Here is a 72,089-nt window from a genome sequence, read left to right on the forward strand (position 1 = left end):
CATCTCTCATTGGGAAAAACCTTTATTTTGATGTAATCAAATCCCTCCTTTTCTGGACTTCATGACTGATGCTTTTGGAGCCTTATTTAAGTTCTCACCCAAACGTAGTTGACAATTATATTCTCCGAAATTGTTCTATACTGACTTTATAATTTTGTCTTCCATATGTAGCTTTCTAAACCATCTGGAATTCATCTTTTTATATTTGATAAAGCAGGAATAAGGTTTTATTTTTTATTTTTCTATAAATACCAAACAGATTTTCCTAACATCATGTATTGGATCATGTGAGAATGACCATGTTCTAGTCAAAGGCCATTTATTGATTTCTGGGTCCCTGTTTATCTTTCTCTATGTGGTTACACATCATCCAACTTTAGGAAACCTAAAGTTATAGCATTTAGCTTTTAACAAGGTTTTTTTCAAACTCTTATGACTAGTGAACACTTGTCATCATATTTGAGAGACTGATATCCATCTACGGTTTTCTCCAATTATATAAAAAGCTAACTTATCATATATTAATAAATTCCAGTGACTTGCCTATTCCTGAGCCAATAATACATTTCATTGTAAACATTATAAATGGAGAGGAATTCCCTCTCTATTCCTATGTTTGTAATTTTTTTCCCTAGAAACTTTTCTGTCTTAATTTTTCTTTTTCAATTATTTTAATCGGTAAAAGTAAACTCATTTTGAGTTGTATTGGAGTTATAGATTGAGGTAGCAAAAAATGATAACCAGTATTGAGTTTTCCCATAGAAGAAAACAGTTTCCATTTATGCGAGGCCTCTATTGTGTGCTTCAGCAAAGATTACAGTGTATTCAAATAGACTCTGCACATTTTGTGTGTAAAATTGACATTGCTACTTGAAACTTGGCTATGAATTAATTACAAATCTTAGTATTTAACCAACTTCTTATCATTTGGACAATGGGATTTTATTCATATACAAGTTTGTCATAGGCAAAATTGCAACTCCAAATATGTATCTTATCTCTTATCTTATCTGCAGGGGATATGTTCCAAGACATCCAGTGGATGCCCAGGACTGCAAACAGTACTGAACCCTATATGTACTTTGTTTTGTCCTATAAGCACAAATCTATTATAAACTTTAATTTATAAGAGCACAGTAAGAAATTAATAGCAATAACTAATAATAGAACACTTATAACAATATAGGGTAATAAAAAGCTTTGTGGATATGATCTCTCTCTTTCAGAACATCTTATTCTGATGTTCTGAAACACAGAACATCACCCTTCATGTGATGGTGTGAGAGGCTAAAATGCCTACATGATGAGGCACAGTGACGTGAATGACACATACATTGTGATGTAGCGCTAAGCTACTATTGACTTTCTGATGATTCATCAGTAGGAGGACAGTTTGTTGCCAGACTGCAGTTAACTTGGGGTAACTGAAACCCTGGAAGCTAAACTGTGGAAAGAAACCATAAAAAAGGGGAGTCTATGGTACCTGATAAACAAGTATCTGTCTGTGTTTTTGAAGTCTGGAGTGACCTCAAATCTTGCGCCATTTCCCTCAGACCCCACTCGGAGCCCTTTCTACGAAAATCATCCACGTCTTAAAGAAGTACAGTATTGAAGGAGAACCTGAAAGCTATCAGCCATGCTTTTCTGAGTTGGAGTACAAGTCATCAATGACCCCACGTCTTTCTAGAGTAATTTTTAAAAACCACCATGATTGCTCTAAATTTGAGGCAGCGGTAAGCAAATATTTTCTATAAAGGGACAGATAGTAAATATTTCAGGCTTTACAGGCCATATGGTTGCTGTCACAACTACTCAACCATGCCATTGTAACATGAAAGCAGCCTTAGACAATACATAAACAAATTGGAGTGGCTATGTTCCAATAAAAGTACATTTACAAAACCAGGCAGCGGGCCAGATTTGGCCCATGTGAAGTAGTTTGCTACCCTCCTCCATTCCAGAGTTTGCACCGAAACCTCCAAGTTACTTTAAAAAGTGATGTTTCTACAGATGGTACATAAGCATATGAAAAGAGGGTCCACATATGTCATCAGGGAGATGCAAATTAAAATAACAATGAGATACCACCACACAGCTATTAGAATGGCCCACATCCAGAATACTGACAACACCTCATGTGGGGCAACAGGCACTCTCAATCACTGCTGCTGGGAATGCAAGATGATACAGTCATTTTGGAAGACAGGCAGCTTCTTAGAAAACTAAACATACCCTTAATGCAAGATCCAGCAGTCATGCTCTTGGATTTTTACCCAAAGGAGGTGAAAACTTGAAAACTATGTTCCCCCCAAAATCTGCTTGTAGATGTTATAGCAACTCTATTCATAATTACCAATACTTGGAAGCGACCAAGATGTCCATCAGCAAATGAATGGATAAATAAACTTTGGCATATCCAGACAATGGCATAATATTATTCAGTGCTAAAAAGAAATGGACTATCAAGCCATGAACCCTAAATGTATAATACTAAGTGAAAGACTCAATCTGAAAAGGCTACATATTTTATGATTCCAGCTATATGGAATCCTGGAAAGGGCATAACTTTGGAGACAGTAATAAGACCTGTGTTTGCCAAGGTCTGGGGAGGTGAGGCAGCAGGTTGGGGGTGGGAATAGATGGAGCACAGAAGGTTTTTAATGCAGTGAAAATACTCCATATGATATCATAACGATGGATGCATGCCATTATACATCTGTCCAAACCTGCAGAATGTACACCAAGAGTGAACCTTAAGTAAACTATGGGCTTTGGGTGATTATGATGGGTCAATGTAGGTTCGTCAATTGTAACAACTGTGCCACTCCAGGCCACGATTTTGTTCCTGGGAAAGTTGTCCCTGGGGGCCAGAGGGTATTTGGGAAATCTCTGCATATTCCCCTCAGTTTTGCTGTGAACTTAAAAGTACACTAAAAAATAAAGCTTTAATAAAAAGTTTTCTATGCTCTACAGCCTATAAAGTCTGATTTAATTGAAGTAAGCCAGGCAACTGGTTCTTTGCTTGCTTTTCTTTTTTCAGCAGTCCTAAATCAATAATTGAGAAGCCAGATTTGAAAACCACATCCTTGAGGCATTTTTCTCAAAGTGTAACCAGTTTTAGATGTTGCAAATATCACCTCATCCCGTGTTAAAACTATACAGATTGCAGGATCCCACTCCAGACCTACTGAATCAGAATTTCCAGGGAAGGGCAGTGGATTTGCAAAGTTTAGTGAGAATATCAGGGAATTCTTATCATTAGAAAAATTTAGGAAACACTGCCCTGTGGCACATTTCTGCATTCTGTATTTCTCTGCTCTGAAGCACACTGAATGCTTTGGACAAATAGCCTTCTATCTGGAGATCAGCCATCCTTGGAGGTTAGCCAAAACTTTTCTGGGTGTAGGGAATTATGAATAGATAATTTTAAAGGCGTAAAATCCCAATAAGTAATATTCTATTGGTACATTTCTCTGAAACTGATTTGACTGAGGAAGCTGAGTTCACAGCACAATTCCTCTGTCTTTACAAAGGAATTACTTCTTTGCAATTCTCACCCAACCCTAGTCCTTCTATGGAGTATTGCCTCAGGATATGAAAATCTCCAGGGCACCAACCCAGGGAAAGCTAGTTTTAAACTTGAATCAAGAAAGCATAAACATTAAAGTTTCCTGTATTTTCCTGTTCTCTACATATTTCAGTTATGAGCCATTTATTAGAAAGTTGGTATTTTGCCCCAACATGAGATATTCTGAATTCAGGTATGTGGTACAGTGTGATGGTAAGAGTAACAATAATTTTTATTTAATGATTCTCTTCTCCATCAGACTATTGTTAAGGAACACATCTCCTTTGAAGGAGAATCTCATGAGAGAAAATAAGGAAAGATTTAGTAAGACATATTGAATGCTCAAAATGATGTTTTTCCACATATACAAATATAAGCAACTCTTTCCAGGTTCTTCCCAATACTCATCCCTAAGGGCAAGCCTGAAAGAAAGAAAACTACCTTCCAGTAGCCAAAGTAGTACTGGTTAGTGATCTTAATACTGTCATATAGAAGTGGAAGGTTCATATGCAGTATTTGTAAGACACACTAGATAAAATTCAAGGATAAATTTTTATGTAATTTCTTTCAGATTTGGTGTAGGCTTTTGATAATGAAATTAAACCTATTTTGTCATACTATGAAATATTTATTCTTTTGATATTCAATTCTCATTTTATCTTGAAAAATGTTTAATATTTTCTACCACGCATTAACAAAAAATAAAATGTTAGCTGCCAGATACTAAATAATGAGGCTAATTTCTGTCCTATTTTATTTTATGAGAAAGTACAATTCCTATAAAACTTTGCTTTGTAATAATTATAAAATGTATAAAATAATTATAAAAATGAATAATGTACTTATGCTGCTTTGACCAGTTATATACTAACCATCATTATAACAAAAATAAATCTCTATTTTAATCCTTAAATTCTTATGCCTGGGAGCATAAAACACATTAAAATTTCAATCCATGTACATACAGTATTTTCATTTTCTCACTTAGGCGAGGATATTATGCAAGAATAACTTTCAACAGTTAAAGTTATAAAGTGAACACATGTCAAATAATTATTTAACTCAATAATGAAGGAAATAATGAAGAAAACAGCATGTGGGGAAGCTAGTTCAAAGGAGAATTCAAACAGTTTAAGAAAGGCATGCTGAAATACATTTGCTAAGTTTGAAACAAAGGTGTTTAATATCTTCCTGGAAAAACAAATTATTAGAATTATTTTCTCTATCTGAGAGAAACTTCATACCATCTCTATAAGTTGATATGTAACTTCATAGAGCCTAGATCTTAATAAACAATAAATAGTAAACCAAGCAAAGGTGCAATCCCCTAAAGAATCAAATAATCTCAAGTGAACAATTTGGACAATGCTCCAGTATGAAAAAGGAAAACATGATCTCTTTACCTACCTTCAGTTTGAACTTCTTTAGGGTCTCAAGTGTCTTATTTCTGAGTTTTTGTTAATTTTCCATTAACAGTGATCAACAAAATATGTGCAGACATAAGATGGATTATGACAATTTTCAAGAAATAAAGGGAAAATATAGAATCTCTACATAAACATCATTTCATATTTTTTTCAATAGATGATGATGATGATGAGTAAAAACTCATGATATTTAAATTCCATTGGTTACAATTTAAAAAATAATGTCATGGTTTATTTTGAATTGTAATTTTTACAGTATATCAGAAATTACATCCTTCACAATGATTTCAAATTAGGCTGAAACTTTAAATGCCACTTAAATATGTGTGTAAGAGGGTACATAGGTTTTCAAAATTCTTATAAGGATGTTGTTAGCAAATACATTTGATGGTCAAATCTTAGAAAATATTTTCCTTTCCTTCAATTTCTCCATGAATGTGATTCCATCTATATTCATTTTCTTGGAGTACCTCAAATTATGTAGGAGACACAGTTGCTTGTTCTTTAGCACTTTAACAAATAGCTGCTGGGGGGAGAGTAGTGAGTAAAAAAGGCCTAGGCACCTATCCTCACAGTGCTTGCAGTCTAGGAAGGGAAATGGAGATTAACTTAATGATTTCTCACATAAAAATAAAATTGTAACCGAGGCTTATACTATGAATTGTGGGCATATGGAGTCTTGAAAGTGAGAGATAAGGGGGGCACCTCGGTGGCTCAGTTGGTTGGAGCACTTGACTTGGTTTTAAGGGAAATGCATCTTGAAAGAGTGAGCTGAGATCTGAAGGAAGAGTTAACTAGGTGAAGACAAGGAATTGGATTTTTAGAGATTTATTTTTGTTGTCATTTCAAAAGCCTCTTCAATGAGAGGGAAGGTATATGTGTTTGATTTGACTCCCTTTGACATTTTGTTAAGAATTTTATTGTGGTTTTTTTTCCCCTGGCAATTTTACTTCTAAAACCTCGTAGCCGCAGTTGGGACCAAAGTGTAATAACAGGGACAGGATTCATCCTCTTACTTGGAACAACCAAAAACAGACAACAGTTGCCAGACTGTTGACTGAACATCAGGGAATAAAGAGCAGTGGTTCTTGAGAGATGGGAAATAAGCAAGATGAGGCCTAGAATTGCCAGAGCTCATTCCTTAGAGTTTCCTGGCCATCGAGTTTCTAGGCATGGCCTTGTAGGATTCCTGGGATGGAGATGAGAGTCCAGGAATATCAGGATGGCTCTTATTCTGAAAAAAGAGTACTGGAGAGAGCTGTAGAGAGGCAACTTCAGAGATCTGCAGAGGGTGCCCCTCAAGAATTTGGCTGATTACTCATCAAGTGTAGACTTTTGATAATAAAGTTAAAACTATTTGTTTTTATTGGCCAGGCTCTTAAAGCAGGGGCAGTAGAGCTGGTCCTATGGAAATACAGAGTGCAAGGGACAATTTTGTAGCAGTGAAGGGTACAATACATTGTTTCTCTTTTTCATCTTTGTCATCATCCCTATTACAACCTTCTTTACCATTGTTGTCTTCCTCTAGTGGATTTTTATAAAAATACATAATGGGATATTACTATTCATAGTCTTCTACATCCATTTTATACTGTTACTTAAAAATGCATCTGTGATATATTTTTCTGGGTCTATATATTTTGATCAACTTTACTCTGTATTTTTTTTTTTAAATTTATTTATGACAGTCATACAGAGAGAGAGAGACAGAGACACAGGCAGAGGGAGAAGCAGGCTCCATGCACCGGGAGCCCGACGTGGGATTCGATCCCGGGTCTCCAGGATCGCGCCCTGGGCCAAAGGCAGGCGCCAAACCGCTGCGCCACCCAGGGATCCCTACTCTGTATTTTTTTTTAACAGTCTTATTGAATAAGTTCAAATTGATTAGGTGCAAGAATTCCCATGGTGCCTTGCTACTTGCTTTGCGGACTCTCTTCTCTGCTTCTTGGATAATACTTACAACTTTTTCCACTTACTTTCAGATGGTAAAAGCAGTAGTCTTCTGGTACCTTTTAGATACTATAAGCATTTCACTTGAATAATAAATTAGTCAGTGTGATGAACCTTCCAACAGGATGAACCTCCAAAGGGCATCTTGATTCAAATTGATTCAGTTTTCAGGTAAGAAATCTGCGAAGAGAATCAGCTCTGTGTGTGTGTGTGTGTGTGTGTGTGTGTGTGGTAGAGAGAGAGAGTCCACAAAGCAAGTAGGAAGGCACCATGGGAATTCTTGCATCCAATCAATTTGAACCTCCTCAATAAGACTGTTAAAAAAAATACAGAGTAAAGTTATTCTGTGGGTAAAAGTGCAATTTGTCCCCAATATGACTATTTTTCTCTCTGGATAATTCCACAGCCTCTTTAGAATTCTCAGGTATGAGTCAAACAGCAGAACTCTATGTTCCCCAAACTTCAGGGATCGCTTTTCAAAATTGTCAGGTGCTTTCCTTAAGTGAAGGCCCTCTCACTAGACTAGCAATGAGAAGTATCTTCATCCTTCCAAGAGGTACGTATAATGGCAAAATAAGAGAAAGTATGACTCTTACTGCAAACATTTCCAGAAAAAATTCTCTCCTTACCTAACGTCAAGTTAAACTCCTTTAGAGTTTTCGGTGTGAGCTATGGGTCACAAGAACTTTTTTCATATAACTTCTTTATATAAACTGCATAAATGGATTAATGCTTCACTTTGGCAACTATTGTTTTATTGTTTAATGTTAGGACCTCAGCTGAAATTTAGACAAAAAGAATTTCACTTAAAATAATCTTACATTAGTGCATACTATGCTTAATGTGTAATTGTAGTTACTCAATGGGCACATCAGCTACTTACAGCATTTGTTACTCTAAACAACGCTGCAGTAAATATCAAAGTATATTTGTCTCTTCATAATTTTTGAATATGCTACTAGGAAAAATCCCGAGAAGATAATGTATGAATCAAGGGTTGTGCTTATCTCTATGCATATCTGAAATTGCAGTGGAACAGACTAAAACTACTCCACTTTTCTTCTATCCCCATATTTCATCAAGGACTTAAACCTTTGCTCATGAGATTACCACAGAATGACATGTCATTGCTATTTTAATTTATATTTTTGTTAGAGCATGGATTACTTTACTGTGCCTGTTGTAACAAATTGACACTAGCTAGGTACCTTAAAACAACAACAAAAAATTCTCTTACAGTTCTAGAGGCCAAAAGTTCAAAAATTAAATTAGTATCGTAGGTGTCAGCAGGGCCACATTTCCTCCGGAGGCTCTAAGAAAGACTCTGTTTCCTGTCTCTTCCAGCTTCTGGTGACAGCTGGCATTCCTAGGTTTATGGCCACAATATTCCAATCTTTGAGGCTAAGATTTCAGATGTCTCTCTGTTCAGTCTTTATATTGTCTTTTGCTCTGTATGTATGTGTGTGTGTCAAACCTCCCTCTGCCTTCCTCTTACAAGGACATGTGATTGATTGCATTTAGGGCCAATCTGGATAATCCACCTTATTCTTGCCATCCCAAGATTCTTAATTTAGTCACATCTGTAAAGAAGGACTTTGCTATATAAAGTGACATTTACAGGTTCCAGGATGTGAATATCTTTATTGAGGGGTTATCTTTTTCAGCTTGCCACAAAGTACATGATACGTTTGCTGATTTGGGGTATTCAATTTTCTGTGAACGGCTAATTTCTATTTTCTCCTATGATCAAATTCAGTCATTAGCAACTTTCTATTTTCATTGTAAAAATGAAGGCATAACCCATAAAAGGGGCTATATTTGGCTTTTTCACTACCAGTACAGAACATTTTTTAATCATCAGATGTATCAGTCTTCTCCGTTGTCACCACTTAGATTTCTTGTCATTATAAAAATAACAGGTCTTTACCACCTACAATTAGTAAAATCTTTACCAAATCTACTGCTAATACGTTTATAATTTTTTTCTTGGAGTATTTGATTCTCTAAAATTTATTTTAAGAAGAAAAGTAATGTAAAATGAAGCCGCATTTTTTCCTAGTTTCTAGACTTCTAGTTTCTAGACACTAACTGTGTAGAACATAGTTTATCCCATATTTAGCATATAAGAAACCCCTTACACATAGCTCTACACTTTCTTTCTACTGAAATGTTTCTTTCCTGCTGTGCCCATGCAGTCATGTTTCTATCAAACTGAACTTACATATATTGGTATCTGGTAGAACTTGTCCTCTAAAGTTATTATTTTTCTTAAAAGTCCATGTTACTCCTGACTAGTAATATTTCCAGATAAACTTCACAGTCATTTTGTATTTTCGAAAAGAGAAGAGAAAAGAAGAAAAGAAAAGTAAAGAAAAAAGAAAAAATCCTCATAGTATTTTTCCTTAGATTGCATTAAATTAATGAATTTATGTTTGGAAAATCGAAGGCCTTGGGATGCCTGGATGGCTCAGTGGTTGAGCGTCTGTCTTTGGCTTAGGTTGTGATCCCGGGGTCCTGGGATCCAGTCCCACATCAGGCTCCCTGCATGGAGCCTGCTTCTTCCTCTGCCTATGTCTCTGACTCTCTCTCTGTGTCTCTCATGAATAAATAAATAAAGTCTTAAAAAAAAAAAAAGAAAAGAAAATCGAATGCCTCAGAATAATGATTTCCTGTCCCAAATCAAGGCATGTTATTATTAAAGGATTTTTGTTAAAAATATTATTAGAGGATTTTATAGCTTAAGGAACTTTAATGCTTCCTTCATATAGATTTGTATCATATTTATTACTAGTCATTTAATTTTAAGTAGCTACTATGCTTATTACTGGATAAAGAAGTTATTGGTTGTCATATACTAATTTATGTCATTAATTCCCTTACTGATTTTCTTTTGTTTTTCACATTCTTCTGGATTTTCACAGCGTATTATAATAATATTTGAAAAACAAAAGATGTCCTCCTTCTTCCCAATATTTATAGCTCTCATTCCTTACTCTTTCTTATTTAATTGCATAGGCTAGGAGCAACAGTTCAATGTAAAATAATGGGTGCTAATTGACATCTTAATCTTGCTCTGAACTATCCTCTAGATTAACATAGACAATCCTCTAGATTCACCACTAAATATGATACTGATTTTCATATATACATATAGAACATATTTTCATTAAAACAGACACACACACATCACACTCACCACATATTAGCTCTTTGAATACATGCTATATACAGTTAGGAGAGTATTACTTTTTACCAGATAAAGGTGTTGAATTTTATAATTCTTTTATTTGCCTTCTGTGAGATGAATATTTTTTCCTTTTTATGATTTTAATATGGAAAACTGTCCTTACTCTATGGATAAAATGATGATCATGATGCATTCACTGATGGGCTTTAATTGGTGATATTCTATGTAGGAATTTGCTTTAATATGAATTAAATTTTTTTGGAGGAGAGTTCTTGTCTGCTTTCTTTCTAGTGAAATTCTAATCCAATTTTTGAAGTGTTTGGAAGCTTCTTTTCTCTGTCTGCATCCTGAAACAGTTAAAATAGCGTTGGAGTTAATTTTTTCCCTTGAAGATGAAACAATTCACCTGTTATAGTGTCAGAATATTTCAAATAACAGAAAACCCAATGTAGATTAGCTTAAATTACAAGGAAATATTATCTCTTGTTATCCAATAATCAAAACGCAAAGCGTCAGGTGCCACTTGATCTAGGGATTAAATATTATAGATGCATTTTTCTCAGTACATTATCTGCCTTGCTTCTTTGATACTTGTTTCTTCCACAGAAAGCTTCTTTACTTGTTTCTCAAAGTATGGCTGCCACCAGCTCCAAAAGCAACACATTTCTCATTTGCATCCAGCAGCAAAGAGAATCTCTTCCAGTAGTTCCCACGGAAGAAGAGAGTATAATTCCTAGAAACTTACGCATTTCATTTGCTTTGCCTTTGTTGTATATCTATCCATGTATCAGTGACAAATGTCAAGGAATACACTAATACATTCCTGGGGCTGCCGATGGGGTAGGGTCAATCTCACTCAAACTGCTTGGCTAAGAATTGGGAATTGAATTTCCTATTGGAAATTTAGAATAATTCTTAAGGAAGGAGAGGGAAAATGGAAAAGACAAAGAATAAATATCTATTAATGTATCATAGTAAAGTATATCTATTATGCACACAGCTGTAATACGAATTTACTATGAATATATAGCCCATGGAACACCAAATTCATGTACATCAAACTGGGAGGATGAGCTCCTGAGCAAAATGTAAGAAAAATAGATCTTAGATTTCAGATAATGGTAAAAGAAGCTTTTAATCTTATTAGTTGATATTTTTATAGGAATACTATATTCATGTATTAAGTATCATTTTATAAATTTCAAACAGGGAGAAAAAAAGAAAAAAGTGCCAATTTTCTTACATCTAAGTTTAATACTCTGAAAAGAACAACATATAGAAGTTACTGTAATCATTCCTTATTGTTCACTTTCAGGTATTAGTATAGAGTGATTTTTCTGTATACCCTGATATAATATTTTATATGAGAAATAATGAAATCACATTAGTTGTTAGGTATAAAAGAAAAAATTCTTACAATATCATATTAACTAAGTAGAAAGTATTTATTGACATCCCTGTGGTACTTTATAATTTTATAATTTTATCTACATTGTTATTTATAACATAAACATCATTTTATAGATAAGTACCCAGAGACTTAGAGACCTTATCAGAATGAACTGAAGCCAGATAGGTAGGAAGTACTTCAATAAAGACATAAACTGGGATGACTGGGTTGCTCAGTGGTTGAGCGTCTGCCTTTGACTCAGGGCATGATCCTGGAGTCCCGGGATGGAGTCCCACATGGGACTTCTTTCAGGGAGCCTGCTTCTCGCTCTGCCTATGTCTTGGCCTCTCTTTCACGAATAAATAAATAAAATCTTAAAAAATAAATTAAAAAAATAAAGACACAAACCCAGCCATTCTAAATGCATATCCCATACAATACACTTTCAATCTATGTCTGGAATGCTAGTGAAGAAAAATAAAGGCATCATGCATAATACTATTATTAAAAACATATTTATCGAAAGGAATTTATAACTATGTGAGCTAATTGATGTTACCTAAACTTGCAGTGATCATTTCACAATAGTACACATATATCAAACCATTATGTTGTACATCTTGAACTAATTCAATGTTATATGTCAATTAAATCTTAATAAATCTGGAAAAAATGACTAGAGGGTATTATGGTAAGTGAAATAAGTCAGAAAAAGACAAATGCCATATGATCTCATTCATATGTGGAATTTAAGGAACAAAACAGATGAACATAGGAGGAGGGAAGGAAAAATAAAATAAGATAAAAACAGAGAAGGAAGTGAACCATAAGAGACTCTCAACTCTAGGAAACAAACTGAAGGTTGCTGGAGGGGAGGTGGGTGAGGGGATGGGGTAATTGCGTGATGGACTTTAAGAAGGGCATTTGAGGGGCTCCTGGGTGGGTCAGTCGGTTAAGTGCCTGCCTTTTTTGGCTCAAGTCATGATCCCAGAGTCCTGGGATCAAGCCTCCTGTCAGTATCCCTGGTTAGTGGGGAGCCTGCTTCTCTTTCTCTCCCTCTGTCCCTTCCCCTGCTTGTGCTCTCTCTGTCAAATAAAAAAAATATTTTTTTTAATAAAAAGAAGGACACTTGATGTAATGAGCACTGTAATATATGCAATTGATCAATCACTAAATTCTATTCCTGAAACTAATAACACACTATACGTTGACTAAATTGAATTTAAATAAAAAATTTTAATGTATTCATCTATCAGACATTGATGTATTTTTTAAACTCTAACAGTGCAATTTTCCCCATATGTAATTTATTCTTCATTGAAAATGATCTTCATATTTGAGTTCAATAGAAATCCTACAAAATTTTATTTCATTTAAAGAGAAGTACTCAAATCTGAGAAAAATATAAATAGCTTTCCACAGAATATCAACCATTCTTTGGTATTTTGCAATCTTTGGAAATATATAAAAAATACTGTATCCTCTCCACTGCCAAATGTGATAGACTAAAGCACTCTTTAGGTTTTTTAGGGTATCTTTGAAAATGTGTACAGCAGAAACATTCCAATATTATTGGGTAGCTTATCAGGCTCTTCAGCCCATTCATATGTCCTTCTTCTCTACAGGGTTGCCTTAGTAACTCTCCAACCAAAGTAGTTTTCTGCAGTTTTCTCCAAATACTACCCACGTAATTGCTCAATTTAGTCATTGCAGTGGGGGCAGGAAATAATGTGTCTCAAATTTGGTTTGCTTCTGATTCCAACAGTTTGGAAACCAAAAACCTAGTAAAAACAGCTAAAAGTGTCAGCTATATTAAAATAGCAATCATATGCAATACTATAGAGGGATTATGGATATAAAACAATTTCCTTTATTATTCCAGGGGAGGATAGAATGATGAATTTTAGTCTTTGCCAAATGAAATGTGCATGTTACCATTTAAAGGTAACTAACTACCAGATTAGAATCAAAAGAATATCTATCAAAGCAATAAAGGTGAAAGGGGAAACAAATAAAAAATCCAATAGAAAGGTAGAAAAGGACCAGGAGTTTATGCGAGTCTAAGCTAGAAGACTCAGTCTACACACTCAGATGTGCAAGGTATTTAAATTCAAGTTATATGTAATTGGACATAATTTCTCTTTCAAGCCTCCATTCTTCAATGAACTGAAGCATAATCTCAGTAAATTAAGTAGGCCTCTATTCCCAACAGTTTTCTCACAATAGCAACAAAATTGCAACATGAAGGAATGCAGGAGGAGATTTGGTGATATGGATCTCCATTTTTCATATCAAAATATCACATGGCACATATAAAGTACTTGAGCAGGGTGCTTGGCATGTAGTGAAAGTTACTTGGCATGTAGTGAAAGTTATTTTATCTCTCTTGACTTCTTTTTTTTTTAAAGACTTTATTTATTAATGAGAGAGAGACACACACAGGTCTCCAGGATCAGGCCCTGGGCTGAAGGTGGCACTAAACCATTGAGCCACCCGGGCCACCCTATCTCTCTTGACTTCTGAGACAAGAGTAAAAATTTCACTAGCTACCTCTTTAGCAACTACTATAGTGAATGTGATGACAGTGGTTTGCAGAATACTGTGTTTTTATGGAGAAGAATTCAAGCAGTGTTTGCTTCAACAAAGCTTCCATGTTTGGAAGCATGCGTAAAGCAGAAAGAGGGACACTATGTACATAGACTGTTCATAGACTTGATATGACAATATCATATTTCTATTTTGTTATTAATAAATAAATATACGGTAGGTGCATATAATGGTTCTAATGTTTAAAGTACGTTCATGATACATTTCAAGACACATTACATGTGGGAGAAAGAACTGTCTATGGAGTCAGACAAACATATCTGAATGCGCTCTGACTAGTACTAGTTATGTACTTCTGTGTGCCTCTGTTTCTTCTGTAAAGTAGTCAAAATACATACTGAGTTGGCCCATGTTCTCCAAGAAGAGGCCATCATTGAGAAAGAAGTTAGCATGCAGGGATTTCGTTAGGGAAAATGGTGATGAGAGGCAATGGAGAGCAAACTGGAGGAGAGTGGAAAAGACACCCAATTATGACACACTCTGACCTCAAATGAAGGAAAGAGGGACTAGTGAAAGCATCCTGGGGCCCCACGTTGTCTAAAGGTTGTTCAGAAGAGCCTTCAGAAAGTCCTCAAGGGAGCTCTCCAGTCAGAGGAGTCTTCTCATCTCCCAAGAACAAGCCTGCTTCAGTGCGCTTGCCATGCAAATCACTGGCTGGGAGCAGCCCCCAGGAAGCATGGCCTGGGAGGAAAGTGGGGCAATGACCACAGAGCAGTGGCTGGGACCTTTACTTGTATTTCATTATATTCCCTCTGTATAAGGTGCATTCTCACGTCCACCACATCTACCTTGCAGATTCATGGTGAAATTTGAAATGATACAGGTAAATTGCATAAGAAAGTGTGCTTGACATATAATACATGCTCAATAAAAGAAGAGCTATTGGGGATCCCTGGGTGGCTCAGCGGTTTAGCGCCTGCCTTTGTCCCAGGGCGCGATCCTGGAGACCCGGGATCGAATCCCACGTCGGGCTCCCGGTGCATGGAGCCTGCTTCTCCCTCCTCCTGTGTCTCTACCTCTCTCTCTCTCTCTCTCTCTCTAATAAACAAATAAATCTTTTTAAAAAAGAAGAAGAGCTATTGCCATATGTTATTGGTGAATTGTTTATCACAATAATTGTGATATTCATAAATTATATATAGTTTAATCCTCAGAAAACTTCCCATTATTAGTTTACTAAGGCTGCCATAACTAAGCACCACAGACTGTTGGGCTTCAACAACAGAAACTTGTTTTCTCACAGTTCTGGAGGCTAGAAGTCCAAGATCAAGGTGTCAGCAGAGTTGGTTTCTTCAGAAGCCTATCTCTTTGACTTGTAGATGGCCATCTTCTCCCAATGTCTTTAGACGGCCTTCCCTCCATGTGCATCTCTGTGTTTAAATTTCTTCTTTAAGGATATCAGTTATATTGGAGTTGGGTCCATCCTAATGACTTAATTTTAACTTAATTATTTCTTTTAAGACCCTATGTCCAATACAGTCCCATTCTGAGGTCCTGGGTGTTAGAACTACAAGTGAACTTTGGGGGACACATTTCACCCATAACAGTGTTGTCAGCCATACACTAAAAATAAGAACTCTGAGAATTAGAGATGTCACATAAAATGCCACAGTTACATATGTGATGAAAAGCAGAAACAGGATCTCTGTAATTCTAAGCAAAGTCTATTCTCTTTTCATTAAAGCGCATTATACACCTGATCCTTATATGTACTTGGCCCTTTCAGGTGGAGGATAAGAAGAAAAGGTAATTCAGCCTTGAGGATGTGAATCCAATATCCATAATGTAAGAGAAGCTCTTGAATCAAGCTCTATGTATCTTTAGACTAATGGTTCACAATTAAGGGTGAGTTTGCCTCTTAAGGGATATTTAGCATCTTCTGGATACATTTCTGGTTGTCACATTTGGGGGTGTGCTGGTGGGGACATGTCAGGGATGCTGCAAAACTTCTTACAATGCACAGAAATGTCTTCCAAAACAATGAAATATCTGGCTTAAAATGTCAACTGTCATGAGACTGAGAAGCCCTACATCAGAGTAAGATAATTTGGTAATTGAATCAGGACTAAGGGGATAGAAAATTATCTAGACATATCTTGAAAATTTAGGAGTCTGTCCTGACCATTCCTGAGTATGATGCATATTTCTTTCCCTAGGCCAGCTGGTTGGTATAGGCTCTGGGTGGCAGCTTGCCAAAAATGAAACCTATGTGATTCAAACTTAATTCTGTTTTTTTTTAATTTTTATTTATTCATGAGAGACACACAGAGAGAGGCAGAGACATAGGCAGAGGGAAAAGCGGGTTCGCTACGAGGAGACTGATGCGGCACTTGATCCCAGAACTCAGAGATCACGACCTGAGCCAAAGGCAGACCCTCAACCACTGAGCCACCCAGGTGCCCCTTAGTTCTGGTTTTATTAAAATGTCTTTGTCTCTCTCATACCTGATCCTCCTAGATGAAAAGTTTGGGTGAGAGTAAGGAATAGCCAAAAGAAAAGGCAAAGTTATAGTTATTAGAAAGAAACACTCAGATATTTTGGAAATGGAAGAAGAACAACAACTGAGAATTGAGGGTTGCACAGGGGAGGAAGGTGCATTAATGAACTCTGTCTTTCAAAACTGCTTCTGGGGGCATCTGGGTGGCTCAGTTGGTTAAGCATCTGCCTTCAGCTCAGGTCATGATCTCGGGGTCCTGGGATGAAGCCCCACGTCTGGCTCTCTGCTCAACAGGGAGCCTCCTTCTTCCCTCTCCCTCTGCCTGCCCCTCCCTCTGCTTGTGCTCTCTCTGTCAAATAAATAAATAAAATCTTTTTTAAAAACTGCTTTTGAAGGCTTCCTCCCCAAGGAAAACATTTGGGTACAGTTCTTCCAAACCGTTAGGAACATTTTCAATTTAACTGACTGTTGAGTCTGCCATCCTCAGTCTGAGAGAAAGCTCTGACCACCTTTCCCCTTAACCTCACTGAGAGATCTACCAGAATATGAAAAGGATGCTTCCAGTTCCTGCAGCACACACACACACACACACACACACACACACACACACACACACACCTGTGGATGTCATTCTCACCCTCAACTTCAGTCACCACGGGGTGAGTTAATGTCACATCACCATGCTGGTGGCATGGGCAAATAAGAAAGATTGGATTGACTGCATTTAGCAGACCCTCCAAAATAAGGAGTCGGCTTAGTTATTTGAAATGAACTGGGAATCTGAACACTTAACCTGCTAGCATTTTCAACCTGTGTTCCCTGAGTGATGTAGGTATTACCTGACAGACCTGCCAATTGTAAAGACTTTCCTTCCAGGGTCGTCATTTGTATTCTTGGGATTGTACTTGTTGGATAGGAGCTGGGCATTAACACATCTCACTCCTGAAAACACCGTGACTTGCACCTGAGGGTAAAAAACATGCAGCGGGGATCCCTGGGTGGCGCAGCGGTTTAGCGCCTGGCTTTGGCCCAGGGCGCGATCCTGGAGACCCGGGATCGAATCCCATGTCGGGCTCCCGGTGCATGGAGCCTGCTTCTCCCTCTGCCTGTGTCTCTGCCTCTCTCTCTGTGTGTGACTATCATAAATAAATAAAAAAAAATTTAAAAACAAAACAACATGCCGCATCTTGGATCCTCCAACACTGTAAAGAGAAGAGCCTGACTCTGAGGCAACAACATTCGTACCAGGGCCCTCAGTTTTGTCTGTTACTTCAGTTGCTTTAAGGAAAAGGACACTTGGTCTGTATCTATGAATACATTCTAGCTGACTGCTCTGCTTGCTGGGGCAGGGCATGGGAGGGAAGGGAATAGCGCTTCCTTACTCTTGTCACTTTCACCAATCCTAGATAACCTCCCCACTTCTCCTGCTACTCTTCTGATTTCAATTTCATTCTGTGGTTGACACTCCAGACACCACTCCACCCAAGTTGCCTTTATTGCTATGCAAGCTTATTTTTCTTTCTACTTTAATGCTTTTTATTTCAGTTGTGTCTCAGCAGGGCATGATGCATACATATAGATTTGTCTGCTAACCAGAACTGAACTCATTAATTTTTAATTTATCTCAATTTGATTGAGAATATGGGATTATTGGCTTGTAAATATAACTTGTGATACAAGTATTTTTACCTGACTTTATCCCCAATCTTTTGTGAAATTATTATGTTACTATTGTTGATAATAAAGAATTTCAAAAGCTATTAAGTGCTGAATATGTTTGAGTAGTTTACATATAGTCTCTGATTTTTGAGACAAGATGAAGAACTTGTGGTTAGAGGAGAAAAGAAGTAAATCATCTAAGGTTAAAGGACTGGTAAGCGTCTGAGCCCATATTGTCAGCAAGGGCTGTCTGAATTGGAAGCTTTTGCTTTATCTGTTGTATTGTCTTTCCTTTGTTGGTGTATTTAGAAAGTCACTGTGCCATAAAAGTTACTGGAAGTCATATATTTAAAGCCCTGATCTTTATGAGCCCAGGGTACCTCTCCAAAAATATTCATCTATATTTTATTGTACATACGAATCCATTCCAAATTGTTCCTTCTTTTCATAGATAACCCACTTAAGGGTCCTTTTAAAATTACTTCTAAAAATCTTCAAGATGAAATTAAACATTTTGACATGGTATCTCTTCATACACAGCATCTAGAGAGGCTGAACATTTTGGTCAATTTTTCACTCAGTGTGCAGACAGTAAGGATTGCTCTCCTGTGTTTTGTTGCCCTCTTAAATGTTCCTGTAATAGTAGGTTATGCCATTTGATGGGCAATTTGCCTTTGCACCATTTTGCCTGTCATGTTGTTTCCCTAACATTAAGTAGCTGAGACTAGGAAAGGGCTCATAGAGGTTACACAGCTCAATAGAAAGCCTATCTTTTTTTCTTTTCTTTTGTTTTTTTTCCTTTTTTTTCAAATTTCCCATTGCACTTATGCCTTCCTCCGCCCTTCCTTACAAATTCACTGGAAACAGTACAGTAAGAAATGCAAATATCATTTTTCCCCTACAGAGTCCATTAAAATTTTTTTAGAGTGTCTATTTTTTTTAATGGCTGATTAAAAGTAGCTGAAGAGAGGAGAATAAGAAAGAGCATAGATTTTAATTGGTGTTCAATTTACTAACATACAGAATAACACCCAGTGCCCGTCACCCATTCACTCCCACCCCCCGCCCTCCTCCCCTTCCACCACCCCTAGTTCGTTTCCTGTATGTTAGTAAATTGAACACCAATTAAAAAAAAAATTAAAAATAAATAAAAAAAAACCAAACAAACAAAAAAAATAAAATAAAATAGGACAAAAAAAAAAAGAATGAAAATTACAAGGTTTTGGGGGCTGTGTGCTAAGTATTGTAGACCAAATATATATTTCTTATTCTAAACCACAATATCGCAAGAGCCCACCCCAATCCAATATGACCTCCTCTTAACTAATTACAGCTACAAAGACCTTCTTTTCCAAATTAGATCACATTCCAAAGTTCTGGGTTGACATGAATTTGGGGGAGACACTCTTTGACCTAAGATGTATTGTAAAATTCTACCCCCCCCCACCCTCCCGCCTTTTCACTCTCTTATTGGTGCCTTTTAATGAATAAAAGTTCCAAATTCTAAAAAAAAAAAAAAAAAAAAAAAAAAAAAAAGAAAGAGCATAGAAACATTATTCTTTTCTGTCTAATTGTAAATAGTTGCTCTGTTAAGGAATTGGGGCTACACTCACCAAAACAAAGAGTTAAGCATATTTTTTTTTTCAAAACAACATGCTGAGTATGCATGCAACTATGTGTACTACAGATGACATTCCCCATGACAGTCTAGCCAGAAAGAAAACATGAGATGCTCTTGGAACAAACTGCCTTTTTTTTGAGGTATACTCACAACATGAACAGTCCCATTACAACATTTAATTTAACCAGCGTGGCTTGTGGCTTGAGAGATGTAAAAATGCAGTTTCCCTGCTGTGCTGTGTCCTCGGCAATGTGTGATTATATCTCCTAAGGTCATGTCTACACTTTAGCAGACTTTATATCTGATGAAATTATTTCTTGTTTTAAGAACACGCTCTCTTTGTAGCTCTTACAAGGTTCTTATTTTTTGCATGGGATGTGTCTCTGAATGGCACAATTGTACATTTAAAATAGTTTCTTTTGTTTTTGGAATTACAAGGTGACTTTTTAATTCTTGAATTTTATAGTTCAGCATGAATATCATCAAATGGAGCAAAACAACTACAGTGGTATTTTGAATAGAAAATCAAAAGCTGTCTTATGGAAAACTAAACTTCCTATCAACACAGACAGCCCATCTAGTTCAAACAATGACCAAAATTGAAATTAACTCTAAAATCTTCAAAACAAGAGAAACTGCTTCAATTTAAGCCATTCCAGGAAAAATGGACCCAGTTAACTTGTTCCTCTAAAAATAAATCCTCTTAACTCTTTGCTACAACCTATTTTGAGAAATTCATCGCATTCACTCTTTCATAAAGCACCTTTCATCTTCCACCCTTGTTTGACTATAGAAAAAACGCTTCAGGGACTGTAGGTGGAATTCGACACTTAAGTTATTTCTTGGTCCAAAATGGTTCCTAGATTTTATTTATTTATTTTTTTAACTTTCCCCAAAACTTTTTTTAATATAAATTTATTTTTTATTGGTGTTCAATTTGCCAACATATAGAATAACACCCAGTGCTCATCCCATCAAGTGCCCCCCTCAGTGCCCGTCACCCAGTCACCCCCAGCCCCCGCCCACCTCCCCTTCCACCACCCCTAGTTCGTTTCCCAGAGTTAGGAGTCTCTCATGTTCTGTCTCCCTTTCTGATATTTCCCACTCATTTTTCTCCTTTCCCCTTTATTCCCTTTCACTATTTTTTATATTCCCCAAATGAATGAGACCATAAAATGTTTGTCCTTCTCCGACTGAGTTATTTCACTCAGCATAATACCCTCCAGTTACTCAGCATAATACCCTCCAGTTGGTTCCTAGATTTTAAATGCCACTTCATTCACCCCTATTTTTGTATGTTGGACTTTGTAAATTGTACTTTAAAACTTAACCTGCTGCTCTGAAGACAGACACAACTTTATTAATGAGTCAGGAAATACCTTCAAAAGTACCTTTCACCATCTGGCAGTTGAAAGTGTTCTCTTCTACCCACTAACAAGGTAATAGAGAACACCTTTTTGGAATACTACTGGACTGATTCTTGGCATCTCTTATCTAAAAAAAAAAAAAGTTAAATTAACAACTGCACATTTTGAATCCAGCTTCCTTTCTTATTCATGAAAATACACACAGTAAGTTATTTCCCTCCAATTACCCAGAGGCTGAATTTGTGTTTAATTTTCACAGAAATGTGAATAGCTCCAGTTTTTTTTTTAAATTACAGTGGACTTTGTTTTTCGCATAAACATGAATTTTTATTGCATAAAAAGGCAACCAAGGCAAATAAAACTGTAGCCAGAACCATCGGGCCAAGTAATTTTACAGGCTTTACAACTGCAGTGTTAAGAGTTCTTTTTTAAAATATAGCCATAGAACAAAACTACATTCATCTTATATTCTCAACCTGTTTCCTTCCCCCCAAGCCAAGATTTTTCTTGCAAAGAAGTTATCATTCAGGTTCCGGTTAGTTGGTTTTTTTTTTTTTTTTAATTCCGTGAAGTTTGGTTTTTATGGAACTAAACCCTCCTAGGTGATGACACTGAGCATCTTTACTACTTATTGTATACTTATAAATTCAAATAAGAAAGCTTTTGGATTCAGACTTTTCAGCTAACTGACGTTTACAGAACTTTCATAACATAGAGTTTAGTAATGTTGAGGATCTCCCCTAAAGGTTTTACAGGTTAAGATGTTGTCTTTTCCTGGGAGATGTCTCTTCTTCCTTATCTTTTTCTTCATCAGGACGATTCACTAAGCCAACCATGCTGCGACCATTCAGGCTACTTGTTCCATTAGCCGTACCAGCAGAATGGGATGAGGTGATTTTGTAGCCACCAGAAGTTGCTGTCTTATGAAGATCTACTCTGTCTTCATTTTCTTTTGGTTTTTTAGTCTCCACAAATTTATCATAATGACCTTGAAAATCATTTTCCAGTGGTGGCCTAACTGCTTCTCTTTCCTCTGAATTTTCTTTAAGACATCTTTCTTCCTTCTTCTCCAAAACTCTGGCACTTCTGTGAAATATTTTACTATACGTTACAGAATGTAAATTCTTCCGTATTTGACTTTGCCGGTCTTTCTCTTCTTCATATTTAATCTTCAATCCTTTGAATGTCTGAACATATTCAATCGATTCAAGTGTTTCATAAAAATTTTCAACTATATGTGCAACCAGAGATTTGATATTTTCCACTCTTATGTATTCAAACAGCTCAATAACAGCAGAATTTAACATATTGTACCGAGTTCCGTTATCCAGGAAAGCACTGACAACTGGTTCAAAGAGATTTCCCTTGATGATGTAAGAATTATAAAGTTCATCTTTAAGGTCAATCATCCTTCTCATAAAGCGGAGAGCACATAAGATCAGGAAAGTGTGCTTTGAATTCATCAGGATCAAGACTCTTCTTAGCAAGTCTTTGCTCAAAATATAGTTCTTTATGTAGTATGTGTGATGTTCCACACAGAATGTGAGCAGCTCTAAAATTAAAGAAAGCAGCTGTGCTGTTTGATAATTATTGAGGCAATTTCTGTTGTTTTGGTCGGATCCAGCTGTATTATCCTCTTCATGTATACGTTCAGCAGTGGCGGCAAAAAGTGGTGCTATGAAGATATGTATACAGTGCTTATAGAAGAAATTCAGAAATTCGCTTCTCTCACATTTATTAGATGTTGTTAGCATGTTTTCAGGATCAAGTAGAACACGAAGAAGTCCCATTAGATGAACAGCACCTCCTAGCTCAGGATCATTGTCGCAGATCATTTGCTCAATTACTAAATTAATGAAAAGGTTACCGTCTTCACTCTGCTGGGCTTCTTCCACAATAAATTCTCGAATCATGGATGGACTATACTCCACAAGGTAAGTAAATATGTCAGTAGCAGCTGACCTTATTTGCACATCTTCCATGCTCATCACAACTTTAAGAACAGGAAGAACTCCCAATTCTGTCAAAGTTTTGAATAGCTCATCCTTCCTTGGAGGATGTAATGTCTGAGAAAAATCACAAAATTCCTTGAAGAAAAATAGCAATTCACGCCGTTTATCATCATCTATAGTCTCATCCCTTAACTGTGCAAACACTTCAGGCAAAAAGTTGTCATCTTCCTGCAGCATGCTGACTATCTCGACCTTGTTGAGGAAAATAAAAGCTGTAAGAGCAGAGAGTAAGTTCTCTTCAAACACGGATGGTATAGGCAAAAGGATATCATAAATGTACTGCACCTTGTATGTTTGATGTATTTTTTGCATAAGTTCACAGTCTGTTATTGGTACAATTTCCTTGAACCTTGCATTTTGGGTCAAGAATTCCCTATGCCTTTTTGGCTGAGCCAAAGCAGGGTCATACTCGAGGCATCCCACCACATCCATGATACAGTCAGCAGAAAACAGGATCTCAAACAGACCCGTCTTGTTAAGGAATAAGATGCCTTTAATAATTTCATACAAATAGTGTAAGTTTGCGATGTCTCCTAGGTCCTCACAAGCGCGGAACAGCTGCAGCAAATTTTTAATATAGGCCTCATTTTCTAAGATCAGAGCCAGTCTTTCCTTATGTATCGGTGAAAGGAGAACAGAGGTAATTAGGTCAGAAATCTCTTCAAGTTTACTGAGTTCACAGTTAGGCAGGACAAGCACAGTATTAGTTTCCAGTATGTCATCCAGTTGTTCGTCTTCAGATTCTTCCAAGAGGTCTTGCGTGATTTCGACGGATGGGTCTTTACCTTGAACCCGGCAAATGTCTTCCCAGATCTGGCGACAACCTTCAGTGTCCTGGAAACTTAACGCCATACCATGGTTCTCTGCTTCAGACCAAACAATCAGCGTTTCCTGTTGTTTCTGATAAGGCGTATTAGAATTTATCTTCGACTCCAAGATTAGTGAGCCATGGGAATCAGACTGAACTAGCAGAAACACGCCCTGGAGGCGTTCCACGTAAGTGGAAGAGATGTGTCCGGTGCCTAGCTCTTCCCATTCTTGGTCCTGGTTCAGTGAGTAGAGTGTTACATGGTGCCGCTTATCTGCCATGGTGATCTCTGGCCTCTTGTCCCCGACCCTGGTCTCGGCGTGAGGCACTGCTGGGTCGCCTGTGGCTTGAGGCGCCACTGGATCGCGTGTGGTATGAGGCGCCTCTGGATCGCGTGTGGCGTGAGACATCTCTGGGTCTCGTGCAGCTTGTAGTACCTTTGGGTTGCGAGCGGCGTGCGGCGCCTCTGGATCGCGTGCGGCACGAGGCACCTCCGGGTCGCCTGTGGCGTGCGGCGCCTCTGGGTCGCGTCCGGCGTGTGGCGCCTCTGGATCGCGTCCGGCGTGCGGCGCCTCTGGATCGCTTGTGGCGTGAGGCACCTCCGGGTCGCCTGTGGTGTGCGGCGCCTTTGGGTAGAGCCCGGCGTGCGGCGCCTCTGGATCGCTTGTGGTGCAAGGCACCTCCGGGTCGCCTGTGGTGTGCGGCGCCTTTGGGTCGCGTCCGGCGTGAGGCGCCTCTGGATCGCGTGCGGCGCGAGGCACCTCCGGGTCGCCTGTGGCGTGCGGCGCCTTTGGGTCGCGTCTGGCGTGCGGCGCCTCTGGATCGCGTGCGCCGTGCAGCGCCACTGGATGGCGTGCAGCGTCAGGCGCCGCTGGGTCGCGTGCGGCTTGAAGTACCTCTGGATCACGAGGGGCGTGAAGCGCCTCTGGGTCGCGTGTGGCTTGAAGCACCTCTGGGTCACCTGTGGCGGGAGGCACAGCAGAGTTGCGTGCGGCGCGAGGTGCCTCTGGATCGCGTCCGGCGTGCGGCGCCTCTGGATCGCGTGCGGCGCGAGGCACCTCCGGGTCGCCTGTGGCGTGCGGCGCCTTTGGGTCGCGTCTGGCGTGCGGCGCCTCTGGATCGCGTGCGCCGTGCAGCGCCACTGGATGGCGTGTGGCGTCAGGCGCCGCTGGGTCGCGTGCGGCTTGAAGTACCTCTGGATCACGAGGGGCGTGAAGCGCCTCTGGGTCGCGTGCTGCGTGAGGCATCTCTGGGTCGCGTGTGGCTTGAAGCACCTCTGGGTCGCCTGTGGCGGGAGGCGCAGCAGAGTTGCGTGCGGCGCGAGGTGCCTCTGGATCGCGTGTGGCGGGAGGCGCAGCAGAGTTGCGTGTGGCGGGAGGCGCCTGTGGATTGCGTGTGGCGGGAGGCGCAGCAGAGTTGCGTGTGGCAGGAGGCGCCTCTGGATCGCATGTGGCGGGAGGCGCAGCAGACTTGCGTGTGGCGTGAGGCGCCTGTGGATCGCGTGTGGCGTGAGGCGCAGCAGAGTTGCGTGTGGCATGAGGCGCCTGTGGATTGCGTGTGGCGGGAGGCGCAGCAGAGTTACGTGTGGCGTGAGGCGCCTCTGGATCGCGTGTGGCGTGAGGCGCAGCAGAGTTGCGTGTGGCGTGAGGCGCCTCTGGATCGCGTGTGGCGTGAGGCGCAGCAGAGTTGCGTGTGGCGTGAGGTGCCTCTGGGTCGCGTGTGGCTTGAAGCGCCGCTGGATTGCGTGTGTCTGTCATCAGCTGTAGTTGTCGCTGTTGTGGCAGCGACGGTGGCCGAGATGACAGGTCGGGAAAGTTATGGTAGCAGACGGCGGAGAAGTAACACTCAGGTGTCCCTGGCGGTTCCCGAGGTCTGTAGTGCTCCCCGGAGTCCCATCTCTTCTTGCTTCCATCTTATGTTTCCCGCTCTCCATTTTGCCCTCGCATATTCCTCAATGTGGGTTTACAGAGTGAGCCTTTGGCCTGCTCACGTTTGTCTAGGAAGGCCTCCATTACGGCGGCAGGGTTCTTAGGATTGTTACAGGACTCTACTGCAAAGGAATGGTCTATACGTGTTGACGCAATTGCCACCGAGCTTACAGGGAGGCTAAGTGGTTAGGGCAAAGCACTGTTCTTTCCATAAAAACTTTTGTTCTCCAGAAATATTCTTGCTTATCAGGTGTGTGGGGATGGATACTTAGGACTTTAAATAAAAGAAAGCTTAATCACTTATGTCCTGACCAATTCAACTCCTAACATTTCACGTTGAGGCTCCCGGCCACCACACCCCACTCCCCCGACACACCCACCCAGAAAAAGAAACAGGAGCCAAGTGAAGTGTAGACTATTAGCAATAATCAAAGATATGTACCTGGTTCTTCTTCATAAAGCTTGGCCTATTGTCTGTCACTCACCTACCTATCCTTGGGGGAGGATCTTGTGCCCCGCCCGAGGCTGGGCTTAAAGTGCTGCATTTACTGCAATGGGAAAACCATTTTTTCCAATGTAACCACACTCCTCATTCTTAGAGGAGTGTCGGACCAGAGAGACAGAGTTGAAATTAGCTAAGAGTGCCTATTGAACATCACAGATCAATTGCTTCATTTCTTTTCTTGATCATTACAGCGATAATAACAACCACAACTAAGTAATACTTGAGTGCTTATTAATATTAGAGAGAAAGGCAATAAAATAATTGATCACATTTAATACTTGAGTACTTTTTATGTTCAAGACAGCGTGACAAGAACTTTCATATCTCTTTGTACTTAATTTTCATAATTAAATATGAACAGATATAGGAGTACAAACAGTCCTTCCTTCTAAGATCAGGAAACAAACTCAGAGAGGTTAAATAAATCGCCAAAGGTCACACTCCTAATAAGTTAAGGAACTCTGATTTGAATACGTGTCTTTCTCATTCCAAAACTGGTTTTCTCAGCCATTGAACTATGCTAGCCCCTTCTTTTCTTGGCCTTCGTTACATTTTATTTCACATTCCTTCCATCTATATAATTTGTAATCAACATAAAATTATCGAGAAGATGAAAGTCACGCACTTCCTTCTTTAGATCCACATCTGTGTATAGCCAGCCAAAAAATAGAAGCTTGTATATGGCAACTTTGTTAAATATAATTTTAATAGTAACCAAGCTGATTTTTGATGTAGCAGCAACTTCTGCAGTTTTCTTTAAAAAACAATTTTTTTTCCCCAAAACATTAACCCTGTTATTGCAAGGGAAAAACAGAATTGGGCCACATCAAGCACATTTGGACTTGAAGAGTCCTGTTTGTAACTCATTTTAATAGCATTGGAAATGTGTGACAATTCTCAAGTAGAGCACAGAAAAACTCTTTCACCTACCTCTTTTGCAGTGTTGCCTCCCGGAGATTATAGTACAGGGATATTCTCTGGGACAGTACAGCTGGGGCACTTGGAGACCTGAATGGAAACGACAGTCATTTCATAAGAAAATTCAAATCAATGCCAGGATACTGCTGGTTTACAAACCTTTACAAATCATTAATAATAACTAAACATAAGAATTAATAAATGACTAATACAAACACTGGTAGATGTAGTTACTAGTTTAAAATTTCTGTCTTATTTCAATGAAGGAATATGCAAATATGTAATAATAATAATGACATGCATGCTAATAGTCCCATTTTTTCTCTGCTGTGGTTATATTAAAGTTTCTATCAGAATCAATTATAATACTGTCAATTGTCTGAATATGCCCTCAGGTTTCATTCTCTGAGAGGCATTCAGCACAAACCTATGTGTTCTCACAATTTTATCACAGGGAGTTTCCCTTAGGCCAATTAAGGTCCCTTTACCTTAATTAGGTTAACGAGAATCTCTTTCCAGTCTAAAAGAGCCTCTAGTCCAAATTTCTTGTTGCTGTTCTGCAGTAGATTCTCTCAGTTCCTGTCTTATTTGGTTTGGGAACTAGAACAATGCCCGTTTTTGTCTCAGTAGTTCTATCTCCCTAAGATTATTATTTTATTGTTCTGTTGTTTTACAGAGAGCATATGAATATGAATATATATGAATGACAAATGCCATATTCTAGGAGCTGTGTAGTCCCTTTTATAGATATTATTTATTTTTTATTTAACCCTCATACAATAATGGTATGAGGAAGATATTATCACTACCATATTAGAGAGAAAAAACTTGAAACTCCAACAAAATTGAATCATACATTTGGTTCAAACCTCTGCAGTAAGTGATATTGCTAGGATTTGAAAGTAGGCCTTTATTGTTCCGACTCTCCACTTTGCTGCTCCTAATATGTAAAGCTTTCCTCTTAAACTATGCATAAAGTGTTAGAGTAGATGTTTATAACAATTGTGATTTTTAAAAAATCCTGCCTATCACTGCTATTTGATGTTTCTCTGTTATATTTTGTGAAGGAAAATCATTGAGGCCAGTTCAGAATTAAAATAGGTAGATTTGGGGATCCCTGGGTGGCGCAGCGGTTTGGCGCCTGCCTTTGGCCCAGGGCGTGATCCCGGAGACCCGGGATCGAATCCCACATCGGGCTCCCGGTGCATGGAGCCTGCTTCTCCCTCTGCCTGTGTCTCTGCCTCCCTCCCTCTCTCTCTCTCTGTAACTATCATAAATTAAAAAAAAAAAATAGGTAGATTTGATTTTAAGACTCTGGATCCCTCTTCTGTTTTGGATGCCTTTCTCTCTCATGCTTACTCCCCATGACCTGAGGGTAGTAAGAAGTAGCTCTTGATAACTCTGTCTTGAAAATTGTTTTAGGTAAGGACCTTGTAATTCATCCACATTTTAAACTACTAAGAGCTTAAATTTTATATTTCTCAGAGTTATTTTAGAAAATGATAAAGGAACAAGTCTACCTTTCTGAATTTTAGGGATAGGTAACTCAAGCCACATGTATATACGTAGACCATTTAGATATCTAACTATTCTATTTCTAAGAGGAGAGAACATTTCACAGTTGGAAGAGCAAAGTGATTTTTAATTTTATGAAATAGCATTAAAATAGAATTATTCAAGTGTATCTGCTCTAAAATTTTCAAGTTCAAAATCATTAGTGAAAAACACTCATGTATGTTTTCTACAAGTTCTCCAGGTAACTCATTTGGTGGAATGTTGGCCTTTTTTTGGCTACTATCATCTCTAATTTGGAAATCTATAACAGTCTGCCCTGGCTTCTGCCTTTTCCCCCCACTAGTATATTCTCAACACAATAGCTGGAGAGAACTCATTTAAAACACACTTTATTCTCGAACTCCTCTGCTCAAAATCAATGTGTTTCTGCCTTATTTAAAATAAAAGCCAAAGTTCTATCTATGGTTTATGAGGTCTGGCCTCCTTGACCTATTTGAACTCTTCCTTTAATAGTCTCTGTCTCCTTTCTCCAGCCACACTAGCCATCTTACTCTGTCAGAAGCACACCAGGCACACTCCTGCCTCAGGGCCTTTGTACCTGTCCTTTTATCTACCTGGAACATTAGTTCTCAATATCTACATGGCTCACAGCCTCACTTCATTAAACCATTTATTCAAATGCCCTTTACTTCCAGTGAGACCTTCCCTAGGCACCTTTTTAAAACTGCAGAGACCTTCCACCCCAACCCATCCATCTATTTTCTTTGATGTATTTTTTTCTCCATATAACTTAGCATCATCTGAATATTTTGTACATTTATTCTGTTTTCCACAACCAAAGTATCAGTTGTTTGAGGGCTATGATATATCTGTTCATTTTTCTTGTTGCTGTGAGCCTCACACTCAATAAATACATAAATGAATGCATATTCTTTCTAGGATGATTTCCAATAATCTATTTATTTATTCTTCACAAAGCTATGAGCAACCCCTATGTATAGGTCCTATACCAAGCACTGGGAAGAAAACAGTGAATTTGAAATTTATTTCTGGTTATCTTATGAAATAAATAAATAGTATTAACAGGCGGTATTTCTAATTTTCACGATACATCTGGCATTTCTTCTGCTGCTCCACTCCCACTCTTCTTCTTCTTTTATTTTAGATTTATTTACTTATTTCTGAGAGAGAGAGAGAGAGAGAGAGTACATGCCTGTGTGCATGTGGCAGGGGGGGTTGGGGCAGCAGGAGAAAAAGAGAATGTCAAGCAGTCTCTCTGCTGAGTAGGGAGCCCAATGCAGGGCTCAATCTCACGACCCTGACATCATGACCTGAACCAAAATCAAGAGTCAGATGCTTAACAGACTGAGCCACCCAGGTGCCCCGCCCCCCCCAATTTCTCTCTTTTGGATTGTTTTCTTCTTATTGATGGTGACCAGAGAAGTAATATTCTCCTGTTTTAGGCTTTTAATTGCATGAGTAAGCTGGATGTTTTCCTCTGTCTTCTGTCAAACTCTTCTTCCCCAACCTTGGACTAAATCACAGTGTTTTCATCAACTCTCAGGCATTGAAAGAACCCTAATTTTCTCATATTAAAATTTCCAGTCCATTTCAATCTTCTGTTTCAGTCATGTCTTGTCCAAAACAAGTCTGTCACCAAGTTTAGAGTCAAAAGATGGGGAAGTATGCCCCACCTAAGATGGGAGAATTATAGAAAATTACATAGCAAAGGGTGTGAGTGGAGGGAAGGAGGACTTGGGGACATTAATGCAGTCTTCCACAGCTTGAATAAAACAGCTATAACTTAGAACTTTAATGGGTGAAGAGGGATATATGGTATAAAGAATGTTAGGATGTGTGGATATTTAAAACCTTTTAGGGGTGTATAAAGAATGTTAGGATGTGTGGATATTTAAAACCTTTTAGGGGTGCCTGCGTGGCTCAGTCGCTTAAGTGTCTGACCCTTGGTTTCAGCTCACATCATGATTTCAGGGTCATGAGATCAGGCCCCTGTCGAGCTCCATGCTCAGTAGGGAGTCTGCTTCTCTCTATCTCCCCTCTGGCCCTCCCCTGACTAATGGTGTTTTTGTTTCTCAAATAAATAAATCTTTAAAGCCTTTTATTCTCAGCTGAAAACATTATCTTGTTATGTGTGCATTGCAAAGTACCAGCTATTATCTTCCCAGTGCTCAGAGGTAAGAACCACTTTAAGTATTTTTTGGATCCATGAGCAGTTTCTATTAGTACTAGCACATTTTCCACTGAGTGCTTGGCTTCCTTGGAAACTCCAAATCTTTTGCTTACATCACATGGAATTAAAGGAGGAAGAAAAGAGAGGGGTGAAGGTAATATTGTTCTCTTGACCACAGGTACATTTAAGACTTTGACTTTCAGTGCCATGCTCTCCTCTTTTTCTTCTGTTCCAAGAGTTTACTTCTTGACTCTTTGACTTTTAAAAAAAAATGTACAATTCATAGATCTCCTCTTCTTTATCCTGATAGACCATATTATTTCCTGTTCGTACCCAGATCTCCACAAATAACACTAGCTGACTACTTACTAATTACCCTACAACCACGTTATATAAGTAACAGCAATGAGCATCGTTTGGAGTTAAAAACTGCTCAGTGTTTGTTTAGAGGCAGTAATCGTCTTCATTTCTCCAGTATAGCACTAGATACATTTATATTGTAAAACATAAATTTCCATTTTTTAAGGCAGTAGTTGATTTCAATTTAACATTTTTGCTTTAATTCCATTAACATTTAAAGGAGTGCCTTGGATATATTTGATTTTTTTTGTTGAGATAATTGGATTGAGTTAGAAACAGAAAAAAAGTGTTTTCATGATAAGGGAAAATCTCAAACACCTTGGCTAGTATTGGTTTTGGATATATTACTACTTGAAGTGTGAAGATATGGTTCATTCCTCCTGAAAAATAACCTTTTATGTTTTGCTACCACTAGGCAATCTGCTACCACTTTCTTAGGTGGGAGAGCTGCCATGGCTGTGTAGGAATGTATTTCCGAATCACATGCTGACATCATTTAGAAAAATATAAGACTTTTGTTTACAGTTACTTAAAAGAGTAATTTTTAAAACCTCTTAACTTAGCAAATTTCTTTATCAGATATATAAACGATATATATAGCATCACATAAAACAAACATAAAAGGTTGTTGTACTCAACATGTATTACCTAACTTCTTAAGTACAATGACTGTATCGTTTCCCTGTGTCTCCAATGGCTTTTAGGGCTTGTATTTCCCATGAAAAAGGTTCCCTCTAAAAAGTCTTCTCTCCGCACAATCTAAGGCAGCACCCCCTTCTCCACTTATGCTAACATCACTCTATTTTAGCTTCTCAATAGAACTCTCCCAGTATAGAATTGCCACATCATTTATTTACTTTAACTGTCTTAGTCACTCCCACCCCACCAAATGTAAAGGCGAGTCCAGGCCAGTCTTATTCTCCCCTTGGAGACAATAGGCATTCTGTAAATATTTGATGAATGAGTGCTTGAAAGAATTTGAAAGATCATTGTTTCTACATGCTGCAGAGACATGGATAACATTTCTAAGAAATTGTCTCCTTAAATAGGCCTTCATTGAGATGTCATCACTTGTCACTAGCTCTTTTAGCACTGTTTGAAGTTTATAGTCAACTTTCCCTTTCGTCTACCTTTGATAGTTTGACTATCAATATTTTCTCCTCAACATTAACATTCCACCCCAATTATCTTTCAGCAAAACCTCTTATCTAATACTTCATCAAGAGAGTAGATACCAACTCAAGGCTTGCCTTCCATTTTCAAGCAACCTTATTCATATGTTTAGCAATTTCTACCTCTCCTTCTTCCATCTCAGAGAAAAGGACCTAGCCTTCTCCTCTTTAAGAATCACCTCGTATTCTGCACTCTGCATATTGTGCCCTTCGGGCCTCCTGATACCTCTTGTTCCACAAATTATTCTTTCTGTGACTTTAATCTGCCTGGGAAACATTTCTTTTCCCCCTTCAATTAAATGTGCCCCAGGTTCTTCTATCTTAAAATAGTCAAACAGATGCTCAAAACAAGAATCACATTCATAACTTGAACAATAACACTGGTAGTACCCTAAAATGAGAGTAAAAATGTTTATGTTCACTGCTGTATTCCCAGGATCTAGAGAAAAGCCTGGTGCACAGCAGGCATGTAATCCGAAGATTCGTTCATTAGCCAGGTTTTAACAATTGCCAGTGTTTGCTCTGTGTGGCAGACACCATTCCAAGTACTTGGAAGGTGCTCTCTCTTAATCCTCATAAAACCCTTATCGTTATTAGTTTCACTTTATTGATGCAGAAACTGGGGGAGAGCAAAAATAAGTAACTCATTGAAGGTCATGGAGGCCTTGCTCTTAATCTCTAGACATGCTCTTAATTATAAATAGATAGTTGTACCTTTAGCAAGAGATGGATGGATGGATAGATAGAAATTTATATGTGTGTGTATTTTCATCTCTATAGAAATGTGTGTGTATGTACATATGTCTCCATCTATATCAGCCTGTGTGAGTTATGTATCTGTCTCTCTATCTCTATTGAATGATGTTCAACTTTAGAGTGCAAATACTGTATTATATAAAAAGAATTAAGTCCCTTGTCGTTTTATTAAAATCTGTTACTTTAGTATGTGGTTTCACTAACCAATTTTTTTTTTAGTTTTTTCTTACACTACTTTATGCATGAAGATAATAAGGTTAACAAACTTTCCTGAGTTTCAACATAAAGCAAACATTCAGAGTTTAGTTTTGCACCCTGGTAGTCAGATTCAAGAATCTGTGTGCTCGGGCAGCCCGGGTGGCTCAGCGATTTAGAGCCGTCTTCAGCTCAGAGCGTCGTGATCCTGGAGACCCGGGATCCAGTCCCACGTCAGGCTCCCTGCATGAGCTTGCTTCTCCTTTTGCCTGTGTCTCATTAATAAATAAATAAAATCTTTTTTTTTTTTAAGAATCTGTGTGCTAAGTTATTTTGCTACACAGTAGGTGACCATTATCATTTCCTTCTCTTTAAATAGATACGGAAGTTACAGTATATACCTACATTATAAAATCACAGGGTTAGTATCTTAAGTTTTGGGGACAAGCAAATATATGTTTCTTTTTTTAAAAAAAATTTCATTCTTCTGCATGTGGATGTCCAATTTTCCCAGCACCATTTATTGGAGAGACTGTCTTTTTTCCAGTGGATAGTCTTTCCTGCTTTGTTGAATATTAGTTGACCATAAAGTTGAGGGTCCACTACTGGATTCTCTATTCTGTTCCATTGATCTATGTGTCTGTTTTTGTGCCAGTACCACACTGTCTTGATGACCACAGCTTTATAGTACAACCTGAAATCTGGCATTGTGATGCCCCCAGCTATGGTTTTCCTTTTTAATATTCCCCTGGCTATTCAGGGTCTTTTCTGATTCCACACAAATCTTAAAATAATTTGTTCCAACTCTCTGAAGAAAGTCCATGGTATTTTGATAGGGATTGCATTAAATGTGTAAATTGCCCTGGGTAACATTGATATTTTCACAATATTAATTCTACCAATCCATGAGCATGGAATATTTTTCCATCTCTTTGTGTCTTCCTCAATTTCTTTCAGAAGTGTTCTGTAGTTTTTAGGATATAGATCCTTTACCTCTTCGGTTAGGTTTATTCCTAGGTATCTTATGCTTTTGGGTGCAATTGTAAGTGGGATTGACTCCTTAATTTCTTTTTCTTCAGTCTCATTGTTAGTGTATAGAAATGCCACTGACTTCTGGGCATTGATTTTGTATTCTGCCACACTGCCAAATTGCTGTATGAGTTCTAGCAATCTTGGGGTAGAATCTTTTGGGTTTTCTACGTACAGTATCATGTCATCTGCGAAGAGGGAGAGTTTGACTTCTTTGCCAATTTGAATGCCTTTCGTTTCTTTTTGTTGCCTGATTGCTGAGGCTAGGACTTCTAATACTATGTTGAATAGCAGTGGTGAGAGTGGACATCCCTGTCTTGTTCCTGATCTTAGGGGAAAGGGTCCCAGGGTTTCCCCATGGAGAATGATATTTGCTGTGGGCTTTTTGTAGATGGCTTTTAAGATGCTGAGGACTGTTCCCTCTATCCCTACACTCTGAAGAGTTTTGATCAGGAATGGATGCTGTATCTTGCCAAATGCTTTCTCTGCATCTATTGAGAGGATCATATGGTTCTTGTTTTTTCTCTTGTTGATATGACCAATCACATTGATTGCTTTATGAGTGTTGAACCAGCCTTGCATCCCGGGGATAAATCCCACTTGGTCATGGTGAATAATCTTCGTAATGTATTGTTGGATCCTATTGGCTAGTATTTTGTTGAGAATTTTTGCATCCATGTTCATCTGGGATATTGGTCTATAATTCTCCTTTTTGGTTGGGTCTTTGTCTGGTTTTGGAATTAAGGTGATGCTGGCCTCCTAGAACGAGTTTGGAAGTATTCCATCTCTTTCTATCTTGCCGAACAGCTTTAGTAGAATAGGTATGGTTTCTTCTTTAAGCGTTTGATAGAATTCCCCTGGGAAGCCACCTGGCTCTGCCTTTTGTGTCTGAGGAGGTATTTGATAACTGCTTCAATTTCCTCCCTAGTTATTGGCCTGTTCAAGTTTTCTATTTCTTCCTGTTCCAGTTTTGGTAGTTTGTGGTTTTCCAGAAATGCGTCCATTTCTTCTAGGTTGCTTAATTTATTGGCATATAGCTGCTCATAATAAGTTTTAAAAATCGTTTGTATTTCCTTGGTATTGGTGATGATCTCTCCTGTCTCATTCGTGATTTTATTAATTTGTCTTTTATCTCTCTTTTTTTAAATAAGTCTGGATAATGGTTTTTCTACCTTATTCATTCTTTCAAAGAACCAACCCCTGGTTTTGTTGACCTCTTCCAAAGTTCTTTTGGTCTCTATTTCATTGAGTTCTGCTCGAATCTTTGTTAACTCTCTTCTTCTGCTGGGTGTAGGATCTATTTGCTGTTTTTTCTCCACCACCTTTAGGTGCAAGGTTAGCTTTTGTATTTGAGTTTTTTCCAGTTTTTGGATGGATGCTTGTATTGTGATGTATTTCCCCCTCGGGACTGCTTTTGCTGTATCCCAAAGATTTTGCATGGTTGTATTTTCATTCTCATTAGTTTCCATGAATCTTTTTAATTCTTCCCTAATTTCCTGGTTGACCCTTTCATCTTTTAGCAGAATGGTCTTTAACCTCCATGTGTTTGAAATCCTTCCAAACTTCTTCTTGTGGTTTAGTTCTAGTTTCAAAGCATTTGGCCTGAAAATATGCAGGGGACAATCTCAATCTTTTGGTATCAGTTAAGACCTGATTTGTGACCCCATATGTGGTCTATTCTGGAGAAAGTTCTATGTGCACTTGAGAAGAATGTATATTCCGTTGCATTTGGATGTAAAGTTCTGTAATATCTGTGAAATCCATCTGGTCCAGTTTATTATTTAAAGCTCTTGTTTCTTTGGAGATGTTGTGCATAGAAGATCTATCAATTGCAGCAAGCGCCGTGTTCAAGTCTCCCAGTATAAGTGTATTATCTAAGTATGTCTTAACCTTGGTTATTAATTGATTGATATAATTGGCAGCTCCTGCATTTGGGGCATAAATGCAAATATATGTTTCTATTTCTCCGTTTGTATTCCTCAGCCCCCCCCTTTTGCTCCTTAATGGAAGGCATAGAGAACAATTAGATATCATGTGCTACTTGATTATCTCCCTCCCTTAAAGTATTTGCCCCTCATATAGAAACATTCCTATCCTATTTATGATTTTTTGCTCTAAATATAGAAAAATTAATCTTGAATAATACTTCTGTTTCCTCATGCCTGTGATATGTTACTTGAACTTGCTTTCAGCAATATCTTACCCCTTTCACCTTTTACACCTTTCCCCCCCTTTCCAAATTTCTTTTTCTTATCTTTCTGTATTTCTTTCCACTCTAGACTCTTAAAAGATCTTTGTAAAGATAGGTTTTATAACCATTCATCTCTTCTGTTATTGAATAGGATCATTCCTTGGAATAATTACATTATGGAGCCTGCCATTAATTTCCCAATTTATATCTAGTTTATTGCAGCTGTATGACGAGAAGCCCTTGTAACATTTTCCATTTGAGATTATTTAATTCATACCTGTCTCCTTCTCCTACACACACAAGTACGTGCCACCCACAGCTAGAACTGCACTACTTAAACTGGCTTTTTTTATGCTGAGCAGCTATTTGTTTTGCTTTAATTTTAAAGATCTCCAGGTAAGAAGATAACTTTCATAAGTAATATTCTCCAGTATTATTCAACTTGCACCAATGGGACACTTTTTTTGTCCTTTTCTCTCAAATAAACCTTCCTGCTTCAATTTCTTCCTATTCTCTGTTCACTGACAGAAGCAGGGCTTGGAGGTTCACATATGTTGAATTGTGTTCTTTCATCTGAAGGTTAGGGCCAATCTTCTTCAGGCCAAACCTACCTGACCTTACCATTGCATTTATGATCCCTTTCATAACCAGTTGCTAATCTGGCTGTTTTTGTTGCATTTTCTCTCTTCATAGCACCTAATTGCAGTTGCACATCTCAAAGAGAAATATCATTCCAATTTAGGACAATTCTAAATATCTTTTAAAAAAATCCTCCATTATTCTAAAATTATACCTATCTAATTATCCAGTCTGCATGTCATGTGTACTTATGTTGCCTTCAGCAATATAAGCCTGTGTTTCACTTTAATTCAACAATGGGAAAACGAGAGGAAGGATGTGCTTTTTTTGCAATATTCTTGAGGTTGCTTTGGGCACATACTTACAGGAGCCTTTGCCATTTATTAAGGATAATCAGCAAAGAAAAGCAAAGAAAAATGATAAGGCATATCCATTCCCTAGGGCTCTAATGTTCAGGCTCAATTGGAGTCTTGAGGGTATTTTAACACCTAAGGCCTCTGACTATAAATCTGTCCCTCAGGTCTTTTCAGTTATTTCAGGGAAGTGTCAGTTGCTCACGGTACAAGAAGCGATTATCCCCACACAGAAAATAGTTCAAGGAAAGAAAGGAAGAAACCTAGTTAGTGAAATAAGGTACCAAGAGAAGAAAATTTACAAAGAAAATAAAAGAGCACATTGAAAAAAGTGCAATGATATATATTTACTGTTTATCTTATAGTCACCAGATAAATATAGATATAGTGGCATATAACTATATTCACCTATATCTACATTTGCATCCATATTTATATCTCTCCTACGTGTGCACACATATCCAGTCTGTAACCAAGAGGAAGCAGACCTGGTGGTTTAGAGCTCAAACACAAAATTAAATACCTCAACTTGAAACCGAGGCTCTGCCAGGCGCTATCCAGGTGACATGGACAGGATACCTATTACGTGTAGGCTTCAATGTATGCATCTCAATGTATGTAAGTGCAGCCATTACCTACCTCCTTTGGCTGTTGTGGGAATAGAAGTGGTAACAGGCATAAGACACATAGATGGGGCCCAGTGAAGTTATTATTTGAACATGGTGGTTCATTTAAAAATCTCGTACCTGAACAAGAACAAAAAAGTGTTCTTGAACACACTTCACTTTCTTTTAAGGGAGATGGGTCCGAGAAACCGAGAGCTTTTGTTGTTGGCCAAGGGGTTAGGTGGTAAGTGCAAATTTATCACAACAGCTGTTTCGAGCCCTAAGGGAGCTCCATAAGAGACAAGAAGTCCCTCTCTCTACCTTCCTGGCCTCAGCACTGTCTGAGGTGAAGACAGCAAAGGAGAACCTCAAAGAAAGGGAAAAGGGCACGATCGGCTCCCTGAGAGGCTTTGGAGGAGGGGCTAGTCTAAGGTGCATTTTGGAGTGAGATGGTGAGTGCTGTGTAATAGGAATCCTCCCCACCAGCCGCCCACCACCCCAGCCTCTGGGTAACCTTGCTCTTTCTCAATACCCTCGGTAGTAATTGGTTTTCTTCTGAAAATAGGTCAAGTTGCTCAGTTTCATTTACAGCTTGAGACCAGGGCAGAGTCATTCTGTGCAGTCTCACCTTTCCATGGTCTACTACTTAAAAGAGCTTTAAATTGCTGAGCACACCAATATCATGACACCCACTTCCCTTAGAGGTAAGTACTCTACTCGGAGTTGAGCAATTTTCTACAATGACATTTTGATCACCAAATTCAAATTTCCCAAATCATGTATAGTTTCTCTAGTTACCAGTTCACTTTTCAAAACTTCGCTAAATTTTTCTAGCCTAAAGACAATTTATATTTAAAGATATTTACACATTTCCTACAAACAAAAATAACATTCATCTTCAAGGGTCTAACAGTTTTGCAAAATACATTTTCCTCTATGAATGTTAAAGAGCACAGCTCAGAAGCTAAGCAGTCATATTGGACTGAAAATATTCAGAGGATTAATTCTGGATTTATTTTGGATTGTCAGTGTGTCATTTGGGTAAGTGACCTAACTTCTTTTTGCCTCAGTTTCTTTTGTGATGGGATTGGAATGATATTAAGACTTCTCTTTTGAGACTGGACCTGGGAAATGAAATTTAAAATATATTTTCACCTAAGCTTTACCATATAATGCTGAAAATATCAGCGAATTTCATGCTCAACTAACAAAATTAATTGAATAAATGTTTAAATGCAAACCAACACACTGTCAAAGACTAGACATTTAAAACTGGAACCACTATTTATGAAAGTTAAATGAAGTTATTTCAAGTATCCAGTGAGTATTTATTGAATGCCTCCTATGAGCTAGGAAATTTCCTGAGGACTTAATGGCAAATGCTAAGATGGATGTTCACCTTTATGCCCTCTTGAATCTTCAGCTTAGAAGGGAGACACTTAAACACCTGTCATGTAAGCATATCACAGGGGCACACAAGATCACCTAGACATATCAGGGAGTCTTTCCAGAGAAAATGATTAAGTTGTACCTTGAAGTACAGTTAGGGTTACAGGTGTGTTTGTGTGAGTGTGTGTGTGTGTGTGTGTGTGTGTGTGTGGCGGGGGGGCGGGGGGGTGGAGGGGGGAGAAGAGGCAAGGAGGCAAGAGAAGGTACCACAGCTAGGAAGAAAAGCTGATCCTAGTTCCTGAAAATCAGAATAGTAGGTAAATTTGAAAAGATGAGCATGGCAGTATCCTATTTGTATTGTGTGGAGAAGGAAAGCAAATCAGGGATCCTAATAAAGAATGTTGCAGACATCTTAGTGAGAGACTGTTGTGATCTGGACTGCAATTTTAGCGGTGAGGATAAGGAGAAGTTGATAAATTCAAGAGGCATTTAAAGGTTTTAATTAACAGAACTTCTGGATTGATTGGAATGAGGGTGATCAGGGCAAGGGAGACACAATAAAAAATAATTACCAACTTGGTAAATGGCGGTGTCTTTCAATTAAAAAGAAGGGTGGGTTTAGGGTGAAAGATTAGTTTAGCTTGGATGAATTGAGTGTGGCATACTTATAAGACAGAATACTACAATAATAGGGCTGCGGAGTGATACGATGGTTATTTAACCTATGTATTCTATTTATCTGGATGTGACACTGTGATGTTCTGCAGAGTGTTTGGAGGGACTTCAGAAAGAATGAACCGAATATTTTCACGCCATAGAGCTAGCTGTTCCATCAGAAAAGCTTAAGGTAGCTGTCAAGGCTAAAGAGAGAGGTGTCAATGCATCTCTTTTCTTCTTGCAGCATTGCTTTACTTTCTTTTCTAGGTTTGCCTCTGTTTAATTGTGGCCAAGCTCTACCAATACCTAAATAGAGAGAACCATGCTTCCTAAGCTGCAAATGGCAGAAGTGAGAATTGCTGCTCTCCAGTTTCTTCTGCTATCAGCATTTACTTGCCAGGATAAGTTGAAAGTAGGTAACTCATTGAAGGAAGGGTGATACATTCTGTGTTTCTTCCTCACCCTTAAATTCCCTAAAGTAATGGTGAGCAAGGGCTGGAATTGTTTTCCCAACTCTTCTACATTTCCTTTCCTGAAAAGTTGCAAGAGTGGCATGTGGAACATAACCGCCTGCTTTTTCTGAGTGGATTTAGAGTAACATGGTAATTGGCTTGCAGAGATTTGGAATGTTGGCTTTCTTGTTCTGAGAAGGAGGAGACAAGTGATTCCAGGCAAAAATGGGAAAACAATAAACATTTTTTCAGTGTTTCTCTGTGTGTGTGCGTGTGTGTTTGTGTGTGTTTAGCTGCCTCACTTGGACTTTGTTTTGACCTCTTTCTGTGCAGGTGTTTGCCCAGTACTTTACTGCCAACCCAGTGCTCTTCTTTCAACCCTTTTCCTAGAATTCCCCCAAACCCATTTTGCCATTAAAACCTAAAGACACTACATTTTCAGTATGCAGTGTATGGGAAGCTTTGCGCGGGGTGTCAGTGGGCTTTTAGTAATGAGCAATGTCAAATGACCCTATGTACAGTCATTCAAAGATGACTAGCCTAAAAAGTGCTCCACATTTTAAACTTCAAGTAAGTCTTCTACAATAAATCTTTCAGTTATTTTTATTTTTTTTATTTTTTTTTCTTTCAGTTATTTTTAGAATGAAAATGCCTAGAATGTGGATTGTTAGCTCACCAACTAGGAATGTGTGGCCTGGTTGCAATGACCCCATTGATTTGGGTTCATTCCCAACTATGATTTTTGACGAATCTTTAGTCTCATGTGTCCAATTCTGCTTTGCCATTCTCTTATTTTGGGGATAGATATTTTTAGACTTGATATCCAGAAAGCCAGTTTTTTCCTCCGTTATATACAGATCTTTCTATATTGTTAACCCTATAACTCCAAGCAAGCCAGAAATTCTGAACTAAAAGAAAGTATTAGCACCCACCCCTTTTTTGAACTGTTGCAGTTGTAATTACGGAGGAGGTATAAAATTAAAGATCATTTTGAAAATGTAAATTTTCTCTTCTTGTTATTATATACAAGCTGAAGAGTAGATTCATGCATTAATAAGTGCTTTTTTATTTGCCTGCTGAGAAGGCAAAGTTGACTTTTGCTAGAGTCTTTTAATTCTTTGAGTAATGAAATATCTGAAGGCATCTCTACTTAGTTTTAAGAGAAATAAATATAGGGTGCCTCACCCATAAATAGTTAGGATTGCATTTGCTTTCTTTGTGTGAAAGATACATAATTCATAAGCTAATGGGTTGTAAAGGTCTTCTCACCAGTAAAATTATATTATCACTCCCAGGAGTAAGATAGTTGAACTATTCTGTAATAACTCATTCAAATTTATTTTCTCTTAACTTTTAAAACATAACCCTTTCTTTTTAATTTTGCCGTTAGAAGAATGCCCAGATACAGAGATGGGAGTTACTAGAGTGAAAACAGAGAGAAATATTAGATAATATTCATATGTTTATCTTTTTTGTAATATCTTGTTTACTTTAGAAAGAGAGAGATAGTATACAAGTAAAGGGAGTAGCAGAGGGAGAGGGTGAGAGAGAGGATCTTTAGCAGACTCTGTGCTAAGTGCAGAGCCTGATGTGGGGCTCAATCCCAGGACCCTGAAATCATTACCTGAGCATAAACCAAGAGTCAAATGCTTAGCCAACAGAGCCACCCAGGTGCCCCATACATATTTATCTTTTGATGGAGAAGAAAGTTAATTGTTAAAAAATTGGTAATAAAAGCATTGACTGTTTAGCAGCTAAAATGCAGATACCATTAGATAACTTAAATTTTTTCAGGAATCTTATTTCTTTTTTCTTTATGGATTCATCCTTGTGGTACAGAGTCTTCTATAATGACTCTCATTGATCTTGCCTTATGGTATTTATGACTTTGTGTAACCGCCATACATATAGGTGTATGGGCTCAACCTAGTGACTAGCTTCCAACAAATGGAATATGGCAAAACTGAGTGACATTACTTCCAAGATGAAGCTATAAAAGACTGTGACCTCTGTTTTGCTTACTCTCTCGTTCTCATTCTGGCACTCCCTCTGGCTTTTCTCTCTTGCTTGCTCTGATGAAACAAGATGCCACGTGGAGAGGCCTATGTGGCAAAGAACTAAGGGTGGCCTGTGACCAGCAGCCGATAAGAAACTGAAGCCCTATGACCAACAGCCCTTGAAGAACTGCATCCTGATTACAACCATGTAAGTAAGTTTGAAAGTAGATCCTTCCCCAGTAGACCTTTCACATGAGATCACAGTCCTATCTAGCACCTTTATCTCGGCCTGCTGGTCCCTAAGCCAGGGGCACATGTAAACTGCACCTGGATTCCTGACCCACAGGTCTCGTGAGCTCATAAATGTATTGCTTTAAGGCACTAAGTTTTGGGATAGTTTGCTATGGAAAAATAGGTAACTAATAAAATCCCAAATAAATATTCACTACTATACTGCATTTCATGTATTTACATTTCTATTGCATATAAATTTATCAAAGTTCAGTGACAGCTGTTGTGTAAATTAAACATTTATAAATATGGAACATGTATATAGTTCCAGAAGCCATTTTAAAATCATACTGTTTTCATGGTGAATTTGTCACTAAAGAAAGAGGAAACATAATTTTGAATTTGATGGTCAAGTAATTTTTCTTTCCAGGATAATTTTAATCTGAGGTCCTGAGATTCATAATGGATCATTATAAGCATTTGGGACGGGAAAAGTTTTCTCTGCAAAAAGTATGCATTACCTGGTCCCTTCCCACTAAATAACAGTAGTGGGCCAGATGCTGAGAAAACAAAAATATACCCAAATAGTTCCTCATCCATCCGAAGAAGATCATATTGGTTCTAGATTAGAAACAAGAAATTCTTGAGTGGGCTTCAGTCTGTCTATGAGCCTTCCCTTAAAAAAAATTAATGTAAAATGTTCTGGTTTTCTGTGCATTTTTCTGGAGAAAGGGTTCGTGACTTTCATAAGATACTAAAAAAGGCTAATGGCTCCCAAATATGTTAAGAATGCCTGGAATGCACTTCCAGACTAATTCTGTTATAGTGGTTAAAACATTGTTTAATAACGGGAATTAGTTGGCTGATTAAATGATTTTTGTACTTATTCAACATATCTATCAAGGACTATGCTAGGCAGTAGAGTTACAACACTAAAGAGACATTTGTGATTCCTTTCCCGAGGAGCCCACTCTTTAGTAGGAAAGACATATATTAATCATGAAGAATTCTGGGAAGACAAATTAGAAAATGTTTGTAAGCATATAACTGGGTGTGCCAGTTGTTTGCCTATTTGTTGTCAGATCCATTCTCTTCCTTCCCTTGCTCAATTTATACTACAAGAGCTAATTCTGCAAACAAAATTGTGCAGGCTTCTCTGCCATCTGGTGTCTTCATGGATTTGACTAATGGGAAGCTTGAGCAGAACACTGGAGGGTCCAGAGCAGAGAGAGGCCAGAATAACTCTCCCCTCTCTCTTTGCTTTAGGAGGGTCTCTCAGCAGTGGCTCTGGACAGGTTCCTCATTGCCTGTACCTCCAGCTGGGCAGCTTCTACCTCTGTGGTTCAAGTATCCATTTTGTGGCTCCAATTCCTGATATCTGGTAACAGTATTTCTTCCCTAGACTTTATTCCAGTTCTAGTCTATACTACTTGGTGTGAATCTGTTTCCTAACTGGTCCCAGACTGCTGCACTAGGACACTGAAACTGGTTAGGGAAGAGATGTGTCAGGGAGACTTTCCCTGAAGATATCAGAGATAACCTGGATTCTGAAATATGAAAATGTATTAACTAAGTCAAAATGAAGTTAAGACAGGCAGGAGAACATTCCAGGAAGAATGAGTGCTTGTAATTTACCAAAACTTAAAGGTCAGTATTGTTGAAGTTAGGAGAGCTATGTGGAACATGGCACGAGATGAAGTACATAAAATACCAAATTTTACAGTGCTTTAGTCAGTGTTAAGAAATTTAGTCTTTATCATAAGAGCAATGGGAAGCATTTCAAGGGTTTTTGAGCAAGTGGTTTTGAGTAATGAGGTGACATGCTCCAATGTGTGTATTTTTAAATATGTGTGTTTTTAAATGTGTTTTTAAAGTTTTAATATGTGCAGAATAAATTAGGGAGGATTATAAGTAGATGTTGGTATGAGAGACAAAGAGTTATTGTAGTAAAAATTAATGCTAGTTTGGGCAATATTGTATACAATACTAAAGCTATTTAAAGTACTTTAGTGATGCTTTGAAGGGGGGTAAATCACATGAGGTAAGGGAGGTGACATAATTGATACTCCTTGGCAAAAATATGATTGATGATGTCATTTAATGGATTAGAAAAACTAGAGAAAGAATGGATTTGGGAAGTAATAAGTTCTTTTGGATCTTTTTATTTTTTTGTGAATTTGAATTCACTGGAAAAATAGTATAGAGTCTATTTGTTAGGATAGCAGTGTTGGATTTGGCATTAATAATCCCCTTTACTGGATTTTTAAACTTTTGCTCTGTTGGGTAGTTGACCAGCAGAGAGTTGGTCTGGACATATTTTAGATATGTCATCTGTGATCTTGAGTAAGTGAACTTATTATTTGTGATCTTGGTAAGATAAGCATTTCCATTAGAAAATATTTTAAATAACTTTTTGGGAAGCTTAGTTTTCTGCAAGCATATGCTATTCATTTTAGTGGTTTTATTTTCCACATACTTTGATTTCTACTAGATACTTAGTAAAGTCTAGGAAATTTTAATTGAATTATGCTTTTCAAGATGACACTTACCTTTTTTTCTCCTCCTAAACTAACATTGTTAATCATATGGCAAATTGAATGAATTTTAGAAATGTAACAACTCTTAGTTTGTGGTGCTCAATGTGATCCTCTCTGAAAATTTGGGTATGAGGGAAAAATAGAATGCCAAATAGTTTCTACATTTCAGAATTAAGTCAGTTGTATTAAATGCTAATTCCAAACTTTAGTAGAATATTTAGTGGAATATTCATATTTCAGAAAATATGAATTACTTTGGGTTTCATAAAAAAGAGCTAATTACCTTTACTCATTTAAAGTTCTAGACAGTTTTTTTTTCTTTAAAGCTCACGTTTAGATATGATATTGTAATATTCTCAAAGTATATGGAATGAAAATGTAGACATCTGTCTGAATCAAGTCACTAGAAACATTCGACAATTCATAGTGCCAGGAGGAAAAATCTGACTTTTGAATGTGGTTATGCTCACTGCTTTGAGAATGCTTCTTTACAAAAAAAATTGGAGTACTTTAAATGAACTATCTTATTTTAGGGTTTTGTAGACCGTTAATGGAGAGAACTTTTGGGGAAAAGGTGGAGGACAAATTTCCTTGACTGCAAATTATTAGATTAATTCACATGTCAGGTTCACCTCATTAACATTCTAAACTCTTTATGTCTAGAAAGATATCTGTCAAGATCACATAATCTGTTATTCTGAGATTACCACTCTACTTTTAGAATAGCATCTCATTGTGTTTCAAGTAAGCTCCCTGTACCTGCAAAAGTAATTCCAAATTATCTTGTTTTTAATTTGTGTGTGGAGTGGTGTTTTTTGTTTGTTTGTTTTTGCTGTCTTCGTTTTATGTTTTTATTAATTTATTAATTTTGTGATAGCATAAAACTCCAAGTAGTGATTATCTGGTGGTAGCTTTTTCAGAGGGAATTTTAATTTTTTAAAAAGATTTTATTTATTTATTGATGAGAGACAGAGAGAGAGAGAGAGAGAGAGAGAGAGGCAGAGACACAGGCAGAGGGAGAAGCAGGCTCCCTGCAAGGAGCCCGATGTGGGACTCCAGGATCATGTCCTGGGTGGAAGGCAGGCGCTAAATCACTGAGCCACCCAGGCGTCCCTTCAGAGAGAACTTAAAACAACATTGCAGTGATGCAAACATCTGCACTTGAATGTTTACTTTAGGCATTTTATATCAGTTTAACATATCAATTTTGGTAAAAATGTATGTGAGTAATGCAAAATCCTATCAATAAGGGATAGTGTTCTACCTCACAGAGAAGAGAATAAATGTTCAACCATCTCTATGCATAGGAAAAGACAATATGCACTCTTTTCACAAAGACATGCAAAATGGACTTGGAATGTTCACCATTATTAATACAAGACATGATGAGAAGGTGGCTTTTCAAATAGTAAATGCATAAAGGTTATTTAACTTTTCGGGCAATAGTATGTAATTAGTGATGGGGCACACAACCAGATTCATTGAATGGCTTAATTTACATAATATTATAATAAAACCATTTAAAGACATATTTTGGTATTATATAGTACCTCAAATTATGTATCTTTATCTAGATTCAAATAGATTTATTTCCATTTTACTCTTGTCCACTTGGGTTCTGCTTACTTAGATTTAAAGCATGAAGGAGAATGTTATGGTACAGTCATGGTTTGGGTGTTGAAGTGCAAGGTGTGAATACAACAAGCAATAAGAGTTTCTTTCCTTACCTATTAGTTTCCCACTTCCATTTGTACACCATTTTTTAAAGATTTTATTTATTTATTTGAGAAAGAAAGCACGAGTGAGAGGAAGGGGCAGAGGAAGAGAGAGAAGCAGCCTTCCCACTGAGCAGGGAACCCCATGTGGGGCTCGATCCCAGGACCCTGGGATCATGAACTGAGCTGAAGGCAGAGGCTTAACTGACTGAGCCACTCAGGCGCCCCTCGTATGTTTTCAACAAGTTTATTTTCTTTTGTGCAAAAGATTGTTATATTGGACACACAGTCTACTGACTGTGCATGATATATAAAAACAGTTCTAAAAAATCTTAAGTTGTGAACCCTATATTAAAAGGAGAAAAAGAACAGCAAAGACTCAAGGCACCAAGGCAGAAAATATGTATGCATCCTGCTTATCTGCTACTAATTTTGCGCCAAATTCTTCTCCTCTTTTTCATGCTACTAGCAATGATGTTTTCTAAATTCTAATTTCTGACTTTACTTTTCTGGCATGGAGAAATGGAACTGATTATTTTGACAACTGTATTAAGATATAATTTACATAGCATAATAATTCACACATGTAACAATCCAGTGAAATTTAATACAGAAATAAATTTGGGTAGCCATTGACAGAATTCAAATTTGATTTTGAATTAAATATATAATTTGTTATATATATAACAAATTTTACCCCTTGCACCTGTCTCCAGCCATCCTTGTTCCCAGCCACGATCTCGGCTAACCATAAATCTACTTTCTTCTCTATTGCTTGCCTTTTTGGATAGTTCTTATAAAGAGGATCATACAAAGTATTTGGTCTTTTTGTTTTTTGTTTTGTTTTGTTTTGTTTTTACTTAGCATAGTTGTTTGAGGATCATCATCCCCTGTAGCATGTATTATAATGTTTTTTCATAACACAGCTCATATTCAACTTTGTGGATGCACCAGTTTTTCTTTACGCATTCACCCATTGAAGAACATTCCAAATATTTACACTTTTTTGTTATTATATGTAATGCTCCTGTACCTTCACTAAAAGTTTTTGGGTGGGCCTATGTTTTAGTTCTCTTCTGTAGAAACCTATTTTTACAATATTACAGCATCTTTTTCAATTTTTAACATCTTAGAAGCTAACAGTCTGCTTGCAGAGGTGGTTGCAATTGTTTTCATTCTCACCAGCAAGGTGTGAGAGTTCCAGTTTCTTCACATCCTCAAAAACATTTGTAACTTTCTGTGTCTTTTTTTAAAAAATTCCCTTTTCTGTGCGTATAAAATGGCTTTCAACATTTTATGTATTTATTTATGAGAGAGAGAGAGATTGAGAGAGAGAGAGAGAGAGAGAGAGAGACAGGCGGAGGGAGAAGCAAGCTCCATGCAGGGAGCCAGACATGGACTCGATCCCAAGTCTCCAGGTTCAGGCCCTGGGCTGAAGGCAGCACTAAACCGCTGAGCCACCCGGGCTGCCCTAAAGGATTCTTTACATATTCAAAACACAAGTCAGTTATCTAATAAATGATTTCCAAATACTTTCCTGGGTCTGTGATTTACTATTGATCTTTCTTAATATTGATATTTGATCTCCAGAGGGTTTTAGTTTTTATAGATTCATCTTGTTTTGCATGTATGGTTTTGGCGTTGTGCCTCAGTGATCATTTTCTTTTAATGGTTTTAACGTTTTGGCCTTTGCCTATAAGCCTGTTGTCTACTGTCCATTAATTACTTTGGAAGGAGGGGATTGAATTAAGGTCTTCAATCATCCTTAGCATGATGATGTGTCATGACTCCAACATCATTTGTGGAAAAAAACATTTCTGCATTGAACCATTTGGCAACTTGCCAGATCTCAGTTATTGAAAATATATGCATTTATTTTGGACTATGAATTCTGTTTAGTTGGGCTATATTTATATTCTATTACCAGTACTATTCTCTTTAACAAGTTTTGAAATGAGAAAATTTTCATTCTACCACTTGGTTCTTCTTTTTTAAGGCGCACTCTGGAAAACAGTGTGGAGGCTCCTCAAGAAGTTAAAAATAGAGCTACCCTATTACCCAGCAATTGCACTACTGGGTAGTACTGATGTAGTGAAACGCTGGGACACCTGAACCCCAATGTTCATAGCAGCAATGTCCACAATAGCCAAACTAACTGAAGGAGTCATGATGTCCTTCGACAGATGAATGGATAAAGAAGATGTGGTCTATATATACAATGGAATATTACTCAGCCATCAGAAAGGACGAATACTCACCATTTGATACACTTAATACTAGATAAGTCCTTTATAAGATATGGGATTTTCAAATATTTGTCTTTGTGGGTGGCTTGTCTTTTAATCCTCTTAGAGTTTTTTTTTTTTTAAAGCCAAAACATTTAATTTGGTGATGTCCAACTTACCCTTACTTTTCTGTCATAGATTGTGCTCTTGGTGTCATCTTTAAGAACTCTGCCTAACTGTAGGTCATGAATATTTTTTTTCCTGTGTTCTCTTGAATTTTGATAGCTTTATATTTAAGTCTGCAATTTTTTGAGTTAATTTTTGTATAAGGTGTGAGGTTTAGGTTCAGGTGTTTTCTTTGTTTTTGCCTAGGAAAGACTAATTATTCACACACTGCTGAAAAGAATATCTTTCTTCCATTGAATTGCTTTTACACTTTGGGGAAGAATTGTTGGACATATTTTTGTGAGTCTACGGTTTTGTTCCCCCTTCTTTTCCATTGATCTTTCTATGTGTCTGTCAGTATCACATTGTAGTTATATAGCAATTCTGAAGATCAAATAGTATGATTCTTCCAATGAGATTCTTTTTTTCAAAATTGTTTTAGCTATTCTAGTTCACTTTAGCTTATCTATTCAGACCTAATAAACATGTTTTTTTGTAGGTTATCTACATTGCCATTACACAGCATTTCATCGATGTATAAATTACACATTCCTGGCTTTTCTGAAAAGGACACAGTAAACATATAAAAAAAGATTTAAACATATAATTTTATTTTCTTTAGAGGTTTATTATTTCAGAATCAAAATGGAATTTTCTGATTGAATTTTCTCACTCTTTATTATACATGAGGAAACATAGATCTAGTGATTGTTCTTATGAACCTGAATTTTCTGGCTTTACCAATGTGAGCTGCAATAATTAGTGTGGAACATCCATTACATTGTGTTCTATGAAAATATTTTGTTTTGCAACATGAAAACACATATAAATCAAATGCAAATGAACAGAGTTATGTAAAAAGTTTATTATTCTAAATTATTTGATTATCTTTTAGATCAATCTGACCTGACCCTAATCCTACATCTTATTAGCACAGGGTTTTGTTTTTGTTTTTGTTTTTTTATTTATGATAGTCAGAGAGAGAGAGAGAGAGAGAGGCAGAGACATAGGCAGAGGGAGAAGCAGGCTCCATGCACCGGGAGCCTGACGTGGGATTCGATCCCGGGTCTCCAGGATCACGCCCTGGGCCAAAGGCAGGCGCCAAACAGCTGCGCCACCCAGGGATCCCTCTTTTTTACTTTTTCATTGAAATTTATGTAATTTCTTAATTATTAATTACAAACTCTTTTTAATAAAATTATTATACCTACTTATTGACTCAGATTATCAGATGTTATTTATTATTATTTATCTATTATTTCAATAAATAGATATATCATTTAATGGTAGTAGCCATATTGATCATTAGGCCTCACAATAATATGGTAGGCAGTTTCTAGTGTGGCTCACAATGACCCAGTTTCCTCATATTTATGCTTTTGTGTAATTCCCTCCCCTTGAGTATAAGTTGAACCCAGTGACTTGCTTTTAATGAATAGAATTGGAATTATTAGAATATTTTGTTCTAATGAACAGAATATGGCAAAAGTGATACCATTTGTATGATTAAATTACAAAGGTGTATGCTTTCTATTGTGCTGTACTCTTTTTTTGCTGCTATTATCTCTTCTCTCATTTAATAAAACAAACTGCCATAAAACAAGATGCTCTAAGGAGAGGCCCACGTGTCAAGGAACCAAGGAAGGCCTCCAGTCAATGGCTCACGAGAACCTAAGGCATCAATCCTGCAACCCATTAGGAACCTAAACCTAATCCTGCCAGTACCACCTGAATAAAGGAGGAAGCACATTCTTCCCAGTTGACCCTACAGATGTAAGCAGCCTTGAGAGAAACCAAAAGCCAGAGGACCCAGGTAAATCGTGTTTGGATTCATTACTCATAGTGACTGTGAGATAATAAATGTTTTTTTTAAACCATTAAGTTTTGGGGTAATTTGTTACACAGCAATAAATATCTTACATAAATAAGCTATTCATTTTTAACTGCTGTAGTCTGGTGGTTTGCTCTGACCAGGACCCTACATCAAAGTAAAATGTGACATTGAAGCAATTATGAAGTAAGTAAGCCTCAAAAAAACTTTGGTAATTCGGAGGAAAATATAAGTTGGCTCAATCTTTCTTTGCTCTTAGTTTGTCAAGATTTGGCAAACAGAGCAATGAGGAAAAAATCATATTTATTGAAGACAAAGAAAAATCATGTTAGCACAGATTTATAAAACAGTGAAAAAGCTTTCACTCTCACTTCAAGTCTTTGTCAACAATGAGAACATACCCATGTTAAGATATTTACAGAGTGAAAATTGATAGTTTCACACAACTCTCCACTCTAAAACAACTTTGTATACTCTATGGCCTATAAAAAGATAAGTGTGGAAGTTTTTTTGTTTTGTTTTGTTTTTAGGGATTTTTTTTCATACCCTATTAGAAATATGGTATGAGTTTCCTGGAACTGTTGTAAGGAAGTACCATAATCTTAGTGGCTTAAAACAATAGAAATGTATTCTAAATTATAGAGACTGGAAGTTTGAAATCAAGATCTTGACAGGGCGAGGGCCTTACTCTCTTTGAAGACTCTAAGGCTCTGTGGAAGGAGCCTTCCTTTCCTCTTCTAGGTTTTGATAGCCCAAGATGTTTTTGGTTGTGGCAATGTAACTCTAATCTCTGCCTCTGTCTGAACATAGGTGTTTTCTCTTAATGTGCCTTCTTCTATCTGTGTGTTCCTGAACTTTCCCTCTTCTTAAAAATACATTAGTCATATTGGATTAAGACTCATCTTAACCGGGATCCCTGGGTGGCGCAGCGGTTTGGCGCCTGCCTTTGGCCCAGGGCGCGATCCTGGAGACCAGGGATCGAATCCCATGTCGGGCTCCCGGTGCATGGAGCCTGCTTCTCCCTCTGCCTGTGTCTCTGCCTCTCTCTCTCTCTCTCTGTGACTATCATGAATAAATAAATAAAATCTTTAAAAAAAAAAAAGACTCATCTTAACCACCTCATCTTAACTTAATTATATCTGCAAAGACCCAGTTTCAAAATAATGTCACATTCAAAGGTTCCTGGGGTTTGGACTTCAACATATTTTTTTGGTAGAGGACACAATTCAACCCATAACAAATAGTATTTCTTTCCTTTGTCTTATGAGGTCTTTTTTTTCAGTATCTATCCTTGGCTTTGTTACATCAGTCAACTTTTTCTATGCCAGTCAAACAAATACTTCCTGTCATCCCACAGCTTACTATCCTGTTTTTCCCGCAATATTCTAATTGTTGTCCTCTTCAAGAGGTTATGGACAATGCTGTAGCAGAGTTTTCATTACATATAATTTTGTAAAATAATAGCTCTATCTAAAAGAAACATTTAGAAAAATCCTATCTTTTAAATAAGAATATTTTTTCCTTTATTACACTTCAACATTCTGAAATTTATTCTGATTTTAAGGGATCTGGATGTGAAATTCTGTATCATAGATTATGTTAATATAAGTTGTTGCAATATCAGCCACATATTTTCCTGTCATCCACAGGTTGGTTGATATTGCACCCCCTTTACAGAGTGAGATAATAAAATGATATTACTTCAAAGGAACAAAGCACAAAAATAATTTGCATGCATTCATCGAAAACATATTTCTTACATATTGTGTTCTAGTTACTGAATTAATTAGAGGTAGCATTATTAATTGAAGGATTATAGACTTTAGAATCAGGCAAGCTTGAATTTCAACACTTGCTTCACCACATGCTAATAATTCAAAATATATTTCTTTCATCTATGAAATGGGATAGTAGTACTTAATGAACTTGTTTTGAAGATTACATATGATGGTATTAACAGGATCCTCTTGATATTGATAAAATGTTCTTGATTCCTAGCAATTATATTTAATAAAGTCAAATTAGCAAAAAAAACCCTCAGAACTTCTGGTTTTATGTAAAATAAATATAGTGTTTACATTGATGGTTTGGATGATATAATCTATATAAATATATGGTACAGTATATACCATTATACATATTAGGGTCCCCCACCACAGATATTGTAAGATGCAAAGACTCATGAAAGCTATTCTTAACTTTTGCAACATATAAGTTCATACAAGTGTACTTACTAGATCTTCTTTCATTCATTCATCCATTTACACATTCAAAATAACTTTATATGTGGTATAAATAATATTATGACATATGGAACACCTAGAATACCAATAAGAAATTGATGCACCAGAAAATCAACTAATTTTCTCAGGATAAAACAGCCCTTGAGATTCAGAGCTAGGATGCAAATCCAGATGTGTAAAGTCTAACAATTTTGATCCAGCCACCTCAGCAGCAAGATGTAATTCGGAGATGGAAGAAAGGAGAGGAGCTTCTGAAGTAAAACCAAAAGTATAGTAAGAGAAAATTAGAACCATATTCTATAAGGAATATGCCAAAGGTGCACTTCGAACATGAAATGGAGGTTCAGTAAAATAGATGTGTACCAGGTACACCCTGATCAACCAGGAGTGGTCTAATTTTGGATTGGCAAACTCAGGAGACATAGTGTACTTTCCTCAATATTAAGTTTATTTCCTTGTAAGAAAGGATACTGAACAGGAGGTCTGCACAGCAGCATTGTAGTGATCTTATGATTCATAAACATAAATGCTAATGCCCAATCGCTCCATCCTTAGAACATGTGTGATCTCACTCTATGAGACTGGATTGGCACAGACTACTTCAGTTCAAGAGATTCACTGGCTCTTCAACTTTTGTACCTTGCAAGTCACATAGCTCCTTCAAGGGTAAAAAAGTAGTTCCTATTCTCCAGTGCAACTGTGTCTCATCAGTACTAGTTACATATCACTTGATAAACCACATGACAGTGAAATATAGGTGCTTGTTCTGATTCATAGTGCTCGGGAAGACTTTGTTGGATCTAACATGCGCCTATAAATTCCTTGAGATAGTGTTGCAAGGAAGACTGGACAAGGCTCAAATCCTCAGACATCTCTGAAGCTAGAGGATCATCACAAAACACACTGTTAGAGTAGGAATAGCTGTTCTAATAGAACAATTGTTTATAAGCCTTTTTTTCTATTTGGTATCAGATGGTAGATATAACATTCATCCATTTGCTATAGTGGCTTTTCACTGCCCTTTAGAGGGCTTGGGAGGAGACATAGAGCATATAAGAAACTCAGGAACTCTAGGATTTGAAACATCTTTCCTAGAGATTTTGATACCATGTAATGCCCCTCCATTCTCCCATTGTATTCACATCCCTTCCTTTGGTTGAATATTACCAAATGACATTCAGGCTTTGACTTGGTATCCATGATTATTTTGTAAGGATTTGTATTAAAATGCTGCCTGTTTAAAACCTCTTCAAAAAAAAAAAGAAAAAAAAAAAAGAATGAAAAGAAAAAAAAAAAAAAAAAAAAAAAAAAAAAAAAAAAAAAAAAAAAAAAAAAAAACTCTACCCGAGCATAGATATTGCTGTAAATCTAGGATATGAGAACATTTGTCAGACAACTTGACATTTCCTGACTTATTAATAGAGGCTATGATTCTACACAAAGTATTCTTGTAAATGAAAATTTAAAAAAAAAAGTAATTGCAGGCGGTCTAATGATTATTATGTTTTAGAAATTTTATTTTTTATTTTTTAAAATTTTTTTATTGGAGTTCAATTTGCCAACATATAGCATAACACCCAGTGCTCATCCTATCAAGTGCCCCCTTCAGTGCCCATCACCGAGTCACCCCAACCCCCCGTCCACCTCCCTTTCTACCACCCCTTGTTCATTTCCAAGAGTTAGGAGTCTCTCATGTTCTGTCACCCTCTCTGATATTTCCCACTCATTTATCTCCCCTTTATTCCCTTTCACTATTTTTTATATTCTCCAAATGAATGAGAACATATAATGTTTGTCCTTCTCCGATTGACTTACTTCACTCAGCATAATACCCTCCAGTTCCATCCACGTTGAAGCAAATGGCGGGTATTCATCGTTTCTAATGGCTGAGTAATATTCCATTGTATACATAAATCACATCTTCTTTATACATTCATCTTTCGATGGACACTGAGGCTCCTTCCACAGTTTGGCTATTGTGGACATTGCTGCTATAAACATCGGGGTGCATGTGTCCTGGCGTTTCACTGCATCTGTATCTTTGGGGTAAATCCCCAGCAGTGCAATTGCTGGGTCGTAGGGCAGATCTATATTTTAACTCTTTGAGGAACCTCCACACAGTTTTCCAGAGTGGCTGCACCAGTTCACATTCCCACCAACAGTGAAAGAGCGTTCCCCTTTCTCCACATTTTCTCCAATATTTGTTGTTTCCTGTCTTGTTAATTTTCCCTATTCCTACTGGTGTGAAGTGGTATCTCACTGTGGTATTAATATGTATGGCCAGTGATGCGGAGCATTTTCTCATGTGCTTATTGGCCATGTCTATGTCTTCCTCTGTGAAATCTCTGTTCATGTCTTTTGCCAATTTCATGATTGGATCGTTTTTTTCATTGCTGTTGTGTTTCATAAGTTCTTTATAGATCTTGGATACTAGCCCTTTATCTGATAGGTCATTTGCAAATGTCTTCTCCCATTCTGTAGGTTGTCTTTTAGTTTTGTTGACTGTTTCTTTTGCTGTGCAGAAGCTTCTTATCTTGATGAAGCCCCAATAATTCATTTTTGCTTTTGTTTCTCTTGCCTTCATGGATGTATCTTGCAAGAAGTTGCTATGCCCAAGTGCAAAAAGGGTCTGTGTTCTCCTCTAGGATTTTGATGGACTCTTGTCTCACATTGAGATGTTTCATCCATTTTGAATTTATCTTCGTGTCTGGTGTAAGAGAGTGGTCTAGTTTCATTCTTCTGCATGTGGATGTCCAATTTTCCCAGCACCATTTATTGGAGAGACTGTCTTTTTTCCAGTGGATAGTCTTTCCTGCTTTGTCGAATATTAGTTGACCATAAAGTTGAGGGTCCACTTCTGGATTCTCTCTTCTGTTCCATTGATCTATGTGTCTGTTTTTGTGCCAGTACCTCACCATTTTGTTGACCACAGCTTTATAGTACAACCTGAAACCTGGCATTGTGATGCCCCCAGCTTTGGTTGTCTTTTTTAATATTCCACTGGCTATTCAGGGTCTTTTCTGATTCCACACAAATCTTAAGATGATTTGTTCCAACTCTCTGAAGAAAGTCCATGGTATTTTGATAGGGATTGCATTAAATGTGTAAATTGCCCTGGGTAGCATGGACATTTTCACAATATTAATTCGGCCAATGAATGAGCATGGAATATTTTTCCATCTCTTTGTGTCTTCCTCAATTTCTTTTGAAGTGTTCTGTAGTTTTTGGATATAGATCCTTTACCTCTTCGGTTAGGTTTATTCCTAGGTATCTTATGCTTTTGGGTGCAATTGTAAATGGGATTGACTCCTTACTTTCTCTTTCTTCAGTCTCATTGTTAGTGTATAGAAATGCCACTGCCTTCTGGGCATTGATTTTGTATCCTGCCACACTGCCAAATTGCTGTATGAGTTCTAGCAATCTTGGGGTGGAGTCTTTTGGGTTTTTTATGTACAGTATCATGCCATCTTCAAAGAGGGAGAGTTTGACTTCTTTGCCAATTTGAATGCCTTTTATTTGTTTTTGTTGCCTGATTGCTGAGGCTAGGACTTCTAGTACTATGTTGAATAGCAGTGGACATCCCTGTCTTGTTCCTGATCTTAGGGGAGAGCATCCCAGTGTTTCCCCATTGAGAATGATATTTGCTGTGGGCTTTTTGTAGATGGCTTTTAAGATGCTGAGGACTGTTCCCTCTATCCCTACACTCTGAAGAGTTTTGATCAGGAATGGATGCTGTATCTTGCCAAATGCTTTCTCTGCATCTATTGAGAGGATCATATGGTTCTTGTTTTTTCTCTTGTTGATATGACCAATCACATTGATTGCTTTATGAGTGTTGAACCAGCCTTGCATCCCGGGGATAAATCCCACTTGGTCATGGTGAATAATCTTCGTAATGTATTGTTGGATCCTATTGGCTAGTATTTTGTTGAGAATTTTTGCATCCATGTTCATCTGGGATATTGGTCTATAATTCTCCTTTTTGGTTGGGTCTTTGTCTGGTTTTGGAATTAAGGTGATGCTGGCCTCCTAGAACGAGTTTGGAAGTATTCTATCTCTTTCTATCTTGCCGAACAGCTTTAGTAGAATAGGTATGGTTTCTTCTTTAAGCGTTTGATAGAATTCCCCTGGGAAGCCACCTGGCCCTGCCTTTTGTGTCTGAGGAGGTATTTGATAACTGCTTCAATTTCCTCCCTAGTTATTGGCCTGTTCAGGTTTTCTATTTCTTCCTGTTCCAGTTTTGGTAGTTTGTGGTTTTCCAGAAATGGGTCCATTTCTTCTAGGTTGCTTAATTTATTGGCATATAGCTGCTCATAATAAGTTTTAAAAATCGTTTGTATTTCCTTGGTATTGGTGGTGATCTCTCCTTTCTCATTTGTGATTTTATTAATTTGTCTTTTCTCTCTCTCTCTTTTTTTTAATAAGGCTGGATAATGGTTTTTCTACCTTATTCATTCTTTCAAAGAACCAACTCCTGGTTCTGTTGATCTCTTCCACAGTTCTTTTGGTCTCTATTTCATTGAGTTCTGCTCGAATCTTATTAACTCTCTTCTGCTGGGTGTAGGATCTATTTGCTTTTTTTTTTTTCCAGCTCCTTTAGGTGCAAGGTTAGCTTTAGTATTTGAGTTCTTTCCAGTTTTCGGATAGTTGCTTGTATTGTGATGTATTTCCCCCTCAGGACTGCTTTTGCTGTATCCCAAAGATTTTGAATGGTTGTATCTTCATTCTTATTAGTTTCCATGAAACTTTTTAATTCTTCCCTAATTTCCTGGTTGACCCTTTCATCTTTTAGTAGGATGGTCCTTAACCTCCACATGTTTGAAATCCTTCCAAACTTCTTCTTGTGATTTAGTTCTAATTTCAAAGCATTATGGTCTGAAAATATGCAGGGGATGATCCCAATCTTTTGGTATCGGTTAAGACCTGATTTGTGACCCAGTATGTGGTCTATTCTGGAGAAATTTCCATGTGCACTTGAGAAGGATATGTATTCAGTGCTTTTGAATGTAACGTTCTGTAAATATCTGTGAAATCCATCTGGTCCAGTTTATTATTTAAAGCTTTTTTTTCTTTGGGGATGTTGTGCTTAGAATATCTGTTGATTGTAGAAAGCGCTACATTCAAGTCACCAAGTAGAAGTGTACTCTTATCTAAGTATGTCTTAACTTTGGTTATTAATTGATTGATATACTTTACAGTTCCCACATCCGGGGCATAAATATTTGTGATTGTTAGGTCCTCTTGTTGAATAGATCCTTTAAGTATGATATAGTATCCCTCTTCACCTCTTACTACAGTCTTTGGGATAAAGTTTAATTTATCTGATATAAGGATGGTTAGTCCTTCTTTCTTTTAGGACCATTTGAATGGTAAATGGTTCTCCAACCTTTTATATTCAGACTGTAGGTGTCCTTATGTCTAAAATGAGTCTCTTGTAGACAGCAAATAGATGGGTCTTGCTTTTTATCCAGTCTGAAACCCTGTGCCTTTTGATGGGTTCATTAAGCCCATTCACGTTCAGAGTTGCTATTGAAAGATATGAATTTAGTGTCATCATGATACCTATTCAGTCCCTGTTTAGGTGGATTGTTTCCTTGGACTTCCTCTTTCTATTACAGAGTCCTCCTTAGTATTTTTTGGAGAGCCGGTTTGGTGGTCACATATTCTTTCAGTTTCTGCCTGTCCTGGAAGCTCTTTATCTCTCCTTCTATTCTGAATGAGAGCCTTGCTGGAAGGTATTGTTGGCTGCAGGTTCTTCTAATTTAGGACCCTGAATATATCCTGCCAGCCCTTTCTGGCTGCCAGGTCTCTGTGGAGAGGTCTGCTGTTATCCTAATGCTTCTCCCCATAAAAGCTAGAGATTTCTTGTCTCTTGCTGCTTTAAGGATCTTCTCTTTATCTTTGGAATTTGCAAGTTTCACCATTAAATGTCGAGGTGTTGAGCAGTTTTTACTGATTTTAGAGGGGAATCTCTGTATCTCCTGCATCTGAATGCCTATTTCCCTTCCCAAGTTAGGGAAGTTCTCAGCTATGTTTTGTTCAAATACATATTCTGGACCTCTGTCCCTTTTGGGGCCCTCAGGAACCCCAATTAAACGTAGATTTTTCCTTCTGAGGCTGTCATTTATTTCCCTGAACCTATCCTCATGATCTTAATTGCTTTTCTCTTTTTTCCTCAGTTTCCCTCCTTGCCATCAACTTGTCTTCTATGTTACTCACTCATTCTTCTACCTCGTTAACCGTCATTAAGACCTCCAGTATGGATTGCATTTCATTTAATTGATTTTTAATTTCTGTGTGATTAGATCTAAATTCTGCAGTCATGAAGAGTCTTGAATCCTCTAGGCTTTTTTCTAGAGCCACCAGTAGCCTTATAATTGTGCTTCTGAATTGGCTTTCTGACATTGAATTGTAATCCAAGTTTTGTAACTCTGTGGGAGAGAGGACTCTTTCTGATTCTTTTGAGGTGAGTTTTTCCTTCTAGTCATTTTGCTCAGTACAGAGTGGCCAAAAACAAGTTGTACTGGAAAAAGGAGAAAAAGAGAGAAAAAAAAAAGAAGAAAAAAAAAAGAAAAAAGGGGGGGACAAACAGAAAACAAAAAACAAGGAGGGGTATCCTCTGATTCTATATCCTGTAAATCCCTTGACTTCCCCTGGAACTTTCCAGCGCTGCTTGGTGAATAACTTGCTTTTCCCCTGTCCTTCCTGCTGGTCTTCTGGGGGAGGGGCCTGCTGTGGTGTTTCTCAGGTGTGTGCACCTGCGGGAGCTGCCCCGCCCCTGCCAGGTGCATGGCTCAGTGGGAGCTGTTTATCCTGTGAGCCCCCTGCTCAGTCCCAGGCACAAGGTGACACCAGGAGGAACAACAACAGTGGCGGCGGCCAGCTCTCCAGCCCTGGAGTCAGCTCCTGCAGTAACTACTGCAGCTCCCAGTCCGCAGGGGCCTGGATGCTGGGGTGGGAGGTGCTGTTCTGCACAGCTTGAGGCACCCCGGCGGCAGGAGCGCCCTCGCTGTCCTGTGCCCTCCCAGCCTCTGCCTGTCCCGGGGGGAGTGCCAGATCCTGGGCTGTGTGCCCCCCGCCCTGGGCTCCAGGGTCCGTGCCGCTGGAATCCGGCTCCCAGGGCCGCGCAGCTCCCTCCGCGTGGAGCCGCTGCCTGAGCCGCCTCCGGAGCTGCTCCCGGGGCCCCACCGGCGCGGGCTACAGCCCTTTAGGGAGCTCGGCCGCGGGGTGTGGCGCCCTCTCCCCCGTTGGTAAAGCTCCTGCTTCTCCGGGACAGTGCTTTCCTCTGTTTTAGAAATTTTAAGTTGGCTTTTATATCAGTTCTGTGAATTTTCACTTATTTCTCTCCATTCTGTATGAGGACAGTTGTAAAATTATCACTGAAATGAGAATCAAATAAATCACCATGATAAGCTCAACTCTTGTTCTTTTGCTTACAACAAAATATAAGTGTTAGTGAAGAGGAAACATTAAGATTTGGCTTTAATTATAGCTTTGAACATCAATGAAGAGAATTTATGCAACATAATAGACCACACAGAAAGTGAGTATGTGCACAATGTATGTATTGACTATTTATGGAAGTCATAATAATATCTATAAATAAAAGATCCTTTCAGTTAACATAGAATAAAGAAGCAATGGCTAAAAAAATAAGTAATGAGGCACTTTTTTCTTTCCTTTAACTCACCAGGAAAAGCCTGCTTAATTAAAGATATTTATTATAATTTAATCAAAAAACCCAAATTCTATGTGTCCTACATCTAACTGCTACAGTATTCTCTGTCATAGGCCTCATGGGTCTGAAGACTTTGACTTGTTAATGAAGTCATCAAAGGAATAGGCTAAGTCTTTAGTTAAAACTGTTTGTTCCAAGATGCTCTGCAAAATATGCTCCAGGCTTTTCCAAGGCGACTCTTTCATTTTTTTCCCTCTTAACTTAAAACTAAAGCCTCCTTGTCATGCTTAATTAAACATCTGAATCAAATTAATTATTTTGTAACCAGACTGGTGTGTATGATGTAAATTTCAAATTTAGCATTGGCCATTAACTGAAGAGACAGTTTTTTCTTTATAAAATATGATTATATCTTTTGTATGACTTCAATGATACAATATATAGAAATTGGGATGAACATAAAAATTGCCCAAACTTATACACAAGATAAAAATAAGAGATATTCTAACATGCTTAGCAAGGAGAAATATATATTTCATTTATAAACTCTAAGCAACTGATGTGTGTGTGTGTATGTTTATACTCGAACTCCTCTCATGAAATTAAGAGGGAATTTCCTCCTTTCTGTGAGTCATCCCTCTGCCTCTGTGTAAACTGTAAACATACTTATGTAAGAAAATGCCTGATGAAATTTTCCTACTGATTCTTATTATCTTAGAACATCAAAAATGATTATTGTCAAAGAAAGCCTAATTTTGAAAAATGACATCCATCTGCTCAATTTTTTTTATTGGCCTGCTGACAATTCACTTTGAGATCATCTGGGTCAGGGCCTGTTACTTTGCACTGAGAAGCAAATTATGCAAATAGGTAACTGATTCATATAATGTTACATTTTGGGAATTCTAACTCTCTCAGTCTTAAAGGATGGCCAGACGTCAAAAGTAATACGTACTCTGTGTCCATAATTTGATTTTCTGTAGTATTATCTCATGTAATGTTTTTGCATCCTCATAGATAATATTTAGAAGATTCAACTACTAAAAACACTCCAGATCCTGTAATAGACAATTGAAGCAAATATGAGTAGGAGCTAGGCTCCAAAGCTTGTACAAGTTTCTGCCTGTGTCATGTAGAGTATTGTACCATACAGTTTTTAAATGTCAATTTCTGTCATTTTGCATTAAAGATAAAGCTTGCAAATGAAGTCTTAATCTCTTTATTGTTGACAGCTTGTGGGGGAAAAGCTATGTAATTTAACCACCTTAAATAATTCCCAGAGCAGTTTCCCTTTGCACAGGTAAATTGCCTTAATTCTCTTATCCTTAGAATCACCAGAATTCTCCTTTACACACAAATTGAAATTTTTCACATGTGTACTCCAACAGCTGTTCATATTTCCAAGCATAAGTGGAATAGAACAGTTTGACTCTGTATAATATCTTAGTTATCACGAAATATTTTTTATAAATTGAATAAAATAGAAGAATTGCATGCTCTAATATATTAGGGGAAAGATTGAATTACTAGTTCTTTAAAGAGGGTGAAGTGTTATGATAATAAAACATTTTTAAATATAAACTCTCTCCTAAGCCCCTCTATATAAGATCTGAATTGTAGAATAAGTTTTGGCCTTGCCACTTGATTGCTCAGTGACCTCGGGGAAGGCGGGTACAAATTCTGGGTCTGAGTTTATTTATCTAAAATGTAAAATGGCAATAATTTTTCCTGTTCAAACTGTCTAGTAGACAGCTTGTAGGGATGAAAATTAAAGAAACATTGAATGTGCGAACAATTTGCCGACTGTGAGGTGAGTATAAGAGTAAGGTTAAAAAAATAAAAAAAATCTTTGTGAAGAAGTTTCTTTTTCATGGTTTTAATCAGATACTTTTATTGGAATATTAAATTTTTAAAACCAAATTGTTAACTGTACAGAATATTAAAATACTAATAAATTAGATGAGGTATAAAGTTCATATATTTGTATAAAAGTTCTTTTTTTAATAAAACATTCTTGGGATGCCTCGGTGGTTCAGTCGGTTAAGCATCTGCCTTGGGCTCAGGTCATGATCCCGGGGTCCTGGGATTGAGCCCCACATTGAGCTCCCTGCTCAGCAGAGAGTCTACTTCTCCCTCTCCCTCTGCTATCCCCCACCTCATGCTCTCTCTCTCTCAAATAAATAAATAAAATCTTTTAAAAAATAAAATAAAAAATTCTTTCCCTTTAGATAGTATCTTTCCTTCATGTGTTTTGTTACATTCACTTGGAAAATTCTATAATTATAGGACAATAACACAACTTTTTAAATGTAAATTTTCAGGCAAATCGACCATTTTATTCTCTAATAGAAAAGTAAATTTATTTAATATATTCAGTGTTTAACTTCTTCTTAATTATGTTTTGTAAAAGAGACAATTTGACCCCAAGGCCTAATTTTTGGAGGAGATAAAAGATGCAGAACATCAATATTAAATCCCAATAATTGAAATTTGGTAGATTTATATTTAGAATTACATTGAGAGATTTAAAATGATAAAGAGAATATTAATGTGTTCAATGGCAAGTATAGAATTAAATGATCCCTGACAAATAATATCAGTTCATTTTACAAATTTTGTAAATGCTTATATTAGGTATGAATTGTTTGAATCTTATCTTTCATCAAATATCTTGTTTTCCATTAATATTGCTGTGTACTATGCCTTTTAAGTTGAAAGAATGAATCATTTATCTCATCTTCAAATAAAAAAGAATCCAAAACATTTGTAAAATAGAAAAGTCCATTTCTGCCTCTGTGTGTGGTTAGTTGCATAAAATAATAACATACCTATTAATTAATAAGGAAATATCTCTTGTAGTCTAGAAATTTCAACAATATTTGTTCTTCCAAACCATGAGCATGGAATGTCTTTCCATTTCTTTGTGTTGTCTTCAATTTCTTTCATCAATGTTTTATGTTCTTTTAAAAAAGATCTTTTACTTCTTTGGTTAAGATTATTACTATTTTATTATAGAATGTCTATAATACCCAAAGCAATCTACATATTTAATGCAATCCCTATCAAAATACCAATAGAATTTTTCACAGAATTAGAACAAACAATTTTGTGTGGAACCACAAAAGACCCCGAATAGTCAAAGATATTTTGAAAGAGAAAATCAGAACTGGAGGCATTCAAGTTACATTACAAAGATGTAGTGATCAAAACGATTGGTAGTGGCACTAAAACAGACACATAGATCAATGGAACAGAATAGAAAACCCAGAAATAAACCCACAATTATATGGTCAATTAATCTTTGACAAATCTGGAAAGAATATTCAATGGAAAAAAACAGTTTCTTCAACAAATGGTATTGAGGAAACTGGACAGCAACGTGAAGAAAAATGAAGTTGGACCGCTTTCTTACACCGTACACAAAAATAAACTCAAAATGGATTAAAGATCTAAACGTGAGACCTTGAAACCGTAAAAATCCTTGAAGAGAGCACAGGCGAGAATCTCTCTGACATTGGCTGTAGTGACATTTTTCTAGATATGCCTCTTGAAGCAAGGGAAACAAAAGCAAAAATAAACTATTGGGACTACATCAAAATAAAGTTTTTGCACAGCTAAAAAAACAATCCATAAAAGCCAACCTACTGAATGGGAGAAGATATTTACAAATGACATATCTGATAATTGGTTAGTATCCAAAAAAATAAAGAACTAATAGAACTCAATACCCAAAAAACAATAGTCCAATTAAAGGGTGGGCAGAAGACATGAACAGACATTTCTCCAAAGAAGATATACAGATAGCTAACAGGCACATGAAAAGATGGTCAGGATCATTCGTTAGTCATCAGGGAAATGCAAATCAAAAGTGCAATGAGGTATCAGCTCACATCTCTCAGAATGGCTAAAATAAGAAACACAGGAAACAAGTGTTAGTGAAGATGTGGAGAAAAAGGAAACTTCATGCACTGTTGGTGAGAATGCAAACAGATGTAGCCACTGTGAAAAACAGTATGGAGGTTTCACAAATAATTAAAAATAGAACTACCCTATGATCCAGGAATCACACTACTGGGGGTTTACCTAAAAAATACAAAAACATTAATTCAAAGGGATACATGCATCTCTGTGTTTATTGCAGTATTATTTACAATAGACAAACTATGGGAGCAACCCAAGTGTCCATCAAGAGATGAGTAAATAGGGATCCCTGGGTGGCGCAGCGGTTTGGCGCCTGCCTTTGGCCCAGGGCGCGATCCTGGAGACCCGGGATCGAATCCCACGTCGGGCTCCCGGTGCATGGAGCCTGCTTCTCCTTCTGCCTATGTCTCTGCCTCTCTCTCTCTCTCTCTCTCTCTCTCTCTGTGTGACTATCATAAATAAATAAAAAAAAATTTAAAAAAAAAAAAGGGATGAGTAAATAAAGAAGATGTGATATATATATAACCCAGCCATAAAAAAGAGTGAAATCTTGCCACTTGCAATGATGTGGGTAGAGGCAGAGAATATAATGCTAAACAAAATAAGTCAACCAGAGAAAGAAATACTATATGATTTCATTCATATGTGAAATTTAAAAAGCAAAACAAATTAGCAAAAGGGGAAAAGAGAGGCAAACCAAGAAAAGAAACAGACTTAACTATAGAGAACACACTGAGGTTTACCTGAGGGGAGGTGGGTGGGGGTAGGTGGGTGAAATAGGTGAGGAGGATTAAGGAGGACACTTGTGATGAGCACCAGATGATGTGTGGAAGTGTTAAATCACTATATTATATATCTGAAACTAATATTACACTGCATGTCAACTAACTGGAATTTAAATAAAAATGAAAAAAAAACATCAAAACAAAACAGAAAATAACAAGAGTTGTTAAGGATGTGGAAATATTGGAACCCTTGCACATTGTTGTTGGGAATGTAAAATGTTGTAGCCATAGGGCAAACACACTATGGAAGTTCCTAAAAAAAATAAAAATAGAACTACCGTGTGACCCAGCAATTACACTTCTGGTTATTTATCCAAAATAACTGAAATCAAGATCCTGAGGTGACATCTACATTCCATGTTCATTGCAGCATTATTCATAATACCCACAATGTCCATTAACAGATGAATAGATGAAGAAAATACAGTAGATATTTACAATAGAATATTATTTGGCCATAAAAAGTAGGCAATTCTGTTATATGCTACAATGTAAATGAACCTTGAGGACATTATGCTAAGTGAAGTAAACCAGTCACAGAATGACAAATACTGCATGATTCCACTTATAAGAGGAATCTAAAATAGCCAAACTCATATAAGCAGAGAGTAGAAAAGTGGTCGCCAGGGGCTGGAGTGGGCAGGGCAAATGGGAAATTGCTATCCAATGGGTACAAAGTTTGTCACGTAAGATGAAAAATGTGTAGAGCTATGCTGTACAACATTGTGCTTATAGTTAATATTTTTCTGTACCCTTAAAAATTTAAGAGGGTAGATATCATGTTATATGTTTTTTTTACCACAATAAAGAAGTATAACAATCACTGAAAGAGCAATGAAATATTACAAAACCAAACAAAGACAAAACACACACACACAAATACATGGTTGGTTCAAAATAGCAATGCTTCTGAAATATTTATTCAGAGAAGATAATTATTTTGCAAATTTGCATAAAACTTTCCCAAAGACATGGCATCCTTTCAGTAAAACAAGTGTTTCCAAAGAGATGTTCTGAAATCTGTTATCCTGCAACAGTAGCAACATAATTCCACTTAGAAAAAAAGGCAAATACTTCTAATTTATCTGGGCTTTTTTTCCATTCCAATAAACATAGATGTATTTCCCAATTCTAAAACTTTACTCTTATGACACATTTTTCCTATGGCAAGTATTTTGAAAAGTAGGAAATGTATGTCTAGCTCTATGTCAAAAAGAAGATGTAAGTTTTTCCTTTCCTATAATTGTGAGATGAAAACAAGTTTGGATTTATACATAACTTCATTGTGTATCCTGCGAATGTATTTATACAACTTCACCAAAAACCAATCTTTACCTCAATAGTGAAATCATGCAGTTCTATATTTCACTGTGTTCTCTCTAGTTCTCTGTACTACTGTTAAAGTGTTCCTTCTTTTATCTTCTTTTGAAATGTTTTATGGAGATTAAAGCCTAACTTCAGGACTTCAGATTAAGTACCAGAGAACGAAATAGGCTGGAAGAGATAGAGATGTGCAAGAACATAAGCTGTTCCGATAGGACTGAAAATTAAAGTTGCATGTGGCTTCTTAACTAACATGGTGGAGTTTTGCTTTATACACCCACAACTCTTTTAGAAAATGTTTCTTGAAAGAATCCTGGTGTCAAAGGAATTCTTTAAAACTTGGAAATTAGGCAAAAATATAGATAGCATGTCTGTTCAATGTCACACGGTGGTGAAGGCCATCTGAGGATTATGTAAGGGAATGTGCTTTGTTCATTTTTAATCTTAAAAAGTAACCTTATGTGTTTATATGTGAAGAAATGAGTTGAATAAAATTAAGTTTACAATTATTATTTAATATTTTCAAGAAAGACTTGAATCCACTCGAAAATTTATACTTACACGACAATCATTAGGGTATATTGTCAAAATATTCATACAGAAATAAACTCTTGGGCACCTCTGGTGGCTCAGCGGTTTAGCGCCGCCTTCAGCCCAGGGCCTGGTCCTGGGGACCTGGGATCAAGTTCCATGTTAGGCTCCCTGCATGGAGCCTGCTTCTCCCTCCGCCTGTGTCTCTGCCTCTCTCTCTCTCTCTCTCTCTCTCTCTCTCTCTCTGTCTCTCATGAATAAATAAATAAAATCTTTTTTAAAAAAAGAAACTCTTGTTGTCTTTCCCCCCAGATGATAATTTTATATTTCTCCAGAGAGACTCTACATAGTCTTTAAAATACACATATGAGTAAAATCTAGTTGGTTTACATTCTTAGAAAGAGGGTGGCTTTCTCTGACTTATTTTGCTTATTCACTTATTTCTCTTAGTGTAATACTCTCTAGCTCCATTCATGTGGGTGTAAATGGCAAGATCTGGATAATAGCCATCCTAACAGATGTGGAGTGATATCTAATTGTTTTCATTTACATTTCCCTGATGATTATTCATGTTGAGCCCTTTTAATATATCTGTTGGTTATCTGTATGTCTTTAGTAGAGAAATGTCTATTCAGGTCTTTTGCCTGGGTTTCTATTACATTGTTAGTGTTGTTGTTTTTTTCCCCCCACTATTGAGTTGTAGGAGTTCCTTATAACTTTTGACTATTAACCCTTTAGGACTTCTATGGTTTACACATATTTTCTCTGTAGGTTACTGTTTACTCTTGATTATTTCCTTTGCTGTGCAGTAGCTTTTTAGTTTGATGTAGTCCCACTTACCTATTTTTGCTTTTGTGGCTTATGCTTTTTGTATCATATCTAAGAAATCATTGCCAAGACCAATATTACGCATCTTTCCCTTATGTTTTCTTTAGGAGTTTTATAGTTTTAGATCTTATGTTCAAGTCTTTAATCCATTTTGAGTTTATTTTTGTGTATGTTGTGACATAAGGGTTTAATTTCATAGTTTTTTGCATGTGAATATCCAAGACCATTTTGTGAAGAGACTTCCTTTCCCCATTGTGTATTCTTAACACCCTTGGAGATCAATTGACAATCTAGGTGTAGGTTTATTTCTTTGGTCTCTATTCCACTCCATTGGACTATACATCTGTATCTATGCCAGTGCCATACTGTTTTGATTATAATAGTTTTGTAATATGTTTTGAGATTAAGAAGTGCGATAGCTCCAGCTTTTGTTCTTTCTGAACATTGCTTTATCTATTTGAGATCTTTTGTGATTCCATATGAATTTTAGGATTGGTTTCTTTTCTATTTCTGTAAAAAATGCCATTGGAAGCATCACATTGGATCAGTAGATTGCTTTGGGTAGTAGAGACATGTTAATAATATTAAGTCTTCCTATCCATAAACATAGATGTCTTTCTATTTGTTTGTGTCTTCTTTAATTTATTTCAACAATGTTTTATAGCCTCAGTGTATAAATATTTGGTCTCCTTGGTTAAGTTTAGTCCTATTTTATTCTTTTTGGTGCTATGGAAAATGGGATTGTTTTCTTAATTTCCTTTTTGGACTATTCATTATTCATGTATAGAAAAGCAATTGCTTTTTTCATGTTCATTTTCTGTACTGCAAATTTACTAAATTTTTTATTCTAACAACTTTTTCTAGAATCTTTAGGGTTTTCTACATAAAATATTGTGTCAACTATGAACAGAGGTAACTTTAATTCTTCCTTTCAAATTTGGATTTTTTTTACTTACCTAATTATTCTGGTTAGGATTTTTAGTACTATTGTGAATAGAAGTAGTGAGAGTGGGCATCCTTCACTGATGAATAGAGATGTAAAAATCCTCAACAAAATACCAGCAAGCCAAATTAAAGAGCACATTAAGAGAATCATACACCACAATATGGTGGAACTGATCCCTAGACTTCAAGGATGAGTCAACATATGAAAATCAATCAATGTGATACTCCACATTAAGAGAATGAAGTTATTCCCCCAGCTTGGGCATGTGCTTGCTGTGTGCTCTCTCTCTCAAATAAATAAGTAAAAGATCTAAAAAAAAGAAGAGGAAAAAGCATAGAGAAACATCTTCCAGTTTCAGGGCTTATAGGGTTGAAAAAGCAAGTGATTCTGAAATACAGACAGTAATAGAAATGTTTAAGAAATGCTTTGAGCAAAAAAAGGTTGATTAAAACTCAGAATTGCATCAAGTGTCAAATCAAGAGTTGATCACTACACAAATTGTTGAAACATGAGAATGGATCAAATTACCTCTGAGCAAATATCTGAGTCTCACAATGAAGATTGCAGTACCCAGAAACTCCTTTCAGTTAAACAGAATGTCTTGAAAAGAAAATAATGTCATATTCTCATGGCACCAGCAATTAAATCCAGAAGGATAAGAACAGGGCCTAAAACTCAAAGAACATCTCTCTATATATTTATATATATATAAAATATATATTATACATATAAATACTATATATAATATATATAATTTATTATATAATATATATAGTTATTATATTATATATAATTATAATATATATAAATATATATATTTATATTTGACCATCATGCTTACACCTTAAACTTATACAGTGATGTATATCAATTATTTCTCAATAAAAAAATCAAAGAACAATAGCAAACAGGAAGATTTTGTTTAGCAAAGAACTGTAGGTGTGACTGTTGGCACATGGAGCTTACTGAAATCAAGCAGTAAGAAGCTGGCCAAGTTCTGGAGAAAATCCAGAATAAAAGAGGCTAATTGAGATTTAAAACCATACTTGGAAAAAAATAAAAATAAAAATAAAAAATTAAACCATACTTGGTTCTCAAACTTTATATAAACAGAAAGAAGACTGAAAAAAAAAAAAAAAACTGGACACGGAGAACATATTCTCCAGAGCTCAATTTTCCGACGAAGCTAAGGAGGAGAACAGAAAAGGGGGGACCTTTTGGACAGAACCAATGGCTCAGGAGAACAGTGGTCTAGGAAGCAGAGGTGGAGTCCAACAAAGGAAAATTGTCTACCCACTGGGTAGTGGTCTTTTGTATAGTCTGCCTAGTAAGATTTCAAAACTGAAGTAGATGATTCTTCTATTTTTTTTAAATTTATTTATTTATTTATTTATTTATTTATTTATTTATTTATTTAATTTAAGATTGTATTTATTTATTCATGAGAGACACAGAGAAAGAGAGGCAGAGACACAGGCAGAGGGAGAAGCAGGCTCCATGCAAGGAGCCCGACGTGGGACTCCACCCTGGGTCTCCAGGATCACGCCCTGGGCTGAAGGTGGCGCTAAACCGCTGAGCCACCCAGGCTGCCTTTTTTTTTTTTTTTTTTTAAATATTTTATTTATTTATTAGAGAGAGAGAGGGAAAGAGCAGGAGGAGGGGCAGAGGGAGAGGGAGAAGCAAACTCCCCGCTGAGCAGGGAGCCCAAGATGGGGAGACTCCAGGATCATGACCTCACCCTAAGGCAGACGCTTAACTGACTGAGCTACCCAGGTGACCCTATTCTTCTATTTTTTAAAATGGGAGTGTTTATTTTACACAGCCTATCTCTGTTGCACCGGTATAACTGGTTGAGTGTGGGCAAATAGCCTTCTTTTGGGTCATAATAAAATACCTTAATCTCTCTTTGTCTCCATTCATACTGACATTTATTCATTCAACACATTTTTATTTTCTATGTATTCAGCACTGTAACTGTAATAGTGAACAAGATGTGTGTATATAGCTCAGTTTGATGAAGCTTGCTTTCTACTGGAAAAAGATGTAAGTCCTCTTCACTATGTAAAGAAATTTGAAATACCACATAACATACAAATGCAGTGTAAAAATTTTGGAAAATAAAGGGAAGAAGTAAAAGTTAAGTCAACCCCTATCACACTACCATCATACAGCATGACATTTACTCCCAACAGTGTGACCACTTTCAAAAGCAATTCTGGTCATGACATGCCACTCCTTTGCCTAAAATTCTTCAATAGCTCCCCACTGGCCATAGGCAGCCTCCGAACACCTCAACAAAGCTTAA

The 72,089-nt window shown here is 37.3% G+C and overlaps 1 protein-coding gene and 1 long non-coding RNA gene across 2 annotated transcripts; one reads left to right on the plus strand and one right to left on the minus strand.

Moving 5' to 3' along the window:
• Nucleotides 1-21,707: 21,707 nt before the first annotated feature.
• On the minus strand, nucleotides 21,708-24,807 carry LOC112654500 (serine/threonine-protein phosphatase 4 regulatory subunit 3B-like). The gene has a single exon (XM_035711732.2). The coding sequence runs from the start codon at nucleotides 24,441-24,443 to the stop codon at nucleotides 21,963-21,965; it is 2,481 nt and encodes an 826-aa protein (XP_035567625.1). The 5' UTR covers nucleotides 24,444-24,807; the 3' UTR covers nucleotides 21,708-21,962.
• Nucleotides 24,808-25,740: 933 nt separating this feature from the next.
• Nucleotides 25,741-51,575, plus strand: LOC112655762 (uncharacterized). Its single transcript, XR_003133869.2, has 5 exons — nucleotides 25,741-25,903; nucleotides 40,644-40,788; nucleotides 42,914-43,033; nucleotides 44,323-44,437; nucleotides 49,305-51,575. It is a non-coding gene; the product is annotated as an uncharacterized LOC112655762 (long non-coding RNA).
• The last annotated feature ends 20,514 nt before the right edge of the window (nucleotides 51,576-72,089 follow it).

The sequence above is a fragment of the Canis lupus genome, chromosome X (genome assembly GCF_003254725.2).
Source record: "Canis lupus dingo isolate Sandy chromosome X, ASM325472v2, whole genome shotgun sequence".
Classification (NCBI taxonomy): domain Eukaryota; kingdom Metazoa; phylum Chordata; class Mammalia; order Carnivora; family Canidae; genus Canis; species Canis lupus.

Excerpts from the sequence above, each read along its gene's own strand:
- LOC112654500 (XM_035711732.2), bottom strand. The coding sequence starts at position 24,443 with ATGTCTCACGCCACACGCGATCCAGAGGCGCCTCATACCACACGCGAT.